The sequence below is a fragment of the Vombatus ursinus genome, unplaced genomic scaffold (assembly GCF_900497805.2).
Source record: "Vombatus ursinus unplaced genomic scaffold, bare-nosed wombat genome assembly UNPS02014768.1, whole genome shotgun sequence".
Lineage (NCBI taxonomy): Eukaryota > Metazoa > Chordata > Mammalia > Diprotodontia > Vombatidae > Vombatus > Vombatus ursinus.
Window position 1 is genome coordinate 5,192,770 of NW_020954546.1, and position 65,429 is coordinate 5,258,198.

Here is a 65,429-nt window from a genome sequence, read left to right on the forward strand (position 1 = left end):
CCCCACCCCTTACAGTAACATATAGAGAGTTAATAAAAATTAATTAGAAGACCCTTGGGAGCAGAAATCAAATCCTTGGTTATCAGCTAGCATTATGCCTTAACAATATCCACAAGATAACTGGTGTACTGACACAGCCTTTAAAGAAATGTGAAAGGATATAGGGGACACTGAGAAGACATGGTAGAAAGGATGGTAGAAAGTGGTCAGAAAAGAATTAACTTCTCACACATAGGCAGTAGGTCAAATTAAGCTGAGGCCTAGAAAACTATTTGATGCATATCAAGCCCTCACTTTACAGATGAGGAAACAAATTCAAAGAAACAAAGAGACTTGTCCACAGATAGTAAGTGTTTAAACCAGGTCATTAGACTTTAAAGTCATGGGATCTTTCCAATGTACCATGCTTCCCCTCTCTTCTCCCTTGCTGTCAAATTCCTAGGAAGAATTATTTACAACACTGCTTCCATTTTCTCACTTCTCCCTTCTCATCCACTCACTTCTCAGGCCCTTTCTATCTGGCTTCCAATGTCCCTACTCACCTACAGCTGTTCTCTCCAAGGTTGTCATTGACATCTTAAGTGTTAAATCAATATCCTATTTTCAATCCTCATCCCTCTTGATCTCTTTTTTTTTTTTTTTTTGCAAATTTCCTCCTTTCCTCCTAGTCACTATTTCCTCTCTATTCATCCTCGCCATGCTCTTACCTGTCTGCCTTCTCTCAGTCTCCAATCCTCGGAGACTGATGATATTAGAGCATTATCCATCTCCTGCCCCTAATAGTGGTTGTCCTCCCAAGAATCTGCCCTGGTTCCTCTTCTCTCTACACTCAGAAATTCATCAGGTTCCATGAGTTCCGTTATCAATTCTATACTTGTTGTTCAATTGTTTCAGTCATGTCTGACTGTTCTTGACCCCATTTGGGGGTTTCTTGGCAGAGATACTGGAGTGGTTTGCCATTTCCTTCTCCAGCTCATTTTACAGAGGAGGAAACTGAGGCACACAAGTGACTTGCCCAGGGTCACACAGCTAGGAAGTGCTTGAGGCCGGATTTGAACTCAGGAAGATGAGTCTTCCTGACTTCAGGCCTGGCACTCTATCCAGTGCACTGCCCCATCAACACTATGCAGATGACTGTCAAATCTATATACTGAAGCTCTAATCTCTTTTCTCACTCCTGCTTTATCAACTGTCTCCTGGACATCTCCTGGATATCATATCAGCATCTCAAATTCAACCACATAATCTTCCTCTCTAAAATCCATCCCTACTACAAATGTTCCTATTTCTGATGTCACCATCCTCCCAGTAACCATGGCTCATAAGTTTGGAGCCATTCTTGAATCCAAGAGAATGGAATGGCATGAGAAAAAAAAGCCAAGAGAAGAGGCAAAGGATATAACCAGGATTAGAGACAGTGGGAAAAACAAGGATATAATCAGATCACTGAAGGGGGCAGAATACACAAGACTCAGGCTTTGTTACCGTAATCTTCAAACCTAGCAGGAGGAGGCAGGGAAATGACAATATAGATATGAGAGGTGCTTTTTGACCTTGACACCAAGGCTATCATGCCAAGATCTTGGTCGCTTCTCCAGTTCTTCCATGTTGGACATCTGGATGGTTCTATACAACAGCTAAGCAGAAGAGGGTGTTTTATAGGGAAAGCTAAGATATCAACTAGGTAGCACAGTTAGAGCACTGAGCTTGGAGTCAGGAAGTTTCATCTTCCTGAGTTCAAATATGGCCTCAGGCACTTACTAGCTGTATGACCCTGGACAAGTTACTTAACCCTGTTTGCCTCAGTTTCCTCATCTGTAAAATGAGCTAGAGAAGGTAATGGCAAACCATTCCAGTATCTTTGCCAAGAAAACCCCAAATGGGGTCAAGAACAGTCAGACATGACTGAAAAATGACTAAACAACAAAAACATACAAGATACAGTGTAAGTGGGAGGTGTAGACTGGCATTATATATTATATTATATAATATAATAGACATTATATTACATATAATGTTATGTTAAAACTGTTAACTAGCTGACATGCACCACATTAACTGAATTTTGGCCTGCATTAAATGTAATCTGGTATCATTTTTAAATTCAAATTAAATCAAATTTCATATTAATCATATTAATAGCTGCATATACAAATTTTGGAATCATCTGCATAAAAATACTTGAATCCATGGGAACTTGTAAAGAGGTTACATAGAGAGAAAAGAAGGCAGTCCAGGATAAGAGCCTCATAGGTAGAATATGAATGATGATTCAGCAAAGAAGATTGAGAAGTAACAGGCTAGTAGAAGGAGAGCCCAAGGAGTGGGAAAGATGAAAGAAGAAACAGTACCACGGGAAGAAGGGATGTTCTACAGTATCAAAAGCTAGAGTCCAAGAAGGACTGAGAAAAGGCCATTGAATTTAACAATTAAGAAATCTTTGGTAAGCTTGGAGAACACTTTAATAGGGTTGCAAAGGATTGAAAAGTGAGTAGGAGGAGAGAAATTGAAGGCTAGGCATGGAGAGTTTTTTCTATGACTTTGACTATGAGAGAGAATCAAGACACATATAGGCTAGTAGTTTGAGGGAACTGCTGGGTCAAGGGAAAATTATTTAATTAATTAATGATGATTAATTTTCCTCCTTTCAAGTAATTTATATTCTACGCGTACGTGCGCACGCGCACTCACACACACACACACACATTCATTACACCTTCCTCCACTCAAAATGTTTCAAAATGAGTCAAATGTTCCTTTGACCATGCAGGAACTTTGGGCCTTCCAATCTTCTGCTGGATGCAGGACATCCCCTGAGGAAAGGCAGTGAGGGGCTGGGCAGGTTGTCTTCCGTCTGCCCCAAAGCAGCAATTTCCATCGGTGCCAGTATGGGACAATTTCCACCTCTTACTGCCAGTCCAATTTCCCAATCAGGATGAGGAGAACCTCTAGTGCAAAGAGAAACAAACCTTCCCTTTGACCTGAGGCCTTCAATATCCTGCTATGCCCTTTTCTGGCTTAATCTCCACCCTTTGAAGGGAAGAGGAGGAGTGAAGGACCATTCATCTGACCACCTGACTATGCCTTCCCACCTCAAACTGCACTTGCCTAGCCCAAGCCTCACTTGGTCATTATTTGGGTTTTGATGTCTCAGAGTGAGTGTAAATAGCAATTGTTTCTGTTTTGACCAGAAACCCTAAGGATTTTCCTTTCCCAGATTGATTATATTTTATTTTATTTTATTCTATTTTTTGACTAGGTAAAAGAGGCCATTCTTTGCCTCATTTTTACTTAGTCTTAATCACCAAATAGGCATTGATTGCCTTAGACAAACTGAGACCTAGGAAAGACCTTAGCTTAAAAGGCCAAGAACTCCCACTGCATCCAGGACCATCTCCAGTCGCCCTGACCATTTATCTTGCCACTGGACCTAGAAGGCTCCAGAGGAAAGAGTGAGGCTGATGACTTTGCACAGCCCTCCCTCACTTAAATCCATTTTACTTGCAAGTCATGACATCTCCTTCCTGATGTCATGGTCCTCTTCAAGAACAAAGGACAAACAACAACAACACTTGGGTCCAGTTTGATCTCCAGCTTCTTTTGGGAAGAGGAGTGGTAGCCTCCATTCAATAATGAATAACATCCTTCACATCCCAGTGATTCTGAAACCCTATAGATCATAATCAAAACCCCATTCTCCACCCCCTACCACTTGATTCCTTATTCTTATCCCCTTTAAACCTCCCACCCCAGATTTCTAAGCAAATATCACCCAGCCCTTCCACTGTGCCTTCTGGAATGCCTGTTCCATAGGCAACAAACTTCTCTTCATCCTGAATCTTTTCCTCTCCTACTCTTTCCACCTACTATCTATTACTGAAACCTGGCTCCACTCAAATGACATAGCTTCCCTGATTACCCTTTCCAGTGCTAGCTGTACCTTCACTCCTTCTCCTCAGCTCACTGCTCAGGGTGGAAGAGTCAGAATACCCCTTGCTCCCCATTGCAACTTCTAGGTTCTTTCCCTACCTTTATCATTCAGTAAAATCTTCTTCTTTAAGTTGCAGGCTATTCATATCTACTACCTAATCAAAATCCTGATAACTGTTTCCTGCAGACACTACCCCACACCCAATCATTCCCCTTCCTTTCTCAATGAGTTCTGTATATGACTCACAATTTTTTTCTCCTTCCCAATTCCTTATACTAAGGGATTTCAACATACATATTGATTCTTCCCTCAAACACACTAGCCATTCAGTTCCTCAGCCTACTTATTTCCTGTGCCCCATTCTTCCACCCCAACTCAGCTATAGACAATGATGGTCATACTCTTGATCTTTCTATCTGTCACTTCCACATTCAAGGATTCCAAAATTACCATAATCTATTGACTTTTCACCTCTCTCTCTGCCTTACTTTACAAAACCCAACTCTTCACCTGCCCCTCCAATCGTTTGATCCCTCAGTTCTCTCCCAGGCCATCTCCCCTGAACTAGCCACTCTCTCCTTTTCTTCCTATCTTGACTTCTTGGTGAACCAGTTCAACTCTACACTGTCCTCCTCTCTTGAATTCCTAGCCCCTTTATCATTTTTACCAATTATGTCCTGGCAAGCCTAAGCTTTAGCTCCCTCCACTATTTACTGCCTTTACTCCTACACAGGTGCTACTGAACAAAGGTGGAGAAAATCACACAACCATTCTGACTGGGTCCACTACAAATTTGTTACACAACTTCAACTGGGCCCTCACTGCTGCTAAGCAATTCTACTATACCTCTTTTACTAATTCATTATCCCACAGCGACCCTGCCAAACCTTTTCATCCCTACCCAAAACTCCCATGGCTTCTCCTCCCCCCACTTAGCTGAGAATCTCACCTCATATTTTACAGATAAAATTGAAGACATTTGCCATACATTCCCTCTTCTCCCCTTTCTCATTTTATATGCCTTCTTTGACTATTTCCTCCTTCACTCCTGTCTCAAGTGATGATGTGGATTTACTCATTGCCAAGGTTACCCCCTTTACCTACTCAAGTGATCCCATTCTGTCATGTCTCCTCCAATAAATTGCCCCCCTCAGTCATCTATACTCATCACTTATTTTCAATCTCTCCCTCTCTACTGGCTGATTTCGTACTGCTTATAAATATGTCCATGTCTCCCCTATCCTGAAAAAACTCTCACCAAAACCTTCTTATCCTCACTGTTGTCTTATGTCTCTTCTCCCCTTTGTGGTTAAACTCCTCAAAAAAGCTATCTACAATTGGTGCCTCCACTTTCTCTCCTCTCACTCTCTTCTTAATCTCTTTACAATTTGGCTTCTGACCTCATCATTCCATGAGGCTAACAGCCTTCTCCAAAATTACCAATGATCTCTTAGTTGCCAAATCCAGCGGCCTTTTCTCAATCTTCATTTTCGCTGACCTCTCTGTAGCTTTTGAAACTGTTGATTACCCTCTGCTCTTTGATATTTTCTTCTCTCTAGGTTTTCAGGACACCACTCTCTCCTGGTTTTCCTCCCACCTGTTGCTTCCTGCTCAATCTCTTTTGCTGGCTCCTCATCCAGGTCATGCCCTCTAACCATGGGTGACCCTCAGGATTCTGTCCTAGACCTTCTCTTCTTCATCTGTGCAGCTTCACTTGATGCTTTCATTAGCTTCCATGAATTTAACTACCATCTCTATGCTAATGATTCTTAAATCTACCTTTGCTGCCCCAGTCTTTCCACTGACCTCCAGTCTCGAATCTCCAACTGCCTTTCAGACATCTCACGCTGGATGTCCAGTAGACATCTTAAATTCAACATGTCCAAAACTCAACTCGTTATCTTTCCTCCTAAACTCTCCCTACCTCCTACCTTCCCTGTTACTGTAAAGGGCAATATCATCCCTCAGGCTCATAACCTAGGTGTCATCCTAGACTCATTATCTCTCACCGTCCACGTCCAATCTGTTGCCAAGGCCTACCCCTTCACTCCTCTGACACTGCCGCCATTCTAGTGCAGGCCCTCATCACCTCATGCCTGGATTATTGTGTAGACCCCTCTCCAAACCATTTTGAACCCTAACATTTAAGAAAGACCTAAAACCTGGATTGGCCAATCAGGACAGACATTTTAGCCATCTCTGGGCTTAATCTACCATAATGCTTTACACTGCATTGCTCTCTGAGTGAACTCAAAATGCCCCTTCCTGTGTCAGTAACTACAAGACCAGATGAAGCTGGTCGGCATTCTTCTGTTTATGGCCAGCAAGGACAGGATGCCTGGGAACAGACATTGTCTTGAATAGTGGGACTTTTCTTATCTTAGTGTTTTATGGACATATACTATGTTGTATCATGTTAATGGTAAAAGAAACACAGATATCCTGGATCTATAATTTCATTTGACACTTTGACATTTTCCTGTCTTCTTGTGTCTACAACCTATTCACTTAAGAAATTCTTTACTCATATCATGGTTAAACATTTGGAGACCATAATTTTGGCTGACATAGGCATCCTGAGCCAGGAAGGGAGGGAGGAGTGAGAGGCAATAGCTCTGAATATATAAAAATCCTCTTTGTTTGTCCATCCTTGGGTTCATTGTCTCACAATGAGCTGTCATGCATATCTCTATATGCATGTTTCACAAGTTTGGAGAGAAATAAACACTCACATTCAGACTAAATTTGTTCATCTTTCTAAAAACAAACTTAGTGATGGTTGACAATTGCACATGAGTCTGCCTGCCTCAAGTCTCTCCCCATCCCAATTCATCCTCCATTTAGCCATTAAAATAATTTTTCTAAAGCACAGCTCTGACCATATCACCCCCTTACTCAATAAATTCTAGTGGCTCCCTATTGTCTCCAGGAGAAAATACAAAGTGATCTGTTTGGCTTTCAAGACCCTTCATACCCTTGTCCTGTCCTACTTTCCCAATCTTCTTACCCCCAATACTCTTCCAGTAACACTGGCCTTCTACCTGTTTCACCAACAGGCTCTGGGCATTTTCTCTGCTTGTCCCCCATGCCTGGAACACTCTCCTTCCTCCACCATGACTATTGACCTCTCTGGCTTCTTTTAGGTCACAACAAAATCCCACCTTCTACAGGAAGCCTTCTCCAACCTCTCTTAATTCCAGTGCCTTCCCTCTGTTAATTATTTCCTGTTTGTCCTACACATTACTTGTTCTGTATATGTTTGTTTGCACGTCATCCCTCCCACTAGATTGTGGGCTCCTTGAGGGCAGGAGCTGTCTTTTGCCGCATATAGTAGGCACACAATAAATATTCAATCAATAAAGATTAAACATCTACTATGTGACAGGAACCGGGCTCAGCACTGGGGATACAAAATTATCAGTGAGCTCCCTCGCCAGACTTCCCTTAAAAATCATAGCAGATTTGTGTGTGTGGGCTGAGGAACCCCTAGGCTCCCAGCACACAGATTGACTTGCAAATGAATCCTGGAGCAAAAACAAAAGGGCCAGTAGAAGCCACCTTTGTTATGAAAACCTTTGTCATCAACAAAATCAGTTGCTATTCTTTTGCATTCTAGTCAGCTTTTATGTTGGCCCTTACAAATTGTATTTGAATGGGAGTACAGATGGAACCCGAGTCTAGAGATTTTCAAGTTTCTTATCTATAAAAACTTATTTGTTTCAGGGCATGGTCCTAAACTAGACTTTCACCAGCACCTAAGACTCCTAGCCTGGGTTAGAAGGAATCCTGACCATCTTAGGGTGAGGAGGTACTGTCTGCATTGAAATCATTACAATTTTTTATTCCAAACTGTAACCACCAACAAACCTTCAAATAAGAGGCAGCTAGGTAGCGCAGTGGATAGAGCACCAGCCCTGGATTCGGGAGGACCGGAGTTCGAATCTGGCCTCAGACACATAACATTTACTAGCTGTGTGGCCCTGGGCAAGTCACTTAACCCCGTTGCCTAGTCAAAAACAAAAAAACCCTTCAAATAAACAAAAAACTTAGGATAATACATTTATATTTACTTTTTTTTTAAAAGTGCATATTAACTTTGACAAAACAGCAAGAAAAAATGTATCCCATCTGCTACCAAGTCCCCTTCTGTTCTTTTATTTCTGTGAATTTTTTAATTTTGTTATTAGTCAGAGTACATGTTGTTCTGATTTTTTCACTTTATATCACTTCATGATGTTCTTCCTACATTTATATTCTTCATACTTCTCTTTTCTTAATGGCACAATAATATTCCATATTAATTTACCAGTTTTTTCAATCATTTCCTAATCAGTGGAGATATGTATTGTTCCTAATTGGTGCTATTTTAAGAAAAGTTATTGTTATGTAGATAAAAGGGTTTTTCCCCCCTTTTAATAACATATTTAGGGTGTAGGTCTAATAGGATCACTAGGTCAAAAAGTATTAATAGTTTTTTGTAACTTTTGTTGTTCAGTTATGAACAACTCTTCTGACTCCATTTGGGGTTTTCTTGGCCAAGAAATTGGAATGGTTTGCCATTTCCTTCTCCAGCTCATATTACAGATGAGGAAACTGAGGCAAACAGTTAGGTGACTTCCCAGCTAGTGTGAGGTTCATTTGAACTCAGGTCTTCTTGACTAAAGGCCTGGTGATATATCCACTGTGCCACCTAGCTGCCAATTTTGGAACTTACTGTATGCCATATTTCACAACTCTGTAGGGTGCCCATTTCCCACATTCCCACAATTATTTAATTTTATTTTTAATAATTAAATCTCAACAGCTAAAGTGATACATCAGAGTGGTTTGGAAGTTTGGCATTTTTTTCAGGGCATCACTGACAATTTATGTTTCTTCCTTCCAAAATTGCGAGTTAGTTATGTTAGATTTTAACATAAATGTTGGTAAATTCCTGATAGATGCTGGATGTCAGGTTTTTATCAGATATATCCAATAAGCATTTATTACTCAAAGATTTTTTTTAATTTTATTGATGATTTTGTCATTTTACATGTAATTTTCTGTTATGGTACAACCCTTATAAAGCTCTCTCCCACATAAGAACAAAAAAATTGGACTGTGTACTTACTACAAAGGATTTATTTTCCCCATTTCTTTTTGACATTGTACATAAGGCTTTCTGTCCTACATAAAATATTGTACAGTAAAATATTTTGTTGTGCAAAAATATTAAATCTAGTTCCTTATAATTTGTAAAGAGTCTCTCTCCTAATCACAACTGATATAAATTAAAGACTTTAATCACTTGTTTTCCCCTTCGGTTTGGGTCTTTCCCCTTGCAAAACAAACAATCCCTCCTTAGCTGCTCAAGGAAGGTCTGACTTCAGCCCAGGGAATCCCTCAGTGCTGGTACTAAGGGCTTGGAGAGAGATGGGAACAGGGTAGAGAAGCCAAAATTGGCAGTCTCCATGGAGTCTAACTCTGGATACCTTGAATAGATAAAGTACATATTTGGGACACCCAGGAAAGGGGGAACGTGGAGAGTGTGGTGCAGTTGGTCAGAGATAAGGAGTTGCATTTCCCATCAGCCACTTAGTAGTCATGTGACCATTGGTAAGTTGCAACCACCATGATTCCCAGTTTCATCTATAAGATGGAGATGACAATTGTACCTACTTCCCAAGGCTGTTGTGAGGATCAAGAGGTGATGTGTGTAAAATTCTTTGCAAACTTTAAAGCCCTATCTAAATGTCAGTTATTAATGGCAAGCACGGACTGGAGTGAGATTGAAAATGATCATGACTAGAGAGAGAGCCACTGGCATGAAACTACCAATATCCTGACTTGAAACTTTGGTAATGGAGATAGGAATAAGGCCTGGAGCCTGATAACCCTGGGAAAGGAAGCTCTGTGGGGAGAAAACTCCTTCTACTAATGCAAGTCAACATCTCCTCTGCAAATTACAGCTTTGAGTTGGCTTAAGCACTGGAGTGATTTGCTCAGGGTCACTCAGCATGTAGGGTCAAGCTCTACCCACTGCATAATGCTGCCTCTCCTTGATATCCACCTGTATTAAGAAAAAGATGTGCCCGGCACTGTGCTAAGCACTGGGGATACAAGGTCCCCTCCCTCCGCCCCGGCCATCTTAAGTGACACGTCCTCACCATCCAGCTCTGGCCCGATTTGAAATGTGCAGCATTACACCACTGATGCAAAGACAAAAACCATGATTCTTCTCCAGTACCCAAGGAAAGAACTTCACATGTATGTGATAGACCAGAATAACATAGAACATCGATAGTCTAAGGAAGAAAACCATCAGCCACCAGAGGCTCCCCAGCCACCTGCCCTGTGCTCCTACATCAGAGCTTCCCAACCCCACACTACAATTCCTTTAATTCTTAGGGGAAAGGCCACGACTGTCATATCCTCTCAGTGTAGCAGGACAGATTGAAAGAAGCCATCTGAGTTCTCCAGCTTCACCTGTCCATTGCCCAAAGAAGGAACAAATGAAAAAAAGAGAGAAACAAATAGTGAGAAAATGGCAAAGGAGGGAGGCAGGGAAAAACGGCTTCTAGGTTCTGATTCTGAAGCTTGAATGACTAGGGATATGAGGTGTGGGTTGGCCAGCACTAGCTAAAATGCAGAAATTATAAAAAGTTGTTCTGAGCAATTGTTCTGTCAAAAAATTGAAAGTTTGAACCAATCTCAAGTCCTGGAATGAGCTGTCAGGTTGGGCAGAATCCCTACATGTGGCCGCTGCCGGTGATGGCCATGTGGAAACTGTCACCCTTTCCATCTGTGTTTTTGGTACAGAAACTGGGTAGTCACTGTCCACAGTAACAAGCGCCGTTGGGAAAAAAAAAAAAAGACAATGCGTTGTAACCGAAAGAGCAGACTTTGGGGTCAGTGGGCCCAAGGGTGAATCCTAGTTCAGTGACTGTGATCTTGAGCCAGTCCTTAACTACGTCTGGCCTTCAGTTTCTTCATTTGTACAATGAAGGGCTCCAGCTCTAAATTCCATGAATCCTCCTAAAACAGGATCTACTATTTACTTGAAGCCAATATCCGTCTTGTTTGGTAAACTTCCTTTTCTTCTACCCCAGGAACACAGCTCCCTCTTCAGCTCGCCTCACTTCCTGGTTCCTTTATCTATTTCCGACAGTGAACCCTCCACAGAGGCCCAAGGCAAACAATCATTCCCTTTTTCCTGGTGTGCAGCCCTTCCCCTCACCCAAAGTGGTAGTTTTGGTTTTAAGGAAAAAAAAATCACCAAACTTTATTTCGGTTTTAACTGTTACACAAGATCTTCACCTAAACACTATGTGACAACTCCCCCCACACCCTTCTCAGCCCCATTTCAGGGAGACCAAGCCCTCCTTCCCTCCGGCCTCACTTCTTGTCCTCCTCTTTCTTTTCCTTCTTGCCTTCCTTAGTAGCTTGTGAGGCCAGTGACCCCATGGCATTTCGTATGGCCTCATTGTTGGGGTCCACGCCTGGCAGATTCTCCAGGACACTCTGCAGGAACTCAGGGTCTTGCATCACATCGTAATCATCTTCCTCCTAGGGAAATGACAATGTTAATCTGGGGGCAGGGGGACTATGTCTGGTCCCTAGGCTCCTGTTTCCTAGGCCCTTTCCTACCCCTGAACGTGCCTAGGCAAGAGGGACATCCCTGGCCAAAGGAAGACAGAATCCCCAGGACATAGATAATTTGCCACCCCGGCTTCCTTTTCATATGCAAACAAATCTGCTTCTTCTAAGAACTCTCTGGTCTGCTCCTCTTAGCAAGAAAGAAAACACGATTCTCCTGCTCCCTTCCCTAGGACCAAGTTCCCTGTGTCTTTTCCACTCAGCAAGAATATCTTTGCTTTTCCACAATTTCCCACAGTAAGAATACTAAGAATAAGCAAGCCTTAGGAGAATGCCAGGACTCCCCAGGGGTAGTTCATGATGACTATGGACTAGGTAGGGAGGGGCTCAAATCGGAGCCTGGATGCAGATGCTAACAAGTTTCGGGGGAGTTGGAGGCAAAGGGCCACCCCTCACCTTGGCAGGCTCAGAGGTATCCATGGCTGAGCTGGCATCAATGTCACCTGACTCTGCCTGACCAAACTCTGGAAAAGAGAGAGCCCTTTGGTCAGCACACTCCCCGTGCCCTTCGTCCACGGCCCCTCTCTTCCCCATTCCCTCCTGGGAGTGCTTCACTCACCGGCTCCCTGCAAGGACATCTGCATGGCGTAGGCAATCTGTTCTTCCTCGGTCATGCTGCTTAAGTCAGGGAGCCCACTTCGACCAAACTCCGGCTGACTGATGGTCATCTTCAGCAGGGCATCATCTGAATCTGAGGAGTCGGGGGAGGAAAACCAAGGGCTCCAGGCCTCTGCCTGGCTCTGTAAGATGAGCCCTACTCTGCTGTCACCAGATCTCTTCGCCCGGACCCCTGTACCCCCGTACCTCCATTCTGTCATATGCCCTCTTCCTGGTCTCAGACTCCAGGCTACCCAGCCTTAGGTACCCATCTCTCACCCCCACCTTCGGTCCCGGTTGTGGCAATCCCTGCCTCGGCAGCAGAGGCCGCTGCTGCCCGTCGGGCCTCCTCCTCTTGCCTCTGTCGCTGTTCTTCCATGGATACACGAAGGGCCTGAGGGAAGGAGGGGAGGGCAGAAGTCAGTTTCCCACCTCCTCTGGCTCTAGGAAAAGTACATGGAGCTCTAGAGCAAGAGCATAAAAGAGTGGATTCTGGTCTGTGTTCCAGGGAAAAGGACAACTGGGTGGTGTGACAAGGGGACTAGGTGAATGTCTGGGGCCAAATTATAAGGACCAGAGGAAACTGGCTCAAAGAAGTAACCAGAGATTAGAGCCTCCAAAGACTGGATAATCAGAAAGAGAGTGGGGGCAAGAGATGGAAATACGAGCAGTGTCTTGCACTTAGTAGGTATACGAGGAATATTTGTTGAATGAATGATTAGGAGTCCTAGAGATGCTGCAAGAAGTATGAGTATGAGGGACAGTGGGGGTCTGTGTGGGATCAGGGCTTTCCCCCTTACCAGGGCCAGTTCAGGATCGGCACTGGGATCCACCCCAAACTCGAAGTCGCTAGCCCCGAGCCCCAGCATGGCACCACCTTCTCCAGCCAGGATAGGGGAGCTGATGAGGGCATCAGCCAGGCTGGGCCCAGGGGGCACCGTCACCAGATGCGAACCGGTGCCATCCTTGCCATTCAGTGTGTTCACGAAGGCTGTCAGTTTGTCTGTGTTTGCCTCCTGGGGAGAAGAACAATATGGGATCGCTAATCTCACTGGGCAAACACCGTCCTTCCCACTGTTGTCTCCCATCCCTGCAGCTCTAAACAAGGAATCTCTTCACTACCCCGACGGGGATTCTTCCCTGTTGGTTTGTTCAAGTCAGGTCCCCCATTGCCCCCCACTTACCTCCTCCCCAAAGTTGATAATGTCAACATTCACTTTCTCTTTCTTCAGCCGCTTTGCTAGCTTCACCAGCTACAAAGAGAGTTGGGAAAATGAAAGATAAATAAGATAAATAATAACAACTCACATTCATACAGCATTTGGAGATTTACAGAGTGCTCTCTCCAAAACAACCTGTGAGGTAGGGAGTTTGAACATTACTAACTAAATGAAATAATAAATGTAAAGTGCTATAATAACCTTAAAGTCTTTTATAAATGTTACCTATAATTACTTTCCTTATATTACAAATGAGGAACTAAGACTCAGAGGGATTAACTGTCATACTGCTAAGTCTCAAAACTAGGATATGAGGTCCTATGTCCCCTCACTTCAAGCCTTGCCCTCCTCCCCTGACTCCGTACTGCCTCTTAGTAGTCACTGCCTGTTCCACAAGAGCCCCACTTCAGACAAACACAGGCTCTCATCCTAACTGTCCCCACTCCAGGCCTGAGGGAATGTGACTATCTAGATACACATCGAACAGCTCCATGGGGGAAGGCCCACTCATCCAAGTAGATCCTCACTCCCATCTAAGATACACACTAAGGTCCAAAGTCCCAAATGTCCCCTTCCCCAGAAATGTTCTGACCTTCCAGATCCCCGTCCCAGTCCCCTGGCTAGACTCACGTCCTTCTCGTTGTCTTCCACCGGGCTGCCCACAAAAGCAATGATACGCATCTTGTGATTCTTGCCTTGTCTGTGTTTCAGAGCCAACTTGTGGGAGGAAAAGGAATCCTAGTCTCAGAGACAGCCCAGGGATCACTGCCTGCCCACTGAATCATCCCCCTGCCCAGAGAAGGGGAACTTTCTTATGGTTTCTAGGAAAGGAGATCTCACTGGCCTTGCTTCTCCTTCTTCCAAGTCCCAGATCTCCCCAAGGTCTAAACCCCAGCATCCTTTTTACGCTCTGGGCATTGGGAAAGGCTGATATTTCTACTCCAAAGTCATTCCCCACTCCCCACATTGCCTGAATCTTGGACTCTACCTCACCTCTTTTCCATTCTCAAAGCTAAATATCTCTAGATCACCTCTATACTCCTGCTTGATTTGGGGAGTACAAGGAAATTATCCCAAGGGGAAAAAAAAAAACTAGTATGAAAGCCTTGTAGAACCAGAGTCAGGAAGGTCTGTCACACTTACATGGGCAACTCGAATGCCAATACAGAAGGTAATCTTGCCCTTGGGTTGAACTGTGTGGAGCTTGGACAAAATTCGGCCAGTGTCAGGGGTTAGCGTAGTAAGTACCTCACAGTCACTAGGAAGGGGACAGACAGCTCAAGTAAATGCAGGCCAGCATAAATGCCTCCCAACTGCTCCAATCATCTTTTGCTTTTAGGATTACTATAATTTATACAAATTTTTCATCTGCATATGTGTCCAATCTCTCCCACTGAAGAGGGAGCTTCCCAGGTGCAGAGATTGTCTTTTCCCCCTTATTATCCCCTTAGGACTCAAGTACTACTATTGGACTTTCTATACAGAAGTTAATGAGTACAGATTTGCTGACAGGACCACTTTCTGAAGGGAACCAGCCCAATGAAATCCCATCCTCTTGGGCAGGGGGCCCTGTAGTCCACCCTTCTGTTTCAATCCTGCACCCTCTGTCTAAGCCCTCTTTTCCAAATCCATTTTCACTATGACAATTAGTTTGGAGAAATGGTCACTTGTCAGTGGTCAATGCAAAGTGACATCAATAAGCCAAAATAATCCAATAATTGCTTCTGGAATAAACTATAACTTGGGTTTCCCCTAACCAGTTTATCTTACTATTTTGTGCAGGCTACTAAAGTGAATTAGAATTCTCTATGTTTACACACAGGAGAAGCGAGAGTGTGTAGCCCATTTCAGGTAATCCACAAATGGACTGATTCATGGGAAAACGCCACAGCCCACCAAGTCCAACCTCCGTACTTGGCCAGCGTGATGAGTCCCACGTTGTTCTCGGGGTTGCTTCGTGTCTTGGAGTGACACACTATGTTGACTGCATCCTGTTGGGCCTGTAGTCGTGTAGGCAGAAAATCCCCATTCCGCATGTACTCACTGTTATCAACGCTGTGGGAGCAGAGCACAGAGTGGGGAATGAACAATGTTCCTGGAAAGTCTGAATCCTAAGGCATCACCCTTCTTACTTCCTGGGATCCTTCAACATCTCCTAAGCCCCTGTGCACTATGACATACAGTGTATACTAATGCAAATACTATTTTCTAGGCATTCTTAAGTCTCTGATTTGTTAATGTTCTATGTCTCCCATTAAATGGGAAGCTTCACAGAGGCAGGCAAAATTTAAGAATATTTGCAAAACAGCAGACATACCAATGCAAACAAGTAAGATACAAACTAGCTAAAAAAAAAATATTAATAAAGCAAATCTATACAACGCCTGTGAACCAGGTATAAGTTTTATCCTTCCCATTTTACTGAAGAGGAAACTGAGGCTGAGAGGTTACCTGACTCACTGATGGTCACATAGCCAGTGTCTGGCACCCACTGTTTGTGTGGCCTTAGACACCCCATGTAGCCTCTCTGGACCTGAGTTTGCTTCTTTATAAAACACCTCCCACACTGGCCCTAGAGGCAAGAGGACCTGAGTTCAAATCTGGCCTCAGACAAAATACTTACTAGCTGTGTGACCCTGGGCAAGTCACTTTACCCCAATTGTCTCGGAAAACAAACAAATGAACAAACAAACAAAACAAAAAACAAACCAAAAAAATCACCTCCCACTCCCAGCTCTCATCTTATGATCCTAGTCACTTTCATAACTGGGGACCTTTACTCCAAGTCCAGTTCTATTGCCCCTTCTCCACACTTGGTCACTTGGAGTTTGGTCAGCAACTTTGATAAAAGATGGGATAGACAAGGCAGACAAATCAAGTTATGAAAATTAGGTTGGAAAGGTGTGAGTTTTCCAAGCTCCCCCTTATCCTTTCCCTTTTGATCCTCCAGGGCCACAGAGAGACCACAGTGAGGGATATAAATGCTTTGGCCCATGGTAGAACATGCACATGATTGTGGTCCACACTTGATGATCTAAGCTAACTGAAGGATGCTGTAGGAAGAGAATTCAAAATTCATTTCTATTTGTCTTTGAGTGAGTCCAGGACAAGTTCTAATGTTGTGGTTCATCTGACAGTAAAATGTTTCTACTAGCTCAGCACATACCAACTAATGGTGTGGGGAAAAAGCCAAGAAGCCTCAGAGGGAAAAGAGACGGAAGAAAGAAGAAACAGGGAAGTTGTGAGACCCAGGAAAAGGATTGATCTGAGAGGTACCCAAGATTAAAGGAGCTAGGAAGGGTCTCACTGGATAAAAGACATTTGAGTAGGCGAAGATTATGATCATTGTCTTCAAATAGCTAAAGGGCCATCATGGGCCATGTTGGAAGACAGTAGGATTTCCTTGAGGTCTTAAAACAAAGGCTAGAAAACCAATTCTCAAGGATGTTGTCAAGAAGATAACTTGTTTAGGTTCAAGTTAGACTAAGTCAATGATTCCCAACCTATGGACCCTTGTAGTGTCAAGGCATTACTCAGTTATTAGAAGGGGCCTGCAAATGCAGGGACATACTTGCAAATACAGCTGTGGAAATACTTTCTCACTCCTAATTCAAGATACAACTTTATTAAAAAAATCTACACTGAATGTTAAGTAACACCATACTCCCAGATCTCATGTCAAAAGAACAAGTCAGTCTAAAGGAACTTTCATGTGACAATTCTTTAAAATTAATCTTTACACAAAACTACGAGGCTGAATTCTGGCTAGATGTTAATTCTGTCAGGTAAGACTATGAAATACTTTTTCCTCCAACATACATTTACAAAAGTGGACTTTCTATATGTGTTGCACTGAAATCTAAATATTGAAAGAAGCTATCTGTGGAACCAAATCTGTGCTTTAAACTTTTATCACTTCAACCAGTTTTCTCTAAGAACTAAAAAACAGTACCAGTCACCACATTAAATGCATCAATATAATAAAAAACTAAATATGCCTTCTGTAGATGAATGTCTCACAAATATAATGTCTCACAAATATATTACAACTTTTTTAAATGTATGTAGATGCTGTTATTAATACAAGACAAATTAATTTGAAAGCTATTGAATTCAGTAGCATTTTGTCATTATATATTTTCTCAATCAATGCATAATAGCAGTAAAACTAGTATCATGGGGTAGGTTGCAAATTTTTTAATTATAAAACTTTGGAACCATTGGACCATATCAGCAGAGATCCATTCCAGTTCTGAAATCCTGTGACTTTCTTTCCCTTCTCCAATACATCCAAACTGCTACTACATTAATCCTCCTAAAAAGCTACCTTGCACTATCATTTCATCTTGGTCAAGAACCTTCAAACTAAAGTCCAAATTCCTTACTTTGGCAGTAAAGGACAAAACTAGGAAATTGGAGAGGCTAATTTAGGTTTCATAGAAGGAAAACTTCTTAACACTAAGAACTGTCTAAAAATGGAATGGGCTATCTTGGAATATAGTGAGCTCTCCATCACTGGGGATCTCTAAGCAGAGAATGGATCCCTATCAGATGGTATAAAGGGAATTCCTGTTTAGAATGAGCTGGAATACATGACCTCTGAGGTCCCCTTCCATTCACAGATCCTTAATTTCAGTATTAAAAATGAGCTAAATCTAATCCAGAAAACAGTTAAGTCACATTGAGATAATTAAGACCTCACTGATCCCAACTAGTTATATCCTCACAAAAAGGGTAAGGAGTGTTTTGAGCAAGAGTTCTTTCTCTAGCTTCCAGGATTAATCTGAATCCAAATTCCTTGAAAGGAGAAACAAAAGCTTTGGGAACAGTCCAAATGGTTACGAAATACAAGGAAAATACTGAACTGTGAACAAAGTCAATATATGGAGAAGGGATGGAAAAGATACAGTCAAATGAGGCAAGGGGCTCAATAAAATAGTGAAGACAGAAACATTCCCCATCTTCAAGAAAGCCACAGCATGAGAGGATAGGTTTAACCTTATACAAAATTAGCTTGTAATCTCTTTCAGGTAGAGGCTAGATTCTAGTTTTTAAAATGTTTTCCTACAGTTACACAGTAGATATTAAATACATATTTTTGACCAAACGACATCTCTCTCCTTTTATTTCTGCACCTACTGGAAATCTGTACCAGGAGAGACCTGTAGCATCTCAAGCTATAGATGTGTGAAACTAAACTCATCATCTTTCCTCAAAATCCAACATACAAAGCTGAACTTTCCTATTTATGTCAATTACCTTGAGTTATTGAGGCTCAAAGCCATCTTTGACTCTCCTGACCTTCACTGTCATGTTAGATTCTTTAAGTTTCTCACATCTGTCCCTTCCTTTACATTCCTGTTAAAACCACTCTTAAGCCCACAATCACTGAAGTGAACTGTCTTGTTGCTGCAAATCTTTCCCTTCTCCAATACATCCAAACTGCTACTATATTAATCTTCCTAAAAAGCTACCTTGCACTATCATTTCATTTTGGTCAAGTACCTTCAAACCAATGATTTCATATTACCTATAAGATAAAGTCTAAACTCTTTACTCAGGCAACCAAGACCTTTTGCAATCTGGACCCTTCTTCACTTTTTACTATTACTCTTATCACCCCCAACAGGAATCTACCATACTCCTCCACTCGATCTATTTTGTTCCTTGAAGACAACGTTAACTTTGGCAGCTCTTTGCTCATGCCAGGTCCTCCTTCTTCCCCAAGCTCTCCTCATCCTATAATTCAACTCAATAAACATTTGTTAAAGCGCCTACTATGTGCTGATTAAGCATCAGGGATACAAAAGGAGGCACAAAATAGTCCCTGCCTTCAAGGAGCTTACAATCTAACCAGAAAGACAATATACAAAGAAATATATACAAAGCAAGCTACATAGAGGATAAATAGGAAAGAATTAACAAGGGAAAGGCAGTGGAATTGAAAGGGGTTAACAGAAGGTAGGATTTTAGTTGGGACTTCAGGCCAGGAGGCTACAGCACTCCCAGGTATGGGATACTGCCAGAGGAAATGCCAAGAGATAGAGTGTCACTGGACCGAAGAATACCTTTTGGTGAGTGAGATGTAAGGAGGCTGGAAAGGTCGCAGGGGGCTAGGCTAAGAGGAGCCTTGAATGGCCAATAGAACCATAAGACCTTTCTTCTCGATCTCTGGCACCGCCTCATCATGCTGGGTCCTCTTTTTGCAAAGCCCTCCCTCCTCTTCATCCTCTAAGACCTGCCTCCTCAGGGAGGCTTTTCCCAGACTGGTCACCCTATGTGAATTCATAATCGAATCCAAACTCTGGCTCGGCCGTCCCTGCTCCGGCCACCACAGTTAAGCGCCACTCGGCACTGGGCCAGCGTTCCGGGGGCAGACGTCCCTGCAAGCAAGTGACAAGGCTCCGGGGCAGGGACGGCGCCTCCGGCCTCTGTGTGCACGGCCCCCCGAGAGCAGGAGCGGGGCTGCGGCCCGAGCAGCCACGGGAAGCGGGGAAGGGAGGCCCGGGGAGGGGGCCCAGGCTCAGCTGGAGGGCGGCACGGGCAGTGCCGCGATGGGCCCCGGGCCGGCATCTCCCGCCCCCTCCAGCCTGCCTTCCCCAGCCCCGGGATGACTCAGGAAATCCGCCCGGGGCCGCCGCCGCCGGGGCCGCCGCCGCGGCACGAGCCGCAGCTCCCTCGTGCCCGCTCCCGGGTGGCGACCGCGGCGGCTCCTCACGCTCCCCGCCCGGCCCCGCTCCCTCTCGTCGCCCCCGACCCGGTCTCTTACCACACCATAGTGCTTTCCAACACCATCTTGCCTCTTTCCTCCCTCCCGGACCGGCTCGTCTGAACTACTCAACAATGCTTTATCCTATTGGCTTAACCCGCCCCTCCAATCCCAGGGCCCTATCTGGGTCAGGCGCTTGCGCTACACAGAGAGCCGCGGGGCTCTCTGGGAGTTGTAGGCCAGGAGTGGGAGGGGGCAGAGCGAGGCTCGTGACGTAACCAAAAACCGGGAGACGGGAGAAGGGCTCTTCCTCGCCCTCTCGTGGCTAGTTGCGTTGTAGTGGACGGTTCAGAAGACAAGGGATGGGAACTGGACGTGGCATTTCGTTGGTGTGGGGAATTCCCTCTGCCAATGCAGGTCAGCACCCTGCCAAGGGCACAGAGACCTTAAGTAACTTGCCCAGGGTCATACAGCCAGCATGTGTCACTGGACTGGAACCCAGAGCTCCGAAGCTAGCTCTCTAGGGAGGTTGCAGTTTCGAAGCCTGACCTTGCTTGTAGGCACCTGCTCAAAGCCCTACGGTTTGCCCCGCTTTTACGAACTGGATGTGCTTCATAGAGAGAAAAAAATCGGAAAGGGAAGAGAGGATAACAGATGGATGTGGCCTTCTGTTAAAAAAAATACATTTTTTCTATACCTTTTATTTTTGCATCAGTCATTTCTAAAAATGCCCCTCTCGCCTTCATAGTGAAACTTTTCCTTTTAGCGAAGGAAAATGGCAAAAATATCGATACAGTACCCACCTCTTGATGCAACATTGTGCCCTAGAAATCCGACACCTTTCCAAGCCTATACCTATATTTTTAAATAGGTGACTAGGTTATAATCTCCCTTGGGATGCCCCAAATGATTCGGTCTTCTTCCCCACCCTAATCCTGACCAAACAATAGATGGAGCTGGTTTCAGGCTAAGAAAATTAAATGAGCGAGTTCCGACCCCCCTTCCCACATTCCGCAGTGCTGCAGGCACCCTCCTTCAAATTCTTCACCCTCAAAGCTCGAAGAAGAAAAATAATTCTTCGCCCTCGAAGATTTTTTTCATAATGGAGTTTATGAATCAAGAATAAAATACAAAATCATCTTGATAAATGAGAAAAGTTGCTCTACGTAAAGATGAACTCAGTAGAGACAAAGGCAAAACCTCTGACAAATACAAATACACTACAACGCACATTGATAGGTACACGTATAGTTTAAAAAAACAAACCAGAGATTATAATTGCTCAGAAGTCGTTAGCAACATTATTGAAAAATCTGAAAAAAGATAATTGTAGTACATAAATGCACTAAAAAGGCAATGACATCTCTTCATTACACTATGCCTTGGTCAGATCCTAATTAGATCATGTGTCTAGTTTTTGCTATATTTTTAAAAGTCTAGAGAGTGGCTAAAAGAAATAGTCAAAGGTTTCTGTTATATCACCAATGGGCATGGTCCTTCCAAGCAAGTAAATCGACATTTACACCTACCCTGCTCTTTTCTCACCTGGCTGCTGTACTTCTGGATTTCTTTGACTTCCTCATGCCCCAGTAGGCCTATTCTTGGGCTAATCTCATCATCCTGTAAGATCTCATCAGCCTTGGGACGCCATTTCTTCACTAGCCTTTGCCTCTGGGATTGGAAAGTGGAGGTATGAACTCCAAACCTCCATTTAAGGAGAGAGTTCAGCCCATGCCTCTCATTTCGTACTTGGCTGCATTACTTTGGGACTCCTCTGACTTTTCCACCGTCCCTCTACTATCTTCTCCTCTCCTCACCTTTTTCAGCTTCCTTTTGTTTTGTCTTCCTCAACTAGGTTGTAAATTCCTTGAGGGTAGTGATTGTCTTTTTTCATATTTGTAGCCACAGCACTTAGCACGGTGCATGGCACATAGGCACTTAATAATTATTTATTGATTACCCAATACTGTGCAACTCTTGAATATTAATTTTGGTTAGGATGGCTTTTATCTAGACAGGTACAGTGTTAGACTTGAAGTCTAGAAAACATGAGTTTGAATTCTACTGAAAACACTAGCTGTGTGACCTGGGCCAGATCACCTAACCTCTCTCATCCTGTTTTCTCATCTGTAAAATGATGATAATAGTACCTAGCTCACAAGGTTAGTCTGAGGATCAATGCAGCCTCTGAGGCTAAGATGTAACAAAGTATGGATCAATTCTCTGCTGCTTGTGCTAATTTTGGCCCAATAATTAACATCAAGAAAATCCAGCACCACAGCAATCCATCTGTGGAACCATCAGTTGGAGCAAATGGAGAAATACTGAATGCAGTGGATAAGCTCACTTTTCCTGGCAGTATACTATGTATACAAAGATGATGAGGCTGACACTCACATTGACAGAGCTAGCTCAATGTTTAGGAGGCTCCAAAGAAAAGTGTGTGAGAAAAGATATTAGGCTACGTGCTAAACTGAAGGACTCCGGCCTCAGACCAAACACTTGACACGTACTAGCTGTGTGACCTTAGGCAAGTCACTTAAACCCGATTGCCTCGCTAAAAAAAAACCAAACTGACAGAACCATCGTGCTGATGTCATTGTTGTATGTTCGTGAAACCCAGACAATCTGCCTGCACCATGCTAGGAAACTGAATCACTGGAATTGCCTCCAGAAGATTCTGAAGATCACCTGGTAAGATAAGGTACTGGACACTGAGGTCCTTTCTTGAGCTGAACTGCCAAGCATTCAAACTCTACTGTAGAGAGAGCAACTCTGATGGGCTGGGCACGTTGTTTGAATGCCAAATGTTGTTGTTCGTCCTTCATTCTGGAAGAGGACCAATGACATCAGGAGGGCCATGTCTTGACTTGCAAGTGAACTGGATTTAAGTGAGGCAGGGCTGTGCAAAGTCGTCAGTTTCACTCTCTCCTCCTGAGTCATTCAGAGTCCAATGGTAAGACATAGGTCAAGATGGCTGGCCATGGCCCTGGATGCAGTGGGAGACCTTGGTCTTTTGAAGCTAAGGTCTTCCCAGATCTGTTTATCTGAGGCAAGTCTCATTCAGTAATTAAAGGCTAGGTTAAGAATTGAGCCAGCCCTGGAGTCAGGAGGACCCAACTCAAATCTGGCCTCAGACACGAAACACTCACTAGCTGTGTGACTCTGGGCAAGTCACTTAACCCCAACTGCCTCACCAAAAAAAGAAGAACTGAGGCAAAAGATAACCTAGTTTGCCTTCATTTCTTTTTTGAAAAAGAATCAATCTGGGAGGGTAAGACACAAAGAGTTTCTTGCCAGAACAGAAACAATTGCTATTTACACTCAGTCTGAGCCAATCAAAAGCCAAACAATGAGCAAGTGCGGCTTGGGCTGGGACCTATTATTGGCCAAGTCAGTGAGAATCGGGTGCCAAATGTACATTTGATTAAAAGACTATTTTAAGGAAAACTCACACAAGGCAAGTGCTCACGTGGTGGTTAGAAGAAGCCATACAGGGATACTCTCAAGGTCTCTTAAGGACTCTGGAATCAATTGTGTGACATGGAAGACACTGGCAAAGGACCACTCAGATTGTTGTGCCCACATCGAAGAAGGCTCTGTGCTTAATGAGTGAAGCAGAATTGCAGTAGCTCAAAGAAATGTGAGATGTGCAAATTCAGAGACATCTCCACCCCAAATGTTCACGTGGACTCTTTGTGTCCAATGTGTGGTAGAGCTTTCCAAGTTCATATTATTCTGATCAGTCAGCTGGACATACCACTTTGACTCCAATATAGTGATGTCATTTTGGTCCTCTTCAAGACTGAAGGAAACCAACCAACCAACCATACAGGGTTAATCTGAGAATCAAATGAGAGAACATGTAAAGCAATATATAAATGTTAGTTATCATTCATTTACTTACTTATTCATTTATTTCTTTAATGCACAGCCATAGTCAAAAAACTATTGCTAAAGACTCATGACAGCCTATCCACTTGGTCCTTGGAACACAATCTATTACTAGGGCAATCTTTGAAATCATTCTACTGCGGTAGAATCTGCCAGAGGTATTGATGGTTTTTGAGAACCTTCATGCCATGATGAGGCATCAAAGGACTTTGTGGAGGCGGCATACTATTGTTTAGTCAAGGGCATATCACTAGCTCCCCTACTAGAATTACTATTACTAATAATAGCTAGCTTTCAGGGGAGAGGGAGGAAGAAAATAAGCACTTATGTAACACCTACTATGTTTTGTTTTGTTTTTGTGAGGCAATCGGGGTAAAGTCACTTGCCCGGGGTCACACAGCTAGTAAGTGTCAAGTGTCTTGTCAGAGACTGGATTTGAACTCAGGTCCTCCTAACTCTAGGGCCAGTGCTCTATCCACTGCACCACCTAGCTGCCCCATTATAACACCTATTATGTGCCAGGCACTGCGCTAATCAAGTTTCTATTATTTCATTTGATACTTACAACAACCCTGAAAGGTAGAAGCTATTATTGTCCACATTTTAAAGTTGAGCTAAGTGAGGCAAACAGGGGTTAAGTGACTTGCCCACAGCTAGTGTCAAGGTCAAATCTGAATTCAGGGCTCCTTGACTCCTGGCCCAGGGGATCCACTACATCACTTAGCTGCCTCCATTTACATAGCATTTTAAGGTTTTCAAAGAGCTTTAGATAGGTCTCATTTGATCATTAGAAAAAAACTGATTTAAAAAAAAAAAAAAGAGAGGGCAGCTAGGTGGCACAGTGGATACAGCACCAGCCCTGAAGTCAGGAGGACCTGAGTTCAAATCTGGCCTCAGACCAAACACTTGACACTTACTAGCTGTGTGACCCTGGACAAGTCACTTAACCCCCCCCCCCCCCCCAAAAAAAATAAAAAAAAAAAAAAAAGAAGAAACCTGAGACACCTGCTATTATCAGCCCCATTTTACAAATGAGCCTGAGAAGAGTTGAGTGATTTGTCCAGAGCCACACAGCCTGAGGCAGGATTTGAACAGGGTCTTCCAGACTCCAAGTCCAGCACAATCCACTACCCCACCTAGTTTCTTCCCAAGGCTAAATCAGAGATGAATCAGGGAAATGAATGTTTAAATAAACTGACATATGAATGTAATTACTACATCATTAAAAACTACAAATATGAAGAATTCAGAGAAGCATGGGAAAACTTATGAACTGACAGTAAAGTAAGGAAAACCAGGAAAATAACATTTACAAATAATATACAAAGGGACAGACAACAAAAGTTAATACTGTGGAATTATAAATCGCCAAACTTGACCCTAGAGGTTTTTTTTTAATTAAATTTTATTTTTTCAGTTAACCATAGTCCACCTTCTATCCCTCTCATCACCATCCCCCTGAAAAAGAAAGGGAGAAAAACCCCTTGTGACAAATATCAAGCAGAACAAATTTCCACACTGACATATCCAAACACGTGTCTCAATCTACACTCCAAATCCACCACTTTCCTGTCAGGATGTGGAAAGTATATTTCATCGAGGATCCACTGGGAATTGTGGCTGATCATTGACTTGATCAAGAGTTCTTAACTGTTTCAAAGTTGTTTGTTTTTACAAAATCGTTGCTATGAACGGTATTTCTCTCCTTCTGAACAGTATTCATCATTCTCTTCCTGCTCACTTCACTCAAGTGAAGTGTTGAGAAAACACACATTCCTCTTCTCTTTGAAGGGTTGGGGTGACTGGTTGTGGAATGTTATATACTTGTCGGGAATTATTACTGTATTGGTTTCTTTTGCAGAGTAGCTTTTGTCCCATTCTTTCCTTTTAAATCTTTGTTACCAAGGATGACAGGCAGAGGAGAGGAAAGGATCAATTAAAAAATGAAGAGGATGTAAAAAACAGAATAAAAAACAATAAAAACAAGATCAAAATATAAAGAGATAGAAAATAAGTTCATAATAAAATAACCTAGAGAAGTCTAAAGGGTGACTATTGTCTTCATTGGGAGTAGAAACCCAAAGTATAATGAAATACATACTGCTTTGGGATTTTCATGAGGATGAGAAGTTGTTTTCTGTCCTTGAAAAATTGAAAAGGAAATGGATTTAAGTCAATTCAGGAAGAATTTTTGTTGGATATAAGAATTTAGATACAAAACACTGGAAAAGTTGTAAAGCCTCCATTGTAAAAGCAAGATGATCTTTCAAAGGCTTCCCACTCTTTTATCTTCATGATTTGTATTAATTTTCCTTATTTTGACACATGCTTATCAGTCCCAAGATTGCATGTTAGGACTTGGTCCTTTGCACAGACAGCACTGTGAATGACAGCCAAATAAACAGCATGTACTACTGCTGACCACTGGAGGGCTCCTCTGACACAAGGCAGAAAGCCCCTAGAGTTGGCCAAACCCCACCTAAGCAGCCCCTTCAGTGTAATGAGCAACCTGACAAAAGGAACCCAAGGTCAAAGTCATTGAAGAAAGTAGGGCACTTCCTCAGCCTAATTTGTTTAGAGTGAAAAATTGTTCTCCTTAGCTAATCAGAGGGGCTGGAGCCTGAATTCACAAGTCATCTTTGGCGGGCAGTAGTGAAAAGAATAGAGGTTTTGAACCGTTGAGACTCATTCTTTACCCATAAAAAGAGGAAAACTGAAGTATAAAAACAAAGATTTGCCTGGGGTCACACAGGTGGTAAGTGGCCGAGCTGGACAGTCTAACCCAAGTCCTCCAAATCCAAATTTAGTGGCCTTGCCACTGCACCAAGAAAAACAATTAATTGACATTTATACATCATCTCAATTTAATATGAAAAACACTAAAGCTTGGGGAGTTACGTGACTTGCCCAGGAACACATGCCTAGTAAGTGTCTCAGTTACCATCTCCCAGTCAGTGGCCTCTTCTCCAAATCCTTTTGGAATCTTCCTTCATTTCCATTACCAACGTTACCACACCACCTCAAGCCTTGATCACTTCTCACCTGAATTTCACAGCAACACCCTCCTGAAAAGCAGTGAAGGGTAGCAGGAGGGACAATGGACTTGAGAGTTGGGAACCCTGGTTTTGAATCCCTCCCCCCACTGGATGTGTGCCTATGAAGCAAATGACTTAACTTCTTAGGGCACCAGTTCCCAATTTGTAAAATGAAGACAATATACCAATCACTTTATGGGGTTGTAAGCGAAGTTCTCAGCAAACCTTAAATCACTGAATGAAGGTATCCTGGACTGTTATCTCCTCCCCTGAGCCTTGTGTCCTCGTGTCACTTTGAACATCTCTTTCCCTTCTCAAAAGCTTTCCCACTGTCTACGGGATGAAGTCCAAACTTCTCAGCTTGGCATGAAGGCCCATAATAATCTGGCTTGCCTTTCCAAGTCATCCAATCAGCCTCTTCTGTGCCACATTTATTGTTCCCTCTGAATACCTACCCTCGGGGTACCCCTTCACCTTCAAACTTTAGTTGTCTGTCAAGACCCAGTTCCCATCTACCTCTGCCATACTACTTCCCTAACTAGAGACCTTACCTTTGTATCAAGTCCTAACAAACATTTTGTATTAACAATAGTGTCTAAGTGCATAATAGTGACATTCGGGCACTTAAAAACTGCCTTCTCAATTAAAAGTTAATTTTTGTCTATCTTTTGCTTCCCAATTAGATTGTAAAGTTTTTGAAGTCATGTGTATTATGCATACATTAGTTATGTCCTCCCCTCCCAGACTGACTCTTTTGAGAAGGCAAACTGGCCCAACTTTTGCCTCAATTCTTACCCTATCTTTTGGACCATCTCCAATTGTCCTGATTTATATCTTGCCACTGGATCCAGATGGCTCCGGAGGAGAAAGTGAGGCTGGTGATTTTGCATAACCCTTCCTCACTTAAATCCAATTCACTTGTTAAGTCATGACATCACTTTTCTGAAGTCATGGAACTCTTCAGAACGAAGGACAAACAACAACCTGCGAGTAGCATGAGCTGCCCCACTGGGGACCCAACCAGCCAGTGCCAGTTGGGTAACGCAGCTCTTTCCTTCCTCCTTTCCTCTTGTTTCCTCTCCCTCTGTCCACAGGGGTTATCATGCCCTTAACTGTGAGGTGTTCTGCCCAAAGGAATGTAAATCTTGATCGCTGAAACCTTACAAGGTATCTTGGGGTTTACAGGCTAGCTTTCTTTCTTATGGACCACATCTTACCCAAATCACTCTGGTTCTCATTGATTGGCCAACAATAGGTCCCAGTCCAAGCCCTCACGGTCCCTGATTGCTCTGAGTGTAAACAGCAATTGTTTTTGTTTTGGCCAGAAACCCTGATGGTCTTCTCCTCCCAGATTTTGTGTATGTGTGTGTGTAAATAATTTTTTTTTTAACTTGGTAAAAGAGGTCACTCTTTGCCTCATTTCTTACCTAGTCTTAATCAACGAATGGGCATTGCATCAGTCAAACTGAGACCTGAGAAAGACCTTAGCCTTAAAAGGCCATGGTCTCCCACTGCCTTCAGGACCATCTCCAGTCATCCTGAAGTATATCTTGCCACTGGACCCCACATGGCTCCAAAGAAAGTGAGACTAGTTACTTTGCACAGCCCTCCCTCACTTAAATCTAATTCACTTACAAGTCATGGCATCACCTTCCTGATGTCATGGTCCTCTTCAAGAAGGAAGGACGAACAATTAGGTGTTCAATATTTGTTGAAGGGTGTTGTAGAGAAGAAAGTGGTGGCTTTCAACCTGGCTCATTCAATCCCAAGGACAGGTTAAAAGGAACTCACCTTTTTCCTTTTACTCTACCTGTTCTATTCGAAGCAGGTAGTGAGAGCTCAAATTCAGCACAGCACAGGAAGATGCTTTGAATACCTTGGAAAGGAAAACTGGACTGAGAAGGGACACCATTCAGGACAAGAAGCTTGGAAAAGGCCAGACCGTATTACAACATTTGAAACCCAAGCATTAGTGAGGTAAACTTTCCGCCCTCCACCTATCCATCCCACATACCTGTGTCCTGACATAAAATGGGGCATGGAATACAAGGTTAATGCAGCTTCTACCAGAAGTTTGGAAATCAGCTAAGGCTAGGAAAAGGGGACGTGGATAGGGCGGATTAAGTCTCAGGGCAACAGAAGGAAGGCAACGGTTTGGGGTCACCTGAATGAAGTGTGTGGAAGAGAGAGTGGTAAAAGAGAACCAGAAAGGAAAACGACAAAAAGCTTTTTAAAAGGGATTAAAATAATTGAGAAAAGTTTTAATACATTAAAACCAGGTACTCATCATTTTATAATGCATTTGCCATTTTTGAACAATACAAAGTAGAGGCAGATAGTGACGCTTCATAGAAATGTTGAGTCCCCTTCCCTTCTAATTCCACCTGCCATACAGAGACCCAGACCTCTCTCCAATATTCTGTTTCCCTCCCACCCCCTAGAGAATAACTCTGCCCTGAATAAAACACTTAAATACTTCATAAATAGTAAATCATGAAAAAAATAGCAAGAATTCTGTTTCCTTCTTATTTAAAAAATGGCAGCAAAGACAGAAGGCCAGAAACTGGCTTCAGGTGGGGGTCGGGGTGTCTAATATAGACAGTTACTTGGGTACAGACTAACCTGATAGGGGGAAAGAAGGGGAAAAGGGGAATGGGGATTCAACAGTCTGCCTGAGACTCCAGCCCCCATTATTCCCACAAGACCAGAGTGGCAAGGTGGAGACTTTTACTCCTTGTCATTGGGGAACAGTGGTCTAAAGTACCTTCTCCCCAATCTCTCTTCACTTGAGGATGCAGGGATGGCACCACTGCACAAGTCAAATGACTCAAGAACAGATTCCAGAGACGTTACATTCCTCTGTCTCACCATTGAGGACTGCCTGTTACATACGTAAAGCTGTCCACCCTCCTGACCCAGTTCCCCAGACAAGACACTGTTGCAACAGGTAAGAAAGAGCAAGGAGGGAAATCCTTTGAAGAAGGATACAAGATTCACTTGATAAGTCTTTATATTCAGGAAAACAACCAGAAAATATTTCAAATCGCAGAGAGTAATAATCAGTGTGGCCTGACAGTCAGCAGGGATCCTGGTCAGAAGATCTCTGACTTATCCCACGGCCACTCCAAGTGAGTATTGTGTTTATCGATGTATAGGCCCTTGTCTCGTATCTCAGATTCTTGAGACAGGAGAAACTCATAATGTGATGCAAAGAGGATTCTCCTGGAGTCATAGTTGTCACTGACATGTGCTTTACCAGCCTTTCTCCTCTTTATGGGGAGCCCGCACTCCTTCCCCCGAACATCTCACTGCTTGAGGCCTCTGAGGTGGCCAGGGTCCAACTTCTTGTTCTGAAATTGGCTTGAAATCTTTTTTTAAAAAAGAAAAGGGGAGGGAGTGTGAGGAGCTTCTGAAAACCCAAGCCAAGGAGGGGGTAGGAACACCCCTACTTTCCAAAAAACCTTTAGCAAAGTTACAGAGAACCTCCCCTCCTGAAGGCAAGGAGAGAGCCGCAGTTGGGGCGGTCAGCCAGCCTGCTGCAAAAGAACAGAGTCCAGCTGCTAAAAAAGAGGCAAGGAAGGCGGAAGAGAACCGCATAGTCCACCAGCCCTACTTTCAGTTTTGGAGAGGGCACAGTCCTAAAGTCAACTCTGGAAGCTGAGCAGGAAGTGCAGAATGGGGGCCACTCAACTTGGGATCCGGGATGCTCTCCACACAATGACACTGCCGGACTGCCTAAGGCACTAATTAATGCCCATCCTGGGGGTGGGGAAGAGGCTCCTCTTCAGGAGTTTGGGGAGAAGGTTCTCCCAGACTCTACTATTCTCCTTTTCAATAGCCAGGAAAGGGGGAGCTCAGCAGCGCTGGGATTGGGGCTGACACCTTGGGACCACAATGATGGAAGAATCTAATTCCAAGTGCCAGGTCCTCTGTTGGGTTTTTTCTCACTGGAGAGGGAAAGAAAAAATGAGTAAAATTGTGGGGAAGGAGAAAAGAGTAGAAGAGAATCAGAGCTTTGGAATAATTTCATAATAATAATAAGTTCATTTCAGCCTGGGTGGCAGAAACAAAGGCTCTCTCCACCCAATTTGGGCCATAACACTGAATCACAAAGGGGGAAGGGATCATGGCAATCAACAGTACAACCAGCTCCTCCCCACCTCAATAATAAGCCTCTTGTGCCTTAGGACACCAACCTCCCCAAATCCCAGTCACTCACACAGCTGAATTCTGACTCGACAGCGTCAATTCTTTCTGAGGGAGGTGAACTGTGGGAGGAAAAGTGTTAGGGGAGAGAAGTCAGATGGGGCAAGGGGTTGTCCCTGCTCAGGCCTCATTATCCTTCCTCCTGACTGCCCTACTCCCCCTACCCCTCCAAGTTATTTCAATGTTATCACTTGTGAGCATCAGGTGGAAGAAGTTAAGGAAAAGCTAAGTTAGGGACTGCTATTTTGCTCAAACTAAAACAATATTTTCTCGCCACCTATTGTGGTTCTCTGCTCCTTCAACAGTAACATAAATTGCACCAGCATCCTCATTCTGGACCCCTGTACAAGGCTGACAACACTGTCCCTCACAGGCCAAACTACTTTGTGGCAGGGGCAAAAAAGGGTCTCACTCTGAAGGTTTTTGGATGAAAAAAGGTTTGGAGAGTGGAGCTAGGGAGCTCAGCTTCAAGATCAGAGTGGTCAGGAAGAGGAATAAGCAGACATATTAGCACAAAGGGACCATGCCCAAGGCCAAGGCCCAGGGTAGGGGCTCACCCCTCCCCTCACCTATCAAGACTGAGGTTTCTCGCCCTTCTCAGGATCTCTGAGCTTGAGCCCACAGGAAGGTGAACCTGCACACCCATGAACCTAAGTGGAGAGCAGAGGACAGACCATGACCTCTGAGGGTCACAAGGGGTCAAGTACTGCCTTCCCAGAAGAGTACAGAGAGTTGGAGAAAGGAATGAGAGACCTTTGGAAGAGAGGGCTGAGGAACAAACCTGTTAGCTGGTGTGTTGAATTTCTCACTGCCTGGAGAGGTAGAAAGGGTGGTGGCAGCAGAGTCACTATTGGTCTCGTCCACTGGTGGAGTTCGGGGGAGTAAATCAGGGCGGTGAAAGTAGACACCTAGAAGATGAAAGATGAAATACGAACCAGTGAGGAAAAAGAGGAAAACTCTACAGGAACTCAGTGTCCCACTGGGTCAGCAGGAGTCAAGAATGTGGTAGTGTCTCATAGAATCTCTAAGATTACAGGCGTCCCAATCTGAAAGATGTTGGGGAAGAGAGGGAAAGGAGGTTCCTAACGACATATGGTGGCCACACATGGTGCTAACCTGGTTCTACTTCCACCTGTGTTGTCATTTCTGCTTTGTTATCTCCAGAGACAGGGACTGTCAGTTGGGAAGGGGAGAGAGAGTTTCCACCTGGGCCCATGCGACGAAGGGATGAACTGATCCGACTCTTTTTGGAAGGAGAGAGCTTCACTTCAAAAGGGAGAGAGAGAGCGGCTTAGTACTCAACATAGAGATCAACACCAAGATTAAAAAAAAAAAACGTATAAAGTACCTTACTTCTCTTTCCCCACCTCCCCATCCCTTGAAAAAGGGAGAGCAAGTTTAACTTGTAGAGGGAATACATCATTATCTGGGGTCCCTCAGTAGTATGCTCCATTGAGGAAGAAAATGGGTAACAAAAGGTAAGGGAGATGTATCTTCTCCTCAGCCCTAATATGAAATAACCTTTGTATCTTAACTCCATCACCCACCCCCTTACTGTCCCTCAAACCCAAGTCCTCCCCTCCAAATTTCCCTTATTCAAGAAGGCTTGAAAATGATTATCCTTTTAGCCCCTTAAATTGTCATTGAGTATTACTTGCATTTTTTGGTATATTGTCTTAAAAATTCTATTAAGGCTTTATTTTTGTGTTTGTTCTTTCAAGCTTATGTCCCTCTTGAAAGAAGAGGCTTTCTTTGATTTCTTTAGCACCATGCCAGGCAATTTTGTTCAATAAACAGTAATTAAGCGAAGACCTGATTATTTGGTAGAGTTGCATAAAATTCCTAGGTCCCTGAGGCCCTCTTGAGGGAGCTTTGGTGGGCTTAGTATCGAAAGGTCAAACAGAAGCATGGAAAGGGCCTAAAGCCTAGAGGGCTTTAAAACATGGAGGCCAGGATAAACTAGTCTACTTTTGCTGCTGAGAGGGAAAAAAAGTAGAGTCCCTGGTGGGATGATATAGGCTACAGTAAGTTTATGTCACAGTAATTACTCTGAGCATGGCCTGGGACAGGAGACAAAGAAACCCCCACCCCAAGATAGGAAATGTGTGTTAATGTTCCTTATCTAGTTGGCTGTCGGACCCAGTGGTTGGCATGGTTGCCATGGTTGCCACATGGCTGTACGCTCTAATTCCCCCAGCCCTCCCAAATGCCCCTCACCTCAGTGGCACAATGTATAGGGACAGTGATGGGATTGGGTCATCAGGGAAGAACCACTTACAGGGAATTTTCTTGAATACTGTATGGCACATGAATCGATGGAAACGCTCGGCATAGAAACCCGGCCTATGCACTGACACCGTGTCCTGTGGAGTAGAACAGGTTTGGGAAAGGGCTCTGAGAAAGAGGACCCCTCCCCAATACTAAATGCCATGTGCCCCTGAGCCAAGGACCTACAGAAGGTGGAAGAGGGAATAGGGAGAGAGGCTGGACTGGTGATTTTAACAGTAGAGGGAATTTCTCCACTAGCACAGGTTGTAATCTTCTCTGAAACAGAGCCAGACGGAGGTGCCTGGAGCACTGAGAAATTAAGTGACCTGCCCAAGTTCAAAGGCCAGCATGTCACAAGACCACAGGGTCATAAATTCAGAACTGGGAAATCTCAGTCAGTGAGTCTAGTCTCTTCTCATTACAGAAAAGGAAACAAACCCAGAGGGGCTAAGTGACATAGCCAATGTTTCAGAGGTAGAAATTGAAGCCAGGGCTTCTCAAACTCAAAGTCAACTCTACCCATTTCATTATAGAGAAAATTGAGCAGGGAAATGCAGGACAGAGAGGTGAAGAGTCAGGTAAAAACAACCCACTTACCCCATCATGGACCAGAGCTTTCCATGAATGTTCCAGCTTCTTCATGAACCTGTGAAAGAGTTATTAGTGCAAAGACATCCTGAAAGTCATGGACTCATTAAAAAAAATAATTATTATTTGTTCTGCAAAGGTGGGTAAATGGTGGCTAGGAGAACAAAGTCATCCAAACTTAATTCTCTTGAGAATTGAGAGATTCAACTGGACAATTGCAAATGGGCAATGCGCTGGGGCCACAATGATATGGAAGGAGGAGGGCAGGCTGCAGAGTCTTTCAGAAATTGCCACGCTCTTTCAGTAACACCAAACTTCCCCCAGAAACAAAGGCCCATCTTTTTAACACTAATGTTTTACTGGTGGCATTGTATGGCTGCGATTCATAGAAAACTATACAGTCTCCAAAGACTTAAAAAGCAAAGAACTATGGAGATCACACACAGGCTGCTACACAAAACAAGTAAGGAACCACAACAGGAACTTCAGTAAAGATGCCATCAAATAAATGCATGATCAAAAAAGGAGATGGGCGGGTCACACAGCTACAGCAAGGGACCTCCCCGCCATGGACTGCCTGTGTCCGCTGCTATGGCAAGAGAAAGTAATGAGGGCAACACGTGTTAGGTGGAAGCTCTGTGGCGAACATAGGAAAGGACATGAAGAAGTGTCAGCCAGGATGGGAAGGTATGGATGAGCTGAAATCTGCATTGCTGGACGGAACATGCACATGGATGAGATCAGATAACTATCTGAGAATGCAAAAAAACAAAAAATCTATGTGAGGAATGAGGCAGTTATCCAGGCCAAGGTAATAGTGTGAATCAGATTTTGGTTTGTTGTGGTGATAAAAGGATCTAAAGACAGGTGATCTTTTCTTCATGAAAAAAATCAACAAATACTGAAGACTTGTTATGTAGATGTTCATCATTTTCAAATGCAAGGGCCTCCCAGGGGAAAAGGGAGAGAGGAACTCTGGGTTGCAGCAGATGCTCCTCATCTCTGTTCACTGGGGCCAGAAGCTAGGGCTCTCGGCCCAATTATAGAAACTCCCTTGTTTTTCCCTACTGGGAAAGTAAGAAAGGAAGAGAAGTAACTTCCAGCTACAGCCTGCAGTGGAGCGTGACTCATGCCATGTAAAGCAATAGCAGACAGATGGTCTTAGGGCTGACTTAGCTTTCTACCAGAAGGTATGTGTGAATTGGGGGAGGAAATGAAGCCTCTCATCTGAAATCTTGCATAACAAGCAGATGTCCTGAAACCTATGAGTCTTAATCAGGAGATATCTTGGAAGCAAGGCTAACTTATCTGACTGGAAAGGGGATATTTAACCCTAAACACTCATCCCTCCTCAACTGCAAAACCTAGGATCCATTTCTGTGTCCTAGCTACCCAAGAGATTCTCACCTATAAGACTGTAGAATGTCAATGATACCGATATAAAGCAGCAGTCGATCCCCTTTATTGTTTCGGGCAGGAATGCCACCCATCCTGGGACAAATGCAAGAGAGAGAGAAGAATGAGGAAACCACAGAGCTATAAAAGCATGGCACCTCCCATCCCTAAGTCAAATTCGGCCATGGACTTGAGCTCACTAAAGCACAAACTATACTTTAATTTCCAAGGATTGGAGAATCATGAAATCTTCTCCCTTCAAAAATATTTTGCAGGTAAGTTCCTTCCAACCCTCCCCAACCTGCCTTTCAGGAAACCTTCCCTAATAAGCCCCACTGGACAATGATCAACCTTATCCCATGGATATCACAATCTACACTAGATCTTTACCTATACCATAACATTTTTCTTGGGAGTCATGCTACAGGACAACCTCGCTTAATAGTAGTCCAATAACTAGATTTTCACGGATGGGGTCCAAGATGGTTCTATTCTAAACTGAATTACAATCAATAGTGACCTGCCTTACACTGAATTTCCCAGGACTCATCATATACTCACTGGTCCTCTGATTCCATGGTGCCACCCCGTCGGGCCTCCCCCTGGATGGACTCCATAGCTGTGGAATAGAGAGCCTTCTGTGGGGCTGGTTTTCGGGTGTCATTTCCAGAGCCCATTTCAGTGGGCAGCCGTTCTCTCTGGGCATGCTCCATGTTGTGAATCGCCACCAGCAGACTATAGTCCATGATCTTGAAGCTTTGTAGCACCTAGGTGTAAGGAAGATACTTTGGCTAGAGTCTTTGAGACACATGAAACCCAAATTGGAAAAAAGGAAGTGAAAATTCCAGCACGAGGAAGAGGATTACTAAGACCTGGCACCCACCCCCTACAAAAGCAGAATTTGGAAGGGTTCTCTTAGAATTAGCCTATTAGCAAATGGTTCTCAAAAGAACTGCAAACTATCACAAGTAATTTAAAAAAATTAAAGTCAAAACAATTCTGTTTCACCTCCTGGTAAGCAAATTAGTAAAGATGACAAAAAATGGTAACAGTCTATGTTGGAGAGACTATGGAAAGACAGGCACACTAATACAATGTTGATGAAGCTGTGAACTGGTATAACCATTATGGAAAGCAAAGAACTAGAACCAACAGAAAACAGCTAAATAAACTGTGGTATGTTACTATAATGAAATACCACTGTGCTATAAAGAATCACAATTACAAAGAATTCAAAGAAGCATGGGAAGATTTAAAAGAACTGATGCAAAGTCAAGTAAGCAAAGCCAGGAAAACAACAAAAACAAGGACAACACTGTAAATGGAAAGAACAACAAAATTAAGCTAAATGCTGTGTCATTACGACCACCAAGCTTGGCCCTAAGGGAAATGAAAAAATGAACTACTCCTTTGTCGGAAGAAAGGCATGGGGCACTGCCTATTACTGTCAGACCTGGTTGATGTGTGTATTAGTTTTCCAAAAGTGTCTTTTTTTCTTTTCTTTTTTTCTGAACTCTTAGTTACAAGGGCAAGCTCACCAGATAGGAGAGGGACGAAGAATAAATTTGGAAATGAAGATAAAGTACCAATAGCAAATTGAAGCTCAAAGTAAAAAAGCAGCTTTCTCTTTCTCTTTCCCAATACAAACAGATGGGGCTCCTGTAACTCTAACAAAGGCCTGATGGGAAAGGGGACCCTTCCCCTTTCACCCTCCTCTTGGCATAATTCAGGCTCTCAAGTTCCATGTGGATATACCTTGCTAACTTCCCTGGAGAACAGCATGTTTCTCTATCAATCTTTCTCTAAATCCTCCATTCCTTCAGGGGCCCCTCAGCCCATTCTTCCCATTTTTCTCCCAAGTCTTCCTTACCAGCTTTCACCCTCTGTCTCTGCCCATCCTTTCTCCCTGCACTTTATAAAGTAATACTGGATTCTTGTGAAGGAGCTAAGCAAGGTGACAAAGAGGCTATTCTAACTACAAACTTCACAGGGCTGGGTTCATTGTGATACTTGGTGTCAGTGAGAAGTCTGGTGACTTTTTTTTGAGGGAAGGGACATTTAAGGAATATCATCCTACCTTGCTTGTCACAAGGTCAATACTGAGGCATGATCCTGATGTTCCTTTTGCAGGGGCAAGGGGGCACTCACCAAGCAATCTCGCTGCAGCGTCTTGCACAGGGCATTATACATGTCAGAATCCAAGAAGAGGCCATCTGGCACGTCTTGCAAGAAGTCTAGGTCTTTGTAGGTGGGGAACACTTTTTCTCGCTCTTTCTGTGAAGCCCGTCGTTTGTAGGTTGAGCCCTTGAGGTCATACTTGACATGCATTTTGACTGAGCGTGGAAGTAGGTTGTTCATCACCACAATTCGAATGTTCTTGCCACCTGCCTGTACACAGTACAGCCCGTAGAATTTGGGTAACAGAGTCCGTGGATTCTGATTCAGGTTCTGAGGGGGCAGAGACAAGAGAGATGCAGGGGGAATACACTAAAGGGGAAGATGACTTTCACTAAAGCTCCAGGATAAGTGATACCATCATCTTTATCTCTATCACTTTTTTGCCTTAGGAGTGCTGGTATTTACTTCCCAAGGCAGAGCTTTAGGGTCTGTCAGCCTGGGATTTTCAAGCTACTCTTACTTGTCTGAATCCTCCATAGCATTCATTTCAATTCTGCACAGAAATCATTACAACAAGAACAGCTGTGGATACAGTGACCCATACAATAATAGTAATTTAGGGTCAGGATACAGAATGAGTGAGGAAATATTTCTCTGGAGTTGTTGAGATAAGGATGAGATCATCCTGTGACAAAGGAAACATCCTGGGGACAAATGGAGGAAAAAGGTACTAGGAGGCCTTCCTGACCTATCCTCAAGCCTAGGGGTATATACAAAGAGGGCAAAGTCAGCAGAAGTCAAGTTAAAGAAACTGAACCTGAGCATGTGGCTTTGCCCTGGGATCTTAAAGAAGGCCTCAAACCCAACCCTACCTGTGAACCTCAGGGTAGGCCAGACACAGAAAACTAAGACCAAGGTGAGGCAGGAGAAGAAGGGATAAAAAGTACCAAAACAAAGTTCTTGGGAAGGAAGCGTCAAAGCTGCTTTTTCATGCTCGCTGGCACCATGGCCTGGAAGCAGATGGAAGGGAACTGTAACCCAGCTCTCTTACCATGTAGTATCCTGGCAGCAACTTCTGCAAGAACTCGGCCTCTTTGTGCTGGACAGTCTTGATGATAAATTCGTCATCACTGGACACGTAGAAGATGGAGCCACTGGCTCCAGAGTTGCAGAGCTCAATTAGTGGCTCACTACATAGGGAATACTGGGATCCAGAAAAAAAAGAAAAAGAGTTTCAGAAACACCAGGACCTGGCAAACCTGGGAATAGAATTCTGGGCTGAAGAAGAACTGGGAAGAAAGGCATCCCAGAAGCTTACCAGGTAGTCATCAGGCCGTATTCCGAATAACTCTCGGAAGTATCGGAAAGCAACAGGGGCATAAGTCTTAAAACGGAAGTCATTATAATGATGGCCAGGGGTCAGGTTGCTCCCTTCACTGTACAAGATAAGTAGAAACAGTCAAGACTTACAAAAATGTGTCAGGAAGCCTCCCTCAGTGCTCCCCCAGAGTCTAGCCAAGATCACCCTCCCAGAGGGATAATCAAGGTTCTGACTGAGTCACTTGTTGAGTCAAGGGCTGAGTGTGGGGATTAAGGCATGGGCTAAGGGAGTACTCATATTACTCCCATACTCAACTCATTAAAAAAAAAAAAAAGCAAAAAGCAACAGCTGCTTTAGTTTTCAGCTCATTAAGCATGGAAAACTAAACCTCTGTGGCAGCTAAGGACAAGGAGACCTGCAACGGCAAGTCAGACCCATGATCCCTTGATTGGGTCTGGGGAGACACCTGACTTTTTAACCTTTGCCAAACGCCTTCCTCAGTAGGAAGATCATATAAACCTTTAAAAGGGTTTAAACCAGAGTGTATACGACTACCACATCAATAGAGATTCTGGCCACACTGCTGGGGGGTGGCGGTGGGTACCACACCAGGCCCTCCTTTTCCTACCCTTAAAATGCAGCAAGTACCAGCAACTTGCTACAGATCATTAGTGGACAATCTCTGTTCTGACTGAACTCCACTGCCCAGGTCAAGGGTCATGGTTGAGCGTACCTGACTTCTAAGGGCCAGTGTCAGGATGTGGACTAGACTCAACTAGATGATACGATCTTTCTTTGTTTGTCTCCCTGAGCTGTTCAACCTTCCAAAACCTTTAGGTGCAAAGTATTGTGCTCATCACTGGGGGTATACAAGAGACAAAAACCAAACAGTCCCTAACCTCAAGGAGCTTACTTTCTACTGGAGACATATAATGTGCACAATCAAGTAAATTACAAAGTAGTAAGACCAATTTTGTGTGTGTGGGTTTTTTGGGGTCAGAAAATGCCACATCTAATCTCCTTGAGGAACCCCTAAATCTGATTTTGTGCATCAGCAGAAAGGGACCAGATTTGTTCCCCTAAATGTCAGGTTATCTCACCTGGGGAAGAAGATACTCTCCACTACATAGAAGTCTTGCATGAGGACATCCCGCTCTGGTTTGGTGCTAAGACTGCCAACGGTATGGGTAATGCCTAACTGAATGGCACCTTTCAAGGCTGATGAGGTTGTCTGGGGGAGAGGAAAAGTAGGATAAATTCAAGTTATTAAATCTGACACACACTATGAAAGTTCAGATTCAGGGTGCTAGAAGAAAGAAATGAAAGCAAAAGGCTTCTCGGTAACATGCGGGGAAAAAAAAAAATACGTGCTCCTGGCTTGCTGCTACATCAGGCCCTGCTAGTGCCGAGAGGGAGCAGAACATTCTGCTGGACAGAACAGCAAGAGCTGGGTCTCCAGGCAGGGTGCTCCCTTCCAGCTGAGTTCACTCTACTGCCAGACACACTTTCTTTAGGGCTCATAGCTCTGTCTCTTCCCCACTCTTAGACTTCGATCTTAGGAACCCTCTCAAGCTGAGAATGCTGGAAGACAACCAACAGATACACATCCTCCTCCCCGCCAAGCACTTTATACCCCTGATGGTAACTCCATGGGTGCCTGGCTGGCTATGGAGAGATCACAGCAGCATGCAGCAGAGACTGACTAGGACCCCAAAAGACTAAAAACTCTTAGTTGGGGGTAAAAGGAACATAAAAGATGCAGATCACTTCATAAAGAAAAAGGAAGGGCTTAATAAACTCATCTTCTCCAATGTGATCAAAAAATTCTAAATCCAGGAAGCAAAGGCCCTCACCCACCCGAATTCAGGATCCCAATTCCATAGGAAAGACTTTGTACTATGAGATTCGGAGCCTACTACAAGAGGAAGGTATTAATCTAATGAACTATGGAACTATTTGCATTTCTGCATCTTGTTTAAGAGAAAAGGAGGCAGAAACAGTAGCCTAAGCCACTCTGAACATTGCCTATTGAAAAAATGAAAAAATAAACACATCCTACTGTCATAGCATCAAGAGATTTTCATCTATAAAATTGGACTAGATCACGGATTCTTAATCTGGAATCCATACATTGGTTTTTTTAAAGTATTTTAATAACTATATTTCAATATAATTGGTTTCCTTTATATTCCTATGTATTTTATTTTCAGTATTTAAAAACATGATGTATGCATAGGCTTCATTAGACTGTTAAAGGAGTCCATGTAACAAAAAAATGAACTCCTGGACTAGATAATTGTACAGACCCCTTTCAGTTCTAAAGTTCTAAGATATTATAGACTTTAGCAAAATTAAACTACAGCTTACCCAGGGATGGAAGAGAGACTACAAACCATCCAAAACAAAAAAAGCTGGGAATAAAAAGAAGCAACTTTTTTTCTTCTCCCTCTATACTATTTCACTTGGTGATCTCATCAGCTCCCATGGATTCAATTATCCCTGGCTTCTTTCAAATCCCAGCTAAAATTCCACCTTATGAAAGAAGTCTTTTACAAACTCACTTAATGCTGGTGCCTCCCCTGTGTCAATTATCTCTGATTTATACTGGATATGCTTTCTATTCCATTAGACTCCTGGAGAGCAGGTTTTTGCTTTTCTTTACCTGTCCAGTGCTTAACACAGTGCTTGGCAAATAGGAGGCACTAAATACATGTTTGTTGATTTGACTTAACTTCTGTTTCAAGAATTAGCTATGTGAAAATCTGAAGTGTATGTCACTACATCGAAGTGCTGATTTATGATAATGCCACTAAGACAAGGATGTCAGAAGAGCCAATATGACCAGAAACCAGAATCTAGCTCCACCAAATCAATAGGCTGGCAGCCCTAAGCACCTCCTATACCAGTCAAAGGAGCTCTGGCACAGGAGTAGTTAGCATTTATACAGTGTGCTTAAGGTTTGCAAAAGTCTTTACATATAATATCTCATTTGATCTAGACAACATCCCTGTGAGGTAGGTACTATTATTAGGAAGCTAGCTACAGAGCTCCCAGGGAGGGCTACAGAACAAGAACATATCTTGGAGCTTGGCCAAGAGCTGAGAAAATCTCAAGTGGCTGCTCTTCTTTTCTCTCCCCCTGGCCTCTGCCCCTACCCAAATCCTCTTATCTCTTCTTGGTTGTGCAACCACCTTTACATCCTACTTGGTATCTCAAGGGCAGATATTTAGGCTCCTCCCACCAGTTTTGAGAATTCTTTCATTCCAAAGACAATACTTGGAAGTAAGGAGCTTGACGAGACAAGCTGCAACGCGAGCCAGCTGCTGTCTGTCCGGGAATTGCCATATAAGGAGCTGGCCTCTTCGTGCAGTTTCATGTATATGAGGCATCACACGAAAGGTAGCAGGAGATGTATCTGCCCTGAGGTGAGGTGAGAGCAGCCTTGAAGGACCTGTTGTATGCCTTTCCCTAACAGAGAAACCCAGTTTCTTTTGTACAATAAGCTGGTACTTGTTGCCAACTCTGTTACAAAAATGTAAACCTTCAATTAAGAACATCCTCATTTAAACATACAGAGACGAATAACAGTCTATCTTTTGTGAGTGCATTGCACTAGCTATTTGTAATGCTATTTCGAAAAGGCAGAAGATGTGAGAACCAGAAAAGGGGACAAGGGGAAATCAGAGCTATCACTGCCCAGTTCTAAGAGGAGAGACATGAATCCAGATATACCTTTTTATATGTTGTTTCCCCAGAGGGATCAACACTTCTATGTCCTATTTTCTTGACTGGACCAGAGGAGCCAGATACCTACAAAGACAAAGAAGACAAAAGTAAATATTCACACTAGGCAATTACCAAAGTAGATACAATCACTGATGCTCTGCTTTCTAGGTTAAGGGCATTTAATAAAGCTTCAAAGCATTAATGCTTATTTCCAATACATTAACAGAAGCAGGAACAAAGGTCAATTGAAGAGTGTAGCTATACAATGATACTGTCAACAGAAAGGAAGAAAAAATGAGATTGTGGAACAGGTATCCCAGAAACTATGCTAAATCCTTGGCTGACCTTTAAAAGGATGAATTACTAAATAATGGAAAGCATTTTGGATTTATAAGTGAGAGACAACTTGATTCAAGTATCAACTCTAACACCACCTATGTGACATGGTCAACTCCCTTTATCCCTCAGAGACTCAAGTTTCCTCATCTGTAAAATGGGGATGGTATCTCTAGTACTTACTTCATAGGATTAAGAGAATAAAATGTGGCAATGTTTGTCAAGCACTTTGGAAACCTTAACGTGCTACGTGAATGTCAGCTGCTGTTATTAAAATTATTAGTAAGGAGGCTCATTTTCTACCTCTAAAATGCTGATCACCAAATCACTCTGGACCCTAGTAAGTCAGATTAAAAGATCACAGACTGCCTAGACAGTCTAGTCATTGGCTTATGGGAGCAGATTTAGAGCCCAGCAGTCACAAGGCTGAGATGGACCATTCCAGTCACAGTAAGAGAAATTGCTAGGAGTTTAGTCTTGACTTACGTTTTCTATCCTCAAAATAAGTAGAGAAGAGGGAATGGTGATTTAGGGAAGAACCAATAAGATTAATCTTTGGAGCCAACAGTCAGAAGAGAGGAATATAAATAAACAAGGCCTCCTAGACTTCACTACATGACATTAAAATTCTATGGCTCCTCTCAAGGCCCTTGGTTCCTGAAGATAATCACAGCTGGTCACATTCTTATGATTTAAGATTTATACAGCACTTTTCAAACAACAATCTTGTAAAATAAGTTGTATGAGTACTTCTATCTCCATTGAACAGATGATGAAAATGAGGCTTAGAAGCTAAAGATTTGCTCTGGGTCACACAGCTAACGAGTGTTGGAGTCGGGACTTAGAGACCTCCACAGTCCCAATACCAGCACTCTTATCATTAGATCCCTGGTTTCTGAGCAGAGGAATCTTGGGAAATGACCCAGAGGAAGGATTTCTTCAAAGGCCCTCAAGACTTGGTTGCTTTCTACTTGTGTGTTCTACAGGTTATCACAGATCCCTGGAGGGGGCAGAAAAGTTAGAGAAAGGCAAGGAATATGGTCTAGGAAGGAAGTTTTAAAGAATATCTCCTATATGGTGTAAAGAGTCGTATTCTATGTTCGCTGAAAGAATAAAATAAAATCAAAGCAGAAGTGACATTGGTTAGACACTAGGAACCTCTTTTCTGTCTACCAGAGGCGAGAGTCAGCTCATTCTGCCCTAACCGAGGGCATTAGCTAGTAGAGGTTAGTACCATGTACAAAAAAAATTTCACCCTACTCAAATTCTTATTATCTTCTGACACTCACCTCAGAGGAAGTGGTCAAAGATTTTTTGAATGATGATTGTACTGTAAAATACAAAACAAAAACAAAAGCATAAGTACATGCTAGACTACACACACACACACACACACACACACGTTTCTTGCTTAAACACACTAAAAATCAATGTTCGACCCTAGCATGACAGTAAACTCCAATCACCTCCTCATTAATTCCAGATGCCAATTCTTTTTTAGGAACCTCGTACCCAACATATAATTTTAGTTCATTCTCTTCTCAGTATACATCCTTCTTACACTGAGCTTGGAAAAAATATAATTCTGTAATTATTCTCTGAACACAAAGTCAGTGGCTCTGACTTGACACCAAGGTAGGAAAAGGGAGGGACAGGAAATATCCCAATACTCCTAGAGAACCTCGAGTTGGGACTAGTCTATTGCCACGTTTAAAATAGGCCGTCATTATTGCACATTGGCCTTCTGATAAAATCCTTCAGAACTTCAGAGAATATCTTGAGAGTCCAGGAACTTTTGTTTAATACAAAAGAGAATAAGATGTTCAATCCCTATGAGGAGAAGGTTAGGTTAGTACAGATTATGGTGAAACAGAAATGAGGAGGAGAGAAAGGGGACGATGTAAAGCACTGGTTCACAAACTTTTTGGTCTCAGGAACCCTTTACAATCTTAGAAACAATTGATTACCTCTCAAAGAGTTTTTGTTTATGTGCATTATATCTACTGATATTTACCATATTAGAAATTAAAACATCAATTTTCACTTCATGGACCCCTTGAAAGAGTCCCAGGGACCCCCAGATCTCATGCTGAAAACCACTGATGTAAAGGAACTTAGGGTACATAGGAACTGTTTAGGATTTCTATATCCTGTCCTGGTTTATTGTGCTGTTAATGTCAATAAATGAAAAGATATAAGTAGCTTAGGTTTAAAATTCATTCATTCAAGAAATACTGAGTGCCTGCTATGGACAAACCTTATCATTCAAATTTCAATTTATGGCTTTTCACCCATTTGACTTGGGAAAAATGTGAAGCAATTATCTTTAGAAAATGGCTGCAGGCCCTACACCTATGAACAGGTAAGTTTGCCACCCTCACCTTTACCTACATGCCAACCAGGAAAAGGATGAAGCCAAAGCAAAGGCAGGCTGACAGAGAGTTTCTGCATTTGGGGAGAAGACAGAACTTTAAGCTACATTTATCTTCAGGGTTTGCTCAATCATGTCTTTGGTCTATTTCTGAAGAATCTGAAGGGAAGAAGTTTAAACATCTCAAAAAAAGATGTAAATGATAAGTCTAAATATAATGGCAATTCAGGAATGAAAGTGAAGACCTGGGAAAAAGGAGAGGGAAATTTGGGGATACTAAGGGAAAAAAATTACATCTAATTATGTAAACCAGACAATTTAGATCTGAGGATCGAGGGAAAAGGTTCGGACTCAATACTGGCCACAGGCTAAGTGTTTACAGTCCCACAACGCAGAGCACAGACAGGCTAGAAGCCAACAGAGTGGAACAGATGGTTCTCATTCCTCTCTTCCCAAAAAAGCAAAGACTTGAATACTGGTACCGGTTCTTATGCTTAACATTTCAATGCTGTTAAGAAGACACGCTACACAAAATGAAACATGGTAATAGGAAAAACACAGACTCCCTTCATGCCCAGATTAAAGGAGACTTAACTCTTCCTCACCATGGCCCTGTAAATCCTTCACCCCCTTCCATAACAGACCAATTTTCACAAAAACTAACATAACTTGGGTGAACAAAGTTAGTTTGAGACTTGAGGGCCTAGATCAGGGATTCCACATTTATATTTTGATGCTAAATCTGCTACTGACTCTCTCAATTTAGTGGCTCAGCCTTTGAAAAAAGATAAAAGTTATTTCTCGGATAGGAGGAGTAAGATATTGAGCATGAATTCTAATGTGGGAAGGATGGGTCAAAGAGCAAAATCTGAAGTTCATCTGCCATGTAAACACTCATGAATCTATACTGAGCATCTCAAAGGCTTGGTTTCTCCCAAACTGACTCCTTAATCCTCTAGGTAGAATTTAATCTGCTTTGAGCTTGAAGACTTGCCCAAATAACACACACAAAAGGAGACCTAAATTCTGAAAAAGCTGGTCAGTCCCAACTATGATTCCAGAGGAGCATGATGAAACATGCTACCCACACCTTGATAAATGACAGATTTAGGGTACAGACTGAAACATCTAATTTTTAGACATGGCCAACACAAAAATTTGTTTTGTTTGACCATGCATGTTACAAGGGTTTTGTTTTTCTTTCTTTCCTCCTTTCTTCCTTCCTTTCTTTGTTTCACTGAGGGTAGGAGGGGAAATGAGAGGGAGAGAATATTCCAATTAAATGGAAAGATGAGTCATTAATAGAGGCCAAAGTAATGAAAAAGAAAGGCATTTTTACAATGCTATTTCCAAGAGAAAGGGGGAGAAAAAAGAGGAGAGGAGAGGGAAAGAGGGAGTGGGGAGAGAGGAAAAGAGAAGGAGAGGGAGAGGGGGAGAAGGGGAGGGGGGGAGGGAGGGAGAGAGAGAGAGAGAGAGAGAGAGAGAGAGAGAGAGAGAGAGAAATAGAGAACTTGCCAGCTCAAGGCCAACTTTGTTCCCTACACTCCTTAAAAGAGGTTCTGGTTCTTACTCTTTCATAGTATTCACATAACATGTACCAACCAGATCTAGAGTTGTAATCTTAGACAATGCCTAAGACTCTGGTGGGAGGACTCCATCCAATGATGCCTTTCTCTCTTCTTTTTTCAGCTGGGATACTGCAGCTGCAGAGCTGGGGTTCATCCCAGGAAGCTTGCAGCTGTAAGGGGAAGAAAAGGGGCTGCCAGGTGCTAAATAATGGCCCTCAGACCAAACGGCACTCGGAGAACAGGCTTTACTCTTCTCTTTGCAGGAAGTTATGTCCCTAGGAAACTAATCAGAGTGCCAAGCTACCAGGGAGGGATAGAAAAAAACAGAAAACCTATAGGATTTTGCTAAGGCTGCCAACAAAGACTCAATGCTACAACCCAGTTTAGTGCAGAGGCCTGATGGACACTGGAGTGCCAACACTGGGCACCATCTGCTATGGACTTGGCCCTAGGGTTCTGCCAACTTGAGATGGTCTATCGAGGAAATCCCAAAGTTGGAGCAGTCACTACCATTGCACCTGTCCTCTTCACAATTGAGCCTTCTTTCCTCTGTTTAAGCATTTTATAATTGTGGGAAATGACCTCAAAAGAGAAACTGTTAAAAATGCCAATTCAGCATGGCAATACCAGCTTGATACTTCCAGCTGGATGGTGTATTTGGTCTGAAATACTACAACATTTGACTTGGGAGGACAGGAGAGATTTAATCCCTTTGCATAAGACCAAATTTCTTTAAGAAGGATGTTGATTTCCTGACGCCTTTCCTCAAATACCTTCTGGTAAGGACACAATCACCCCCAGTATATTCTCCTATTGAATGGGGAACCCAGAAGAAGGTATGAGATGGAGATAAACACATGAAGTGACTTTTCCCAAATAGGAAAGATTTCTCTCTGGTGTTAATGAGGCCTATTTTTTTTCTCCTAAAATAATAAAATATAGTTATTAAGTTTTTCAGATTAGCATCAATCCAAAAACTGAGATGTGGGATGCTTTGGAAGAACTTAGCACATATTTCAACCTATGAAGGAGAAAACCAAAAAGGTTTTGTAAACCAAACATTCTAGTAACTAGCTCAGCCAGGAAGGCTGCAGAGTAAGTGTGAGCAAAGCCTGACCTCACTCTATTCTACCACACATTCCAGTGGTCTCAAAGATGAAATTTTTTTGTTCCTCTTCACCACCATTACTGTGGCTTCTCTGCAACCTTCCGCTCTGTGATACTGAATCACTCTCCTAAGCTGACTTTCTCTGATACATTTTCAGAGACAGTTTCTTCACTCTGATAGGTGGGAACAGGGTGAGAGGAAAGCTGATAACGTTTCCTAGAAGACTTTTAGGGAGTTACCAACTTAAGAAAAAGAAGGTATGACCAGGATCCTTGCTGGGAAATTAATCCAATGAATATATGGCCCATAGGACAAGAAAGAGATCAGAAAGAAACAAAATTGAGAGCATAATCCCAAAAGTAAGACTAACAATTCTTATGTCAATGATCCTCAACATTAGCGTTGAAGTAAGATTTGGGGAGATGTTTTGTAAGTTCATAGATCTTGGAGAAAACTAGCTTTGAAGGTGTCTTAAAGTGCTTAATGTGTAGGTATCAACAACCCCTTCATCCAAGAGTGCTGTGATCAGGCACAGAAGAGAGAAGCAAAATAGGGAGAAATTATGAAATTCTTCACCGTCAGCACATGTAGCAACAGAAGTAAGGAGTCAGCCAGGAACCCTATCCTCTAAGAGACTCAATGCAAATAATATACCAACAGCTGAATGAGACTCATTACCATCCCTAGATGCATTCAGGGTCCACCTAAGGCCACTGATAACATTTTCCACTTCTATTCCACTAGGGCTTATGTAGCATAGAAGACATCCCTGCCTCCTTAAATATGACAGAAGGAAAACAAGTAGTAAAGAGTTCATGTTGTGCCAGCACTGGCAGGAAGTAGTGATTAAGTGACAGGGACAATGAAGGTCTTTAATATAGGACCCTAAAGTAGTGGTATGCTAGACCTGTCTACAAATGCTTCCCTAAACTCTTTAAACTGCACCAGTAAAAGCCAGCATTGCTATAGGCAAAGTCCTCACCTACATTATTTCCATCTAACCTACGATGACCTTCACCAAAAAGCATGATGTACAAGTGTGTTATTCTTCACAGCATGTGCAAGACAGAGAGATGCAGGAGATACCAGCTATTGTATTCAAGGTCACCACTGCCTGAGCTTCTAGTCCCAAGTGCTTTGACACTGAGCAGAGACTTTACCCCAAAGACTGAGGTAAATGACAGGGAAGGTGCTAAATAAATCAGGATCTAACTGGGGTATGTAGAATGACTTCAGTAACAGTACTTCACAGAGTAAAGAGGTACTAATAACAGTAACCTTATATATACATACACATATGTGTGCATATATACGTATATATATATATATAAAACTTGAAAAATATAAAACACTTTATCTATTTTGATTCTAACAACTCTGTGATAGTAACCCATTTTACAGAAAAGGAAAGAAGCTGATAGTTTAAATAGCTTCCGTGAAGTCACAGATAACAAGTGGTGGAGCTGGAACTTGAACAGAGGTTTTTTGGCTCAATCGAGCACTTACTCTAGGCCACAGTTGTTTAATGAAGCTGGAATACTTTTGTGGAAGTACTTTGATAACTGCAAAGTGGAAAAAAAAATTGTAATCGTTCTCCACAATTGTGTGGTACACATATTAAGGCCCAGTGTGAATAAAGTCCAGTTCCTTCCATGAACTCCTTTACCTTGTGACCACCTCATTTTTTTTTACATGTTGTCTTCTCTAATAGAATGGAAGCTCTTTGAGGGCAGACACTGTGGTTTGTTGTTTTCTTTTTTTTGCCTTTCTCTGTATCTCCAGTGGTTAGTACCATGCCTGGCACCTAATAATGCTTGTTGACTTAACTACATCCCCTCGTACCACTTTTAGGTGCCCTACCTCATTCTGACTAGTACTATGTTTATATGTTGTTCTCAGACCTAGAATGTAAACTCTTCAAGGGTAAGGTGTCATTCACTTCTTTACCCTCTCCCCGCCCCCCACCCCCAGCACTGAGCATAGCATGCACACGTATTGCACATGGTAGGAACTTAATAAATATTTGTTGAAGGAAGGAAAAAAAAAACACATTTCTTAAAGGGAAAGGAAGGTGGGAGGGAGAAAAATAAAAGAGGTTAAAAAATGGAGAAAGATGAAAGAGCTTCCTATACAACGTGGTAGAATGTGACCAACAATTGTCTCTGGTACCATTCAGTGTAACAGACTGCTTTGCGCTGCCTCTCCTGGTAGTTTCCAACATGCCTTTAGGGATCCTACTTTATTAATAGGCCCTGAAGTACATTTCAGAGGACTGGATATAGCAACTTTATTGGAAACAAAGATGAAGCTAAGACAAGTTGGCTGCTTTACAGAAAACACGGAGTGGCTACAAATAGCCTGTTTTGGCCAAAGAAGTGGATGACACAGTGTCAGTCCCAATGATTCAGAGTTCCAGGCCCTCAACATAGAGGGGAGAGGAGAAAAAAGAACTAGATGATCAGTCTGTGACCCTCTTGGGTCACCACATTTATTTTAGGAGAATGTCACTTCTCAGTTACCTATAGCTAAATGAGTTAATGACAACTGGCTTTAAAAAAACACACCAAGTCGAAAGTTTGGCTCCATGAACTCCACGTGAAGCTGCTTACCCAATCCTAAGCTAAAACAAGAAAGATCCATGAAATCACTGCACCACAAAGCTGGAAGAGAATTTAAGAGATTATGCATTCCAATCCCGACATTTTACATATAAGGAAACTGAGGACCAAATATGTTCATTGCCGTACCCAAGATCTCACAGCTAGCAAAACCAGGAGCCCAATCTATTAATGCCCCAGTCTAGTACTGTTCATGCTTCATGCTGCCTTCCCAATTTCCTACCCCTTCTGTGGGGCAAGGCAGGTTGTGAAGTAGAGGGGGGAAGGTGTTCCAACTGGGCTACTCTAGCAGAACGCTGGAGTTCAAAAAGACAACAACTGCAATGAATAAGCTGATGACATATTTTTTGATCACTTCGAGGCACTTGCTCCTCAGCGCCCTAGGAGGTCAGTTTCAGTAACAGAAGAACCCAGTTCTCTTCCCTCAGCTCTTTTCAGTGAAATCACAACCAATATCCTTTATCTCCTGTGTGACAGCAGGCAATTTCTTTAACCAAAAGGAATGAAAACCAGGTAGATTCCCTCCCCCCTCCACTTCCACCAGTTAAATTGAGGAATTATCGGGGGAGCTAGGTGGCACAGTGCATAGAGCTCCGGCCTTAGAGTCAGGAGGACCTGAGTTCAAATCCGGCCTTAGACATTAGCTGTGTGACCCTGGGCAAGTCACTTGACCCCAACTGCCTCACCCCCCCTCAAAAAAAATTAAAAAAAAAAAATTGAGGAACTATCTTTGTTATTATACAAGAAAGTGCCATTTTTCTGCCACTCCTGTACTGAGGGGACAGATTCTCATTTTTACAGGTTCCAAAGTCTTGAAGCTGACAACCCAAGGAAAATAAAATTCCAAAGTGCCACAAACAGAGGAGAAAAGAACTTTTGTCTTTATAATAGGAATCATCATTTCTTTTTTAAATAGAAATAGTTCCTTCCTCTGAGACTGCAGATTTCTGCCTGGGTTTGGTACCTATGTTTTCACTGCTTACTGCAGCAAAAAGCATAATTCTTTTTGGCTCTTTTGCACACATCTAGAGGCATTTTTGCTGATCAGAGCTTGATTTCCCCAAATGATAAATGGAACAACAGTGAATGTTAATCAAAAAGCATTTTTACCACTTTACCAATACAGTCAATTACTTTTGTGGAGGAGACACAAAAGAGGGAACTCTTAAATACCAGGATGTTTACAGATTAATGAAAATTGACTGAGTGAAGTATAAACTTTGGCACTATTCCCTAGTTTCACAGCATTGTATAGAGGGACTGTCAGCAAGTCAACTAATCCTATACTAGGGAGTTCATTTACAAAATGGGGAGGAGAGAAGGCTTCCCCAGATAGACAGGGGTTGGCAAACTACAGCTCAAAGGCCAAATCCAGGTGACTTTTTTGAATGGCTTGTGAGCCATGAATGGTTTTTACATTTTTAACATGAGCTAGAATCCTTGGACGGTCCAATCCCTGGAGCATCAGGTTCATTTCCAAATTAGTTAACACACAAATTTTCTTGTTAATAAAACCACCAAAGCTTTTCTAAGCAATGAGGAGAGCAGGGGAAATTAGACAGCCAGGAGAGGCAGGGCAGAGAAACAGGCTGTTGGAACAATAAGAATGATGCTACAAAAAGACTCCAGGGTAAACAGAAGGGAGGCACTGGCAGATGGGAGATGGAGGAGTTGGGAATAGCAGTTCACATTGTATTAGAGAACTGCAAGCAAAGATACTTCTATATTGGGAGGGGACTTTTTTTTTCCTCCTCAAGAGGCATGGTGGAAGGGAGAAGAGTAGGGAACCTTTAGTCAAATGTGCTTACAAAACCCTTCACTCATAGCCCTTTCAGGGAAGGACTATACTCCACTCCATCCCATTCCAAAGAACCTGAGATGGTTATGGGGAAGGGGAGCTGGCTGCTAGTTATTGTGGGGAGCTCATGCCTCACTAAGCACAGATATAAGATCAGCTCTACCTCTCTTACGGGTGGCCCCACAGCACAGAAAATGGAAACCTAAATGAGGAAAAATAGAAAGTTATCAAACTGAGGAGTTTGTGTTTGCTTATAGTAGAATAAACATTTTAAAAGATTCTAAAAACTTAAACTAAGAATAGGGAAATAGATTAAGTCCCATGGACCAATTTTCAGATGTGGAGTAACTTTTGATATTAAGTGCGCCATTTTCAAAAGATCACAAGGAAAAGCTTTGGCAGAAGAATTCCATGAGCAGACACAATACCCTCCCCCCAACCCAAGAATCACATTTTTCCTTTGAGAAAGCTTCCCATTTTAGGTAGTTCTCAGATCTCTGTGTCCAACACTCTTCCACCACTCATTCTCTATCAGGTCATCACTGTTCAGTTACACTGCACACATGATTATGTTGCTTTCCATTAAACTAAACTCATAAACCTGCCGTTGTGCTGCTCCAAAGCTGGTACAAGGAGAAGAAAAAAAAAAAGGAGAAAATGTCCAAGGTGCTACTGACACTTTTGGGCTCCAAAGATGTCCAACATTACAATATGTTTCCCACACACTCCACACCCTGCTTTTGATGCCAGTCAAAGCGACTGGTAAACCCACCTCAGAACATATCATACTAGGGTTGCTGCAAGAGTATATCACACACACAGAGCTTCACAGCCATCAGGACGACATTGATACTTTCCTGTCAGAACATGGATAAACAAGTCTATCATTTAATCTCAGTATATTTCCTGAACTGTAAGACTTAAGCTGAATGTTCCAGTACAAATATCACAGGATTGTTAAATGTTGCCAATGTAACCTCAGAAAATAGTTGTGCCAACCAGATCAAGTCCCAAACTGGTCATACTCTATTCTCTCTCTAAAAGACAAAACTGTATCACCGTCCCATCACAGAACAGTTTTTAAAAATCATTTACTTAGTCCTAGTTTTAAGGAAGATCTAAATTCTGGTTCCTGACCCCACCCAGAGCTGTGTTCGTGCAGCAACAGACTGCTACTTTCCACATGGAAGGACTGGTTTAAAGTCACTTGGCAAAACGGGTATTTGTGTAGAGTCACAGTCATAACTCTATATAAATGTACCTCCTGCTGCTGAGCTCCTGGAAATTCAGACTCAATTTTGGTAGAAAGTAGAGAAAGAGATGAGGAAAAAGAGACATTCAAAAGTAGTATCAAGAGATGCAGTAAATGCAGACTTGAGAGGGAGAATAAAAAAGAATTGGGTGTCATAAGAAGAGATGACTGAAACAAAGATGGTTTTACAGGCAGTAGACAGCTCTTCAATGAGGGTTACTGCAATGTGTAGAGCAAAACAGAGCTGGCCTTAATACTGGAGCCTCTCCCTGTGTTTTCAGGGCAGAAGCATTTCCGTAGGAGATGAAATGACATCATCTACCAGCAGAGAACTAAGAGCTTGTGTGAGGCTAACTTTAATATTTGCAACACATATATGATTTTGGGAAGTGCAGGCCAGACAGATACCCATTCCTCAAACTACTGAAGCGCAGGCTAGTTCCTAGACTGATCATAGAAGAAGCCGTCCCAGAGAATTACAGGACAATTTTTAATTTGGTTTCAAATATGCCAATGACTCCTGCATAGGTCAGATAAAAGCAGAAGAAACCCAAGAAATGAACTGCCAATTACCATGGGTTCTCACCTGACAGAGCAGAGCACCTTAAAACAAATCAGTCAAACAATACAGAAAGTCATTTGTTTACTGCACAAGTTCTCTGGAGGAATAGTTCTGTTCTAGTTATTTGCAATCTGGGTAGTCATTCTCTTTACCCTTCCAGAGGTGGGAGGCACAATATGTTCTCTGGCTCAAAAAAAAAAACCCCTCACAGCTCGATCTTAAATGCCAGCCTGCCTCCTGAGAAGAGCAGCTAAGCACAGCTTAAGGAAAAGGTATTGAGAAAAGACCCCCACCACCACATGTGATAATGACTGATCAAGAACATATATCATAGATAAAAATTAAACTGAGCTCAATGGAAATTTTTCTTTTTCCTAAGAATGCCTAACTGGCTGGGGATGGCATTCAAAAGGTGAGGATGCTCCTAAAGAACGAATCTATTAACTAAGTTAGTCTGGTAATTCTGGGGTCATCTTAGTTAACAGAGTGGGGTTAATGCCTGTAAAGTCTCTGTGTGTTGCGAGAGGAAGGAAGGAACTAAAAACCAGTCTGACAACCCCAGCAGGCACACACTCCAACAACTCCACCAGTAACTAGCTGTGTGACCCTAAGCAACTCACTTCTCTGGACATAGTTCTCTAGCCTATAAAAAAGAGACATTAGTCTAGATCGCTGGTCTCTTTTCTAGCTTTCTCTTTTTGCAGAAGAGAATTAAGGTTCTCAGCTCTAACATTTGTTCTTCACAGCACCAAAACTCTGCCCAACGTTTGCAACAAACTTTCATACGTCCCATAAAGGTCTGTTGAATGGCTCCTGGCCAAGAGACATTTAATATTTCTGGCCCACTGCCCCTTCAATCACCGTTCCCAAACACAGCTTCAACTACCTTGGGGAAACAATCAATTTAAGACTGTAATATATGTATCCTCAGAATTCAGCAAAGTGTCTTGTATACTCAATAAATGTTTACCAAAGTTTAACTCTTGAAAATGTCAGGGTGAACTACAGGATTAAGGTTACAACTGTCCCAAATATGCCCTGCAGTTCAAAATAGCTCAGAATAGGACAAAAGTAGTGACCAAATCGTCACTATCCTCCCTATGATGAGATTCCTGTAATACAAGATTCTGGTTCTTACCATGTATAATGTTATCAACAAGAATCTTGAGGATTATCAGACCTATTTGCAACTCTGTTTAGGAAAGCTAATATACCTAATTATTAAGTATATCTCCTGAAATCCCATCCCTCTTCATACACTCATCTCTTCTAATACTTCAGCCTCTTTCCCAGCTGGTGCTTACTTATTTAGATTGTATATTCACTTAGTAGCCAGGCACACAAAACAAGACATAATAACAATGGGATTTCCCAGAACCTGACAATCTTTTCAACAGAAGCTTCCTTAGGACCCCAAAAGACAATAAGAGAACAAAGAATAAAACGTCCATAAGCAAAATATTTTGCATAATGGCAGATTCACTGGCTAGGGGAGAACAAATGAATTTTGAATCAGGGTTTAAAAGTGGGAGGAGCAGGAATAGAAAAGTAAACTGCAAAGTGAAATGAACAAAACAGGATTGCCACACAGAAAGAGGAAACTAAACTTACTTTTTGATGGAAAAGGGTGGGGAAGTAGGATGTAGTATAGGAAACAGGCTGGGTAAGAGCTCCCTTTCTCTAGGAAACATGATCAGATGAGGCACTCTCTCAGAAGCCGAGTGGTGAAAGACTGGACTTGGAGCGCAGCAGAATGGAGATTCCCAATCCTAGGGCATCATGAAGTACCATATAACCTTAAACATCCCAGTTGAAAGAGAGAGAAAAGAGAGACTAGGGACTTTGGTAACTTACTCAGTATCAAAAGGGGTAGTCTGACACCTCCCAAGAAAGTACTTGGCAGGTTTACCAGAGAAAATAACCCCTTCTCTGCCTTGATCTGTTATCATCTATTGTTCAACTTCAAAGGCTTTAATTTCCATTAGTCTCCCAAAAGATTAGTTTTTAAAGAACAGCTGTTATGTAGTGGAGAGCCAAAGGTATTATCAGCAGTTTTATATCAGCTCAAAAAAAGCCTGCAAAGACCATCAACAGGGTCAAAAATAAAAATAAAAAGCACAGCAGGATACTCTAGCACTCAAACCTAGTGAACAAGTTTCTAATCAATATCAGGCACTGTATGTGTGCAGGATTAATTCACTAAACCTATCAATGAACATAAGAACCATAATGTATAAATGGTTAAGTCAGAAGCAATGGAAACCTAATACCAAATCTTCATTTTTTTTAATGCTCTTATATACCAACAAGGAAAAGGAACCAAACTTCTCCATAGACAATTATTGCCCTTCCTTTAAAAAAAGAAACAAACAAAAAAACCTTTTCCACCCTCAAAATTCCAGTGTCTGTAAAAAAAACTGATACCTATGTAGGATTAGAGGGAGAACAGAGACCTAAAGTAGGTCTCTAAAAGTAAGTGCATTGGATTAAGTTCTAGATATTATACATTTACAAATTTAATTTCCCCCCTTAGGTTTCACTAACAAGATGGCTCACTTAAGTATAAACTCCTAGTCACTCATAAGAAAGAAAAATAGAAAGAAGAGAGAGTCTGTCAGGTGGGCCTAGAAATTGCTTATGATGTATACAATGAACACAGACAAAAAGATTTCTGCACAAGAATGGTTGCACTATGGGGTTATCAGATTACAGCACAGTTTACTGGTTGGGCACAGCTAAAGAGAACAAAGGCATCACAGCCATAGATGGATGAGTGGGCCTCAACGAAAAAGTCCCAGACAAAAGTGACCCAATGTCATGTCCTCTGGGGTTTTTTTACTTGGTGGTTACAAAGAGAGAGGGCTGAATGGAATCAAGAATAGAGCAGGTCACTTAGTATTCCTGATATTCAAATGGGAATGGTGACAATTTCAGACATACATTGTGATGACTGTTTAGACAGCACTGCTCACCAAATGAGACTGCTGTTCTGGCCCTTCAGGAATCAAAAAGAGCTACAGTTTATGGGTATCTAAGAAATAAAATGCCTGTCCACAAAATTCAGACTTCACTTTATTGGTCTATGTTTATTTCAGGTGACCTGATTCCACTAACCTCCAAATCAAGCCAAGGAGAGGAAAGATCTGACCCCTTTCAATAATGGGAGTGAAGGTTCCAGGCTAGGTAGTGTATTTCAGTGCCTTGGTGGACTAAGATAAGCGAGAAACAAAGATTAGGATATAGATGCTGCACACTGGTGTGTGACAGATGGCTACACTGTCAGCCCCTACACATCATCTTTAATTTTATTAAGATGGTATCATTGTCCCAAATACCAAAGACTGGAGGGAAGGGGAAAATCTCTCATACAAACCAAAAAGTTCAACTAAAATGACAACCTCTCCCACTACTCATTAACAAAATGTAAGAATGAACCTGACAGTGGCTGATTTAAGATATTTACCAGTCATTGTCTTCCCAAAATCCAAACATGTTAATTACCCCACTAGGAAGAGATGTTAAGCAACTCTTACAGCTTATGATTTGCTACACCCTGTATTTCAGTTTGTTAACTGATCATTAGGAAGCAGCCGAGGCCTGATGGGCGAACAATCTGAAAGCAGGCAGGAGACTAAACTCTGAGGCAGGTTTAATAATGATGGAGACCAGCTCTTGAACATTGGCTCTTCCTGAAAGGGATGGCAAAGCTTTTGAACACCCACAGATTGAAGAGTGGCTCCTCTCTAAGGGTCACCCAAAGCCCACTCCCTTCACTTTAGTTTTAGTCTTGCTAGAAAACATTGCCTGTGAAATTCCAGAGTTTTACTGAAATGTTAACACTTTAAATGCAAGAATAAAGAGCATCAAAATGGAGGAATGATCAGTTTATTTCAGGGAATAAAAGAATACGTGTTGTGTGCCCAGAATGTCACCTCATAAATATTTAGGAAATCATAAGTTATGTCCTATTTGTGTCAATTTCCTAATTCCCCTGGAGCCACAGATACAATTATCTTCTCCAATTACACAAAATCTCTTTCTTATTAGCTTTCTGGCACTAGGATCAACCTTCTGAAAAACATGTCCATGGAGGGAAAGAAACCATCAGATTAAAACCAAAAGTACCCATATACATCTAAATATATAAAAATGCATCACACTACATTTGGGCATAAGCATGCCACTGATCTCAAGTTTTCAGACACATTATAGGAAGCAAAATAATTTTAAAAGTAAAAATAGTTTGGTTGCAACTTCTTAAATAATTTACGAGAGAAAAGAAAGGGGAGGAAGAAATATATAATTGCACAAAGTACTTTTTTAAAAAAGATGTACAATTTTAAGCTGAATATTTCATACCCATTAAAACAGGTGTGGCAAAATACAACCCAAAACTAACAAGTGACTTTCTGGTAAAAACAGGAGAGTTAACAATACATAAACATTTCTTTTTTTAACTTCCAGCTGACAGAAGACACAACACTGACCACAGGACACAAGGCCCACAAAGTTAAGAAGTGTAAACTAGTAATATCAGGAAGGCTAGAATTAGGATTCTTTGTAGCAGGAAAGGAGGGGTGAGAATAGAGGGAAAAGTATCATTAAGTGACAAACAGATGTTTCCTCCTTATTGTTAAACCTATCCATCTGGTCAATCTCTTCAGAAAACAGCCTTAATCAAAGTTTTGGAACACAAACATAAGCTCTCACAGGTAATCCAGTAGTAATAGACCCCACTTTTTTCTAGCTAATTAATGACAAGTCTGATTAAAGACCATATATAATAACTATTCTATTTTTCCCATTTCTACTTGGGGGATCAGACTTTCAGCCAAGGACCGAAGGCAGTCATTTTCCAAGTGTCCCTACCTCAAGCTAAAAGTGACTCCCCAAAATATGTGCAACATAAATAAAACTTCGACTAATGAAATGTCTAAGCTTTATACTCAGCCATTCAGCTCATTAAGAGTGTGAAAGCTAGGTCCCTAAAAACCAACTGATCTATTCAGAATAGGAAGAGAGGGGGAGATCAAGAAGTGGAAATCAGCTCAGGGACATCACCAGGAACCATTTAAGACAGATTTTGGTTAGAGCAGCATTCCCAGCTCACTGGAGGTGGCAACAATATCCATTCCATATCATATATTTCCAAAGAGGGTACTTCCACCCAAAGTTTCCTTAAAGATTTTTCATCAATCCCCAGCCCTTTGCACCATCCCTTTCCAATCCCTGACTCACATCCCCTTCCTCCCCCAACACCACACACTTTCCCTCCCACAGACACTCTGCTGTTTTTTCTTCTGGGCTCCTCACATCCTGCTGCTCAGCCCACTCCCAATCTCCCCCAAATTCTTCTGCCTGTCCTGAGACCCCAATTCTGTGGCCTCCTTTACCAAGCCTCGACCCCTCCCCCGGACTCCCAAAGGCACTTCGCCCATCCTTTCGCAAGCCTCACTCCCCAAAACTCGGGTGCAACCTGAGGCCCCACCTTTGCCTCTCAGACCCTCTTGTGGAGACCCCAATTTCTCGCACTCCTGAGGGGGGGTTTCTTTCCCCTGCTTTCGGGCCCCCACCTCCCTGACCACAAACTCTTCAGCCGCGTCGAGCCCCACGTCCCCTGCCTCCCCCGCCCCCCAGTCAGTAGTCCTACGTTCTTTTGGGGGTCCTATGTGTGTCTCTCTGCGTCTCCCAAATAAGCGGCCGGTCGCCACCTTCACACACAAACGCTCCCCTCGATTCCTCCCCTGACTCTGAACTTTCCCAGCCGCGGGTCTCCGCTCTCGGCCCCCTCCGCCAAGCCTCCGCACTCACTCCCCACCCCGTCCCGCTCCCGGCTCCAGCCCCTCTTCGGGTCCTCCCCAACCCAAGGCCCCCGCCCCCCGCCGGCGGGCCTCCCCACCCGACTCCTGTCTCACCTAAACTGGAGGAGCAGCTACTGCTCCCCAACTCCAAGGAGGTAGTCCCGAGCGTCGACGACCCGGAGGACGACGCCATCTTGGCAGCCCCCTCCCCCCCACCCTGGCGCCCTCGCTCCGTCGCAGGTCGGGCTTTTCCCCTTCGCGGCGTCGAATCTCCCCCGACAGGCTCCGCAAGCAGCCCGCTTCCCGCCGGCCGGCGCCCCCTCCTCGAGGGCCTCCCTCAGAAGCGTCCGGCCGGCTCCGGACCCGGCTCAGGACCGCACCATTCGTCCGGCACAGGGGGATTCTCCCCCTCTCTCGGGCCCCGACACCTTAAAGATCTCAACAGGAACTCCTTTCCCCCTCCACCCTGGAAACTCTTTGGTGTAGCCCGGACCGCTTTGGCCACGCCTTCGGGCTGAACCACACCTAAAGAAAAAAGGGGGCGTGAGAAGTCCCCTGCTGAACGAATCCCAACCCCTGTCAGAGACTTGTTTATCGTCCAACTCCAGAGCTCCACACTGGGTGTCTAGGAAAATCCGGGCCCCGCGCATGCGCCCGTTCTCCTCCCTACTTCGCCCGCGTTCCAGCCTACACTTTCGGTGGGCGGGAGCAGAAGGACGGCAAGGCCAATCTGGGCACGTCTGGCGGTCACATGATGCGGGCCTCACACGCCTCAGCAAATCCCCGGAGGCTCGGGGGGGGGGGGGGGGGGGAAAGCCGAATGCGCTTGGCCTTCCTACACTATGGTGGTTGGGGTGGGTCATTTGGGGTGTCCTACTATGGAGAGAGCTAGGAATCAGAAGGTCCGGTTAGCGTCCAATTAATCAAAGGGCACTGACGGAAGAAAAAGCCCTTTGTAAGAGAATTCCTAACAAGTCTAGGAACTTTGAGCTAGGTCACAGGTCAAGTTCCAAGAGCCCCACCTCCGACGTCTACATGGTCCCCTCCCTCCTGATGTCCATCACGATTATCTTCACGTGTGTTCATTCATTCGACACACGTTTATGGGACTGAAGCTGTGGTGTCTCTCTCATAAGCTTCTGAACTCACTCGGTCTCATACTTCTCCATGCCCCACTGGCCAAGCAAAACGTGCCATAGTAAGCACTTGTCACATAATGGTTGAATGAGTGCAGGGGATCAGTGGATCATATTGATAGGGTTGGAATCTGGGCCCCAGAAAGGAAAAACCCTGGACTTTCCCACTTGGCCAAATCTCTGGCGGTCCCCTGAGGCTATAATCCCATCAACTGGCCTTTCACTGTGGCTACACCCAATCTCTCCTCCATTGTCTTGCCTCCCTGTGGCCCCAGGCCACTTCCCACCGTAGGTCCCACCTAGGCTCCATTTCCCACCCTTGGTAATTCTATTACCTCATGGACTACTTGGCCACTCCTAGATCCCTCCCACAGTCTTTCTGTATATAAGGTCCATCTTGTCGCCATTAAGAGGCTCTGATTCTTACAATCTAGCCAATAGCCCATAGATGCTCAGATTCCTTAAGAGTCTACCTAATAGGGTGAATCTTCAATAAACCTTGTTTTTGGCTGCAAGAAGGTTTGGGTCGAACTCTTTCGGGCAAGACCCGGTGTCATGATTTTGGGATTCCAGGACCTCTAACCTCTAGACCTTATCGTAATCGAAGGTCATCTGACCCCATCCAAAAGTCATCATGCTACTCACATAAGACAGAGACAATTAGCTGACATTTTCATCCTGTCATCTTTGTATTAGACTTATTCGTTTCAACAAAATTTGCCAGAAATATTGTGGAAATTTGGAGGAGAGGAGAGAAATCCTGTTTAAATATTTTCAAGATGATTTCTTCCCTATCTCCATTTTAATGTTTCACTTCTTTAGTCTTCTCTTGGGGAAAGAATGTCAGGGCTAGAAGGTCATGGGCATCTGCCCCATACATATATGCACCCCATGAATTATATAAGCTTACCTTGGCAATATACTTTCTAGGAATGTACACATTGATAATGAGGTTGATGCATGCATTGCCAGAGCTAGCTTAGTGGTTGGGAGGGTCTGAAGGAAAGTGTGGGAGAGAAGAGGTATTAGACTAAGTACCAACTGAAGGTCTACAGAGAACATTATGCTGACCTCATTGATGCTTGTGAAACCTGGACAGTATACCAGTGCCATGCCAGGAAACTGATTTGCTTCTATTTGAATTGTTTTAGGAAGATTGTGAAGATCACCTGGCAGTATAAGATACCAGACACTGAGGTCCTTTCTCAAACTAAACTGCCAAGCATTCAAACTCTACTATAGAAAGCACAACTCCAAAGGGCTGGCCACATTGTTTGAATGCCAAATGTAAGCTTGCCCTAAAAGACTATTTCATGGAGAGCTCACACAAGGTAAGTACTCACATGATGGTCTGAATAAGCGATATAAGGAGGGCAGCTAGATGTCGCAGCGGAGAGAGCATCGGCCCTGGAGTCAGGAGGATCTGAGTTCAAATGTGACTCAGACACATAACACTTACTAGCTGTGTGACTTGGGGCAAGTCACTTAACCCCAATTATCTCACCCCCCAAAAAAATCAATACGGGGACACTCCCAAGATCTTTCTTAAGAACTTTGAAATTGCCACAAGACTCATGATGGAAAATGCTATCCACATCCAGAGAAAGAACTACGGAATACAGATCGAAGCATACTATTTTCTCTTCTTTTTGGTTTTTTGTTATTCTTTTTTGTGGTTTTTCCATTTTGTTCTGATTCTTCTTTCATAACATGACTAATGTGGAAATACATTTAAGATGATTGTACATGTATCAGATTGCATGCCATCTTGGGAAGGAGAGAAAGGAGGGAGGGGGGAAATTTTAGAACTCAAAATCTTATAAAAGTGAATGTTGAAAACTAAGAATAAATAAATAAATTAATTTTAAAAAAGCAAAACAAAAAAGAACTTTGGAATTGATGTGTGACTCAGGAGACACTGGCACAGGACCATCCAGCATGATGTGCCCTCATCAGAGAAGGTGCTGTGCTCTATGAGCAAAGCAGAATTGAAGTCGCTCAAAAGAAATGCAAGAGGCACAAATTTGGAGAATCCACCCCAAATATTCACATGAACTATTTGTGCCAGACTTGTGGTAGAACATTCCGAGTTCAAATGGGTCTGAGCAGCCACAGTCCGACACATTGTAACTTGACTCTAACATAGTGATGTCATTTTGGTCCTCTTGGAAAAGGAAGGACAACCAACCAATAAGCACTCTGAGAACTTTGCTATCTCTTATAAAGCCTAGAAGTGAAGAACTATAGTCATTGCTCCCTGCTGCCATCTACTGGACTTTTTGGTTTTGTTTGTTTGTTTTGGTTTCTCCCCAGATATTAGGTTGCCCGGCCCAAGCTGTACCAAAGGAGAGAAGAGGGAAGGTAGTTTGGCATATTGGAAAATCCCTGAATTTAGAGTCAGGCAGGGGACTTGAGTTATAGTCCTAGCCAGACTAGCTGAGTGACTTTGACTAAATTATTTAACCTTTCTGTTCTTGTTCAGTAGTGTCTGAATCTTAATGACCCCTTTTCTTGGCAAAGATACTAGAGTGGTTTGCCATTTCCTTCTCCGGTTCATTTGACAGACAGGATTAAATGACTTGTCCAGGATCACACAGCTAGTAAATGTCTGAGGCCAGATTTGATGAGTCTTACTGACTCTAGGCTTGATGTTCTATCTACTGTACCACCCAGCTGCCCATACATTACCTTTCTATGATTCTATTATTTCATCTGTCAAAGGAGGGTCAGATATCATTCTATGAGCTGCTATGAGTGTAGGAGATTTTGAAAATGGCCACTACATTCCTGGGAAAATTCTCCCAGAGAAGACAATACCTTCCCAAGGAGCCTAGGGTTCCTTTCATACGCTGAGTCACTTCTACAACCAGCAGTTATGAGAATAAAGCTGAAATTAAATTAAATTTGGACATATCTCCATGAGTCTGACCAACATGGAATCCAGCCATATGAAGGAAACCCATCACCCTCAGCAATATATCTGGATCCAGGAGAGAGTAGGATTTGGATAATAAAGGCCAGCTCCTTTGAGGGCCTCCGATTTCTAGCTTCATGCTGGCATAGGAAATCTGTTTTCTCTCCATGCATGAGAAAATAAATCACATTAAAGAGTAATTATATATTCATAACTAAATGAGAGAGGTCAGGAAATGTGCAAGGACATAATGAGGGATTCCTCCTTCTTAATCTTGACTCATGCAGGTGCGGTATGCTGTTCAGTGAGGCAGCCCCCCACCCCCTTCTCTGCAGCATTCTGTTTGAGTCATATCCCTGATCTTCCCTAGCAACATTCCTGGCATAGCACATGAGGACACAGGATGATGTGGCAGAGTGTGGGGGCAAGGGTAGGGCAGAATGGTTTAGCACTCTTGAGGAAGTGGGAAAAAGGGCCAATCTCCATTTTCACTAGAAAAGGGGAAATGGCATGGTGCCTCTAAAAAGAATCATAGAGATAATTCTATATATATGAGACAGTTTGGCATAGTTGATTGATCCCCAAAGCGTTTTCCAAACCTTAAGATGCTATCTAAATATCAGCTCTTATTATTATATACACTCCTCTACTAGGGAAGCCAGATATGACCACCCTCCAGAATACTGGACAGTTTAGTGAATCTAGATTAAGAACAGGTGGAAGGGGACGGAGGAGAGGAGAGGCAGGAAGTTTAGGAATCTTTTTTTCCTCCTCACAATTATGTTTTAAAATTACAAAACTGAAGTAAATTTACAGGAAAAAATATAGCATTAAACTCTAACCTAGTTACCCCTTACAGTTTGGACTAGTTTGCCCTTTGTGATATCTCTTCCAGCTCTAAATCTCTGTGGTTCTGTGAAATTTATCTTTTGATCTTTATTAATCTGAATAAGGGTCAGACTCCATTGATTACCTCAGCTAATTAAAAGTCACTGCTTTTGTTAGGTAAGAACACTTCTTGATTCAATCAGTCAATCAGAACCAAGTGTGAACAGGGCCTGCACACTTCATATTTCTAGTAAACTGATTTTTGCCTAAACCATAAAGAGGCCATGGGTTAACTATATGTGTATATGTAAAATATTCCTGCATATTAATTATTAAATATTAACTATATTATATTAATAGTTAACATATATAACATATATGTACATGTGTATATACACACATATATGAAGAGTTAGGCAAATAGTCCAATCTCTGTCTAAATGTTAGGAATTTTCTTACCTAGGAGCTTGGAGCAATTGTGACTGAATTTTTAA

At 42.9% G+C, this 65,429-nt stretch overlaps 2 protein-coding genes across 6 annotated transcripts; both read right to left on the minus strand.

Annotated features, from left to right (window-relative positions):
* Positions 1 to 10,793: 10,793 nt before the first annotated feature.
* Positions 10,794 to 20,248, minus strand: LOC114043272 (26S proteasome non-ATPase regulatory subunit 4). Of its 2 annotated transcripts, none has more exons than XM_027862344.1 (10): positions 20,153 to 20,248; positions 15,298 to 15,438; positions 14,527 to 14,641; positions 14,014 to 14,100; positions 13,348 to 13,416; positions 12,964 to 13,179; positions 12,449 to 12,557; positions 12,126 to 12,257; positions 11,963 to 12,030; positions 10,794 to 11,476 (listed from the first exon to the last, which is right to left on the minus strand). In XM_027862344.1, the coding sequence occupies exons 1-10, from the start codon at positions 20,176 to 20,178 to the stop codon at positions 11,306 to 11,308; spliced, it is 1,134 nt and encodes a 377-aa protein (XP_027718145.1). In that variant the 5' UTR covers positions 20,179 to 20,248; the 3' UTR covers positions 10,794 to 11,305. The 2 variants fall into 2 exon arrangements, with proteins under 2 accessions (XP_027718145.1, XP_027718144.1); XM_027862343.1 differs by having other exon boundaries at positions 12,443 to 12,557.
* Positions 20,249 to 29,248: 9,000 nt separating this feature from the next.
* LOC114043183 (phosphatidylinositol 4-phosphate 5-kinase type-1 alpha-like) lies at positions 29,249 to 60,276 on the minus strand. 4 transcript variants are annotated; one of them, XM_027862195.1, is made up of 16 exons: positions 60,172 to 60,276; positions 44,269 to 44,309; positions 42,650 to 42,727; positions 40,018 to 40,148; positions 38,915 to 39,032; positions 38,648 to 38,800; positions 37,627 to 37,926; positions 36,040 to 36,245; positions 35,491 to 35,574; positions 34,093 to 34,141; positions 33,506 to 33,590; positions 32,344 to 32,493; positions 32,009 to 32,135; positions 31,797 to 31,877; positions 31,241 to 31,289; positions 29,249 to 30,968 (listed from the first exon to the last, which is right to left on the minus strand). In XM_027862195.1, exons 1-16 carry the CDS (start codon positions 60,248 to 60,250, stop codon positions 30,966 to 30,968), a joined length of 1,734 nt encoding a protein of 577 aa, XP_027717996.1. In that variant the 5' UTR covers positions 60,251 to 60,276; the 3' UTR covers positions 29,249 to 30,965. The 4 variants fall into 4 exon arrangements, with proteins under 4 accessions (XP_027717996.1, XP_027717995.1, XP_027717997.1 ...); XM_027862194.1 differs by having other exon boundaries at positions 31,218 to 31,289; XM_027862196.1 differs by lacking the exon at positions 31,797 to 31,877 and having other exon boundaries at positions 31,218 to 31,289.
* Positions 60,277 to 65,429: the final 5,153 nt, after the last annotated feature.

Excerpts from the sequence above, each read along its gene's own strand:
- LOC114043272 (XM_027862343.1), bottom strand. The coding sequence starts at position 20,178 with ATGGTGTTGGAAAGCACTATGGTGTG. Across the intron at positions 15,439-20,152 it reads TTGGAAAGCACTATGGTGTG|CGTTGATAACAGTGAGTACA; the intron begins GTAAGAGACCGG and ends CTGCTCCCACAG. Across the intron at positions 12,031-12,125 it reads GATGTCCTTGCAGGGAGCCG|AGTTTGGTCAGGCAGAGTCA; the intron begins GTGAGTGAAGCA and ends TCTCTTTTCCAG.
- LOC114043183 (XM_027862194.1), bottom strand. The coding sequence starts at position 60,250 with ATGGCGTCGTCCTCCGGGTCGTCGACGCTCGGGACTACCTCCTTGGAG. Across the intron at positions 39,033-40,017 it reads GAGAGTATCTTCTTCCCCAG|TGAAGGGAGCAACCTGACCC; the intron begins GTGAGATAACCT and ends TATCTTGTACAG. Across the intron at positions 37,927-38,647 it reads TGCTGCCAGGATACTACATG|AACCTGAATCAGAATCCACG; the intron begins GTAAGAGAGCTG and ends CTGCCCCCTCAG.